At 33.3% G+C, this 72,089-nt stretch overlaps 2 protein-coding genes across 5 annotated transcripts; one reads left to right on the top strand and one right to left on the bottom strand.

The window, feature by feature from the left end:
- Positions 1-47,105: 47,105 nt before the first annotated feature.
- On the top strand, positions 47,106-49,644 carry LOC107888827 (dihydrodipicolinate reductase-like protein CRR1, chloroplastic). Of its 2 annotated transcripts, none has more exons than XM_016813057.2 (10): positions 47,106-47,247; positions 47,335-47,457; positions 47,557-47,631; positions 47,718-47,783; positions 47,945-48,040; positions 48,158-48,274; positions 48,521-48,613; positions 49,023-49,124; positions 49,219-49,305; positions 49,410-49,644. In XM_016813057.2, the coding sequence occupies exons 1-10, from the start codon at positions 47,137-47,139 to the stop codon at positions 49,440-49,442; spliced, it is 903 nt and encodes a 300-aa protein (XP_016668546.1). In that variant the 5' UTR covers positions 47,106-47,136; the 3' UTR covers positions 49,443-49,644. The 2 variants fall into 2 exon arrangements, with proteins under 2 accessions (XP_016668546.1, XP_016668545.1); XM_016813056.2 differs by having other exon boundaries at positions 49,392-49,644.
- LOC107888828 (protein COFACTOR ASSEMBLY OF COMPLEX C SUBUNIT B CCB2, chloroplastic) lies at positions 47,714-52,851 on the bottom strand. 3 transcript variants are annotated; one of them, XM_041077834.1, is made up of 9 exons: positions 52,443-52,799; positions 52,298-52,369; positions 52,074-52,217; positions 51,810-51,963; positions 51,122-51,313; positions 49,384-49,679; positions 48,470-48,579; positions 48,098-48,231; positions 47,714-48,014 (listed from the first exon to the last, which is right to left on the bottom strand). In XM_041077834.1, exons 1-6 carry the CDS (start codon positions 52,710-52,712, stop codon positions 49,675-49,677), a joined length of 837 nt encoding a protein of 278 aa, XP_040933768.1. In that variant the 5' UTR covers positions 52,713-52,799; the 3' UTR covers positions 47,714-48,014; positions 48,098-48,231; positions 48,470-48,579; positions 49,384-49,674. The 3 variants fall into 3 exon arrangements, with proteins under 3 accessions (XP_040933768.1, XP_016668551.2, XP_040933767.1); XM_016813062.2 differs by lacking the exons at positions 47,714-48,014; positions 48,098-48,231; positions 48,470-48,579; positions 49,384-49,679 and having other exon boundaries at positions 50,954-51,284; positions 52,443-52,851; XM_041077833.1 differs by lacking the exons at positions 47,714-48,014; positions 48,098-48,231; positions 48,470-48,579; positions 49,384-49,679 and having other exon boundaries at positions 50,954-51,313.
- Between the last annotated feature and the right edge of the window lie 19,238 nt (positions 52,852-72,089).

Below are 72,089 nucleotides of genomic sequence, written 5' to 3'. Positions count from 1 at the left end.
ATCAGCGACTGACGGCCTTACAGGCTCTTGGGGTGGGTTATTCAAATTTGGGAATTGTTGGACAGCCGGGTTGGCTCGGGCATATTGCGCGACCCACTCATTCATCATGGTAAAGAAGGCTTGTTTAGCCCCCTCACCTTGATTATTCGCAGATGACTGAGGTTCAACAGGCGGCGTCCCTTGTGCAGGAGCAGCCGCTACGCTCTCAACGTCATCCGCTAGGGTTCTTTCTTCACCGGGATCCATTTACTAATCAAGACAAAAACATTTCAACCGTCAGAAGTCATCACCCTTTTAAACATTAACATTATGGCATGTATAGCTAGACTCATACGTGCTATGGAAGTCCTAGAACCGACTAAACCATAGCTCTGATACCAATAAAATGTAACACCCCGAACCCGAAACCGACATCGGGGTCGAACACGAGGTGTTAACTGGCTTTAACCTCTTACAAAATTTATTTTCCAGACACTGCCCAATCTGTGTACTAGTCGTTTTAAAAATCATATCTTGAGTTTCGTAACTCGAAAATCAGTTTCGTGATTTTTCCCAGAAAATAGACTCATGTGTCCATCTATGTATTTTTTTCTAGAATTTTTGGTCGGGCCAATTAGTACAGTTTATTAGTCAAAGTCTCCCATGTTGCAGGGGTCGACTACACTGACCTTTGCCCATTACGACTTGGAAATCTCCCTGGACGGGGCTTAAATACTGATGCTCTTTGTTTCTATGAAAACTAGACTCAGAGAGGAATCTGTACATATATGGTACGACCCCTAATTATCTCTGGTTAATTTATAATGAATTTCCAAAGTCGGAGCAGGGAATCCAGAAACCGTTCTGGCCCTGTCCCACTAAAATCTGATTATCTCTTAATATACTGCCCATATGATCTTTTCGTTACTTCCTCATGAAAGCAGACTCATCGAGCTTTGATTACATAATTTATTCATCAATTAATTCCACTCCTACTATTTTTAGTGATTTTTCAATCTCATGACACTGCTGCTGCCAGCATCTGTTACGAAAGTAACTAGGTCCATTTCATGCCTACCCTTGATCCAATTCAATCGAACATTCGTGCCATTTTCGCATGGCTTAAAGTTTACATGCCATAATTCAAACACAACGTACTAGCTTATACATGCCAAAATGATCTTCTAAACACACTAAGAAGAAAGTACCAAAACTTGCTATCCGGTGTGATGACTTCAACGACGGCCCGACCCCGCAAAAATAGATGAGTCCAAGCAACCTATAGTGGGTGACAAGGAAACATCGAGTGAGTTTATAACTCAGTAAGTCATAAGCAATGCACTACCATCTATCAACAACATTATCACAAGAGGAAACAAAATGGAACGAGACAATTTACTCCATCCATACCGAACCATACCATAGTTCCTCCAACTTATCAATTCAATCTCATATCAATTCATGCATTCACATTCTATATACTCATCAATAGGACATTGAAGCAATTTCATAAATCGATTTATTTTCGTTACAACCAAACGACTATACGGCCTTTCACCCATCCTACGATAAATTTTATGTACGTGACTTCAAGTATATTTGTCACATAGGTTCGAACTTACCGAGCTCAACACCAAGTATAAGCATAGCACATAATAGCCATGTACTCAAAACACTTACCCGATCCGCCGTCCGCGATCGACTCAATAGTGTCGCACACATAGTGTCCATAATGATTCACGAATGTATATTGAGCCCGCACACTCAGTGCTATACAATCAACTCGCACACTTAGTGCCACGTAATCAAATCGCACACTTAGTGCCACATAGTCCATCTCGCACACTTAGTGCCGCATGGTCAATTCGCACACTTAGTGCATCATATTCATTTCGCACACTGAGTGCAACATAGTCAAATCGCACCCTTAGTGCTGTACAATTTAATCCCGCGCACTTAGCGCCCATCTCATGGTCATAAATGGTTATCCCGCACGTTTAGTGCCGAGATCAACAACTCAGTACATCTTACCTCTTTTCATTCATTCAACAATTTCATCATCACATACGTACATGCATATATATATGTATATTTATTCATTCCAATCAGCATCAATACATACACATTATGACCATTTGAAATACTACCCACTACATGCTTAATGACTTACCTCGTGTTGGGTAAGACGGTTCCAACTCGGCTACTCGATAACCTTTTCTTTGCCTTTGCTCGATTCACCTCCTTTAGCTCCTTGAGCTATATCAATAATTTAACTAGTTTAACCACCTTGCTAAATATTTACAATCCAATCTCACATGTATATGTATGTTAGTATATTCGGCTAATAATCTCATGCAACTACCAAAGCCGAATCAACTAAATATACTTATGTATATACACATATATCATCATCGAAATCACCTAAGCTTAGACATCGATTTTTAATTTCAAGTAAGTTGCCGAATGCAACCTTACTAAATTCTCATGGATTCAATATACCATTACCATGAAATCAACAACCAAATTCATAGACAATTTAGGAAAATCACATTACAAATCTCATATTCAAGCAAAGACCATGGCCGAAATGCACATATGACCTCATAACAAAAATATTGAACCTTTGGTTGCCCAATTAGCTTAACATCCATCAAATTTTAAATCAAGAAACTCACCTCATCTATAATCAACCCTCAATGCCCTAAAGCATCAAAAACAACATCAAAGAAATACAACCATCCATGGCCGAATGTCCTAGCCGAATTGTTTTAACCATGAGTAACATAACAAGCATAGATCGTGTTTATGGATATACCGTGGCCGATCCAAGCTAATCACCTCCAAAATCATCAACCATTTTCGTTGCATATAACATATATAAATATGAATAAGTTTCATATAATCTCTTAACACATTAATTTCTTTCATCAACAACCTTTCCTTGAACACTTTCTCATGACCGATTGCTCATGTTATCAACAAGGTTCAAGGTTTGAACATGGGCTATTTAAAACATGCATGCATCTCTAAGACAACATTAAACATACCTTGGTCTAAAGGACCACCTTGGCCGAATCTTGTTTCCCCTTCTTCCTCTAGTTAGAACAATTGCAAAAGAAAGAAAATATGAACACTCCTTCTTCCCTCCTTATTAAGCATTCAACCTCCCTCATTTTTCATGCCACAACATCAAACACTCTCCCTAGGCAAGCAATGGCCGAATCCCTCCCAAGTTCCTTTCTCCCCTTCTTTTTTCTTGGTTTTTCGGCTAGGTGATGGCAAGTATGACACCTTTTTTTTGTTCCCTTTTCTATTATTAATCCCATCATTTGTTCACCAAAGAAACATTTTAAATTAGAATGAGTGGAGCATTATCACTCCTTGGCCGGCCACCATAAATTTTATGGACAAATTGACATGCAAAACCATGCTTCCTCAACCTATTATTAATTGATCCTTATAATTCATCTATCATCTTTCCTAACTTCGTCAACTAGGTCCTTTTTGAATGAATTCACAATCCTAATGCTAATATTAAGCATTTAATTTCTCATGCATTCACTGTCACGCAAGAATTTATGCAATTAAAACACGAAAATAAATTTTTGGCTCGGTAATGTGGTCTCGAAACCACATTCCGACCAGGGTCTAATTTGGGTTGTCACAGCTTGAGGTCAAATTGATTGAATATGCCTTATATAGTTACCTCAAAATAGAATGAATGGTAAGTTAAGTACCATGTTATACGAACTTACTAAGAATTTTACGCTTACTTAGTTTTATTTCCCTGTTTTAGAATAAATCAGAAGATTGTTGGATTGGAAGCTTGGCCGAGATCACTCACACTATCCATTTGCCCATGTTGGTATGATATGGTAAAGAAATGATGGTTACAATGGCATGTATAGGTTATATTGGTCATATTGGCATGTAAATATAAAGATTATTGTAATCTAGCCATTGGAATGGCTAGTGATGATTATGTTTTGGGTATTAAGTTTATTCTATGGAGATAACATAAGTGTTTAATATTGATTGATTGGGAATGGTTAAATGAGTATGCTTATAAAAGATAATATTAAAAGCATGAACACATGTAACAATATATCATGTTAGATGTTATAAATTGCTCGAATTCAATGCTTGGATTGATTGGTTTGGTGCAAGAATTTGGTAAAAATTTTGGGTGAGAAATGAAGCTAGAAGTGGCTTTATTTTGTCCACACGGGCAGACACACAGGCGTGTGTCTAGACCGTGTGTGACACACGGCCTGGTACATGGGCGTGTGGTTAGACCATATGTCCCCTACATCTTAAATTTGAGAAAACAGAATGCTCAAAATTAAACAAACGGGCAGAGACACGGGCGTGTGTCTCAGCCGTGTTTGCTACACGGCCTAGAACACGGGCGTGTGTCTTGGCCATGTGAAACTTGTACCTAATTTCAAATTGAATTAATTAACCACACGACCTAGCACATGGGCGTATGGCATGGCCATGTGCAAAAGTCAAAGAGTTACATGGGGTAGAACACGACCTGTAGCACGGGCATGTCCAAGGGTCACACAGGCGTGTCCCTCGAACCACACGGACGTGTGAGCCCTGTATCTTAGAAATTTTTTTTAATTTCACAAAAAATTCTTAGAGGTCCTGATTAAGTCCTGACTCAATTCTAATGCTCGTATTGGACCTCGAGGGTCTATTTAAGGGATGTTACGAATGATTTCTAAATTTGAATAGTGACTTGCATGATTTATTTGTAAATGTTTTTGAAAGTTCTGGCATTGCTCTGTAACCCTGTTTCTGACGACAGATACGGGTTAGGGGTGTTACACAAACAATGTCAAACCTACACCTATAATTAACAAGATACATGGTCATGTGAGTAGATTGTGTGTGGTACACGGCCGTGTGATAGCTAGTGTTCCAGGCCATGAGCACCCAAAATAACTTTCAAAACAAGCAATTTTGTGCACCATTTCTTAAGAACCAAATTAAACCATCTCCAACTCTTTCCACCTATTGAAAACACATCTATACAAACTAAAAACATACCAAAAACATGCAACCTATGTGCCTAACCAATAGCCCATATTGGCACCACAATTGAAATACTATTCCAAATTCACATTCAGTATTCACATGTTCTTAATTTATGAACCAACAAACATTCTTATATTCATTTACATCTAATTAACCAAACATCAAACCACTTCCACAAGGCATATAAAAAATGGTCAAAAACATTTTTATAGACATACCATTGTCATCATACCCCACCATCAACCAAAATACTAATTAAGATTCACATCAATAAACACATCTCATACTTCAATTGACGCAAAACATATTCATAATACTTATGACATATATATATCAAAATCTTATTTACATGTCACTTATAATCGGAACAAAGTGAATAGATAGTTATCGATGAAGTTGTCGGATAGTGTGATCACCAAAGTCAATCCAATCAATAGCTTATATTAGACAATCTACGAGGAAGAAAAACCAAAACGAGGTAAGCTTGTGTAAAGCTTAGTAAGTTCATAATTAACTTTAACTTTAACTTTAACTTACCATAAATGATGTAATTTAAACATTTTACAAGATAATTCAATATCGTGGTCATAAGTTCCTTAATTACCTATACACAACACACGTCTCATAAAGTTATTGATTTCATATATGAAACTTGTAATTTTATAATATTTCAAAACATATACATGAAAAACACATTTGGTATATAAACTAATCATCACATAGTCATTTAACATTTAACATCTTAATTTCAAGTACACATTTCAAATGTCCATTTTTCCATATTTATATTCTTATAAATATTTTGTATAAACACTTCATATAACTATTTTATATTTACATATATATATTCATATAAGCATTTTTGTATAATTATTTCATTTAAACATTTCATCTTACCATTTCATTTACACATTTAACACATAATTATTCTGTATATCACATTTCGTTTCAACAATTCATATAAACATATCATCCTCGAATCACTTACTTTAGTTAAACAATGTGAAAACTAAATAAATTAGATTAATCGTACCTATCAATCTTTTAAGAGACACGTATTGTAACAACCCATTTTTCAGTGAAATCAAAAACGTGGTTTCGAGACCACAAATTCAACCCAAAAGTATGATTTATTTTTATTTTATTGTATGGCCCGTAATATTGTAGATATGTCGTGCAAAAATTTTGATACAAAAATTTTATCGATTTAGTGCTTAATTACGAGAAGGACTAAATCGCATAAAATGCGAAAGTTGAATTCTAGTAGCTATAAGGATCAAATAGCTATGGAATTCAAATCTAGAGGTCCTTATATGGTAATTAGACCATTAAGAATAGTATGAAGAATTTTATTGGTGACTCATCCATGGAATTATAGAAAAAGGGCAAAGACTAAATTGGAAATAGCAAAATACTTAATTAATTAAAAGTTAATAAAAGAAAATATCATCTTATTATTGTCATCTTCAACCTAAAATTTTATGGAAACCTTAGGAGAGAGAGGGGAAACTTTCAAGGCTTAATTGGGTAAGTTCTCTTGTTCTGTTTTTAGTATTTTTGGTATTTTTGAAATTGGGATAAATTAATCTCTCTATTTGAGGGATTAATTTGAAAAGTTATCAAGGTATGAAAATGGGTCATGGATGTATTATGCTGGAAATTAGAAATTTATGGTGGAAAATGAAAGATTATTGATAGATTAACAACTTTTACAAAATGATTTTTAATGAAAACATGATTTAGGGACTAAAATGAAAAGTTGTAAAATTTGATAAATTCTGAAATTTTATGAATACATGTGCTCAAAAATTTGTAACGGGGCTTTGGTTAGGCTTGGAATAGGGAGTAATTTGCACAAGTTTCATTTTTCGGGCCTAGGGACTATCAGAATTTATGGAAAAGTTAGGGGCAAAATGGTAATTTTACCTAAGACGTAAATTGAGTCCATTTAAATATGAAATGTGTAAAATTGATGGTTAAATTCATTTATATAGATCCGAACAACACTAATTTGAGGTTAGATCAAGGAAAAGAAAAGATTTCAGATTAGTACTCTTTTACGCCAACAAGTGTCGAAGTAAGTTCGTGTAACTTAAACCAACATGTAAATATGTTTAATTGAATATTGTGTTGTATGGAATGTGATTTATATTGATGTACATTACTTGAATGCTATCATGAGAAATTTGATACACGCTTGAAAATGGTGAAAAAGGGGTTAAGTCCCGATTAAATGTTGAATTCCGATGATTGTATGCACTTTCCTAATACAAATAGGGTCCTGCATTTGTTGCGAACGGGATTTAGCTCAGAAGAGTAATCCCAATAACCTTGTTATAGAAAGGATTTAGCTCAGACGGGTAATCCCGATATAATATTTCTCGAGTATACGTTATGATTAGGATTTAGCCTGGACTGGTAATCCTAATCGAGCTCCTCTGAGCTTACGTTATATAAGGGATTTAGCCTATATTGGTAATCTTGTTGTAACGCCCCGTACCCGAGACCGTCGCCGGAGTCGAACACGAGGTGTTAATAGACTTAATTCATTACTTAAACAGCTCAAACAATTTATTTTTAAAATTTTCAGTCAAGCTAACAATCTGTGTCATAGTCACTTAAAAATTCATATCTCGAGTTACGAAACTTGAAATCCAATTCTGTAAATTCTCCCTGAAACTAGACTCATATATATATTTACTAATTTTTTTATAGAAGTTTTGGTCAAGTAAATTAGTACAGTTTATTAGTTAAAGTCTCCCCTGTTTCAGAGTTTGACTGCTCTGACCTCTGTGTATTACGAATCAAATATCTCCCTGTACAGAGTTTCAATGACTATACCATTTGCTTTTAATAAAACTAGACTCAATAAGGAATCTTTACATATAAATTATGACTACTAATTATCTTTTAACAACTTATGGTGAATTTCCAAAGTCAGAACAGGGGATCCATAAATTGCTCTGGCCCTGTTTCACAAAAATTTAAACATCTCATAAAATATAACTCATATACCTGTTTTGTTCCATCCATATGAAAATAGACTCATAATTCTTCAATTCCATATATCATTCATCATCTAATTGTATCTCTACTAATTTTAGTGATTTTTCAAACTCACGTCACTGCTGCTGTCTGAATCTATTTTATGATAAATTTTACCAATTTCATGGTTTCCATGGATTAGCTAGCAATTTAGCATACATAACACCAAATATGATCATGATTAGCCATTCCAATGGTTAATCATTACCAAGCATTTCCATACCACTCAATAACCATATCATAAGACCATATACACAAAATGATTATAATGCTATACATGCCATACTCAAAATATACAAGCCATTATGCCAAGATGGTATACGGATAGTGTGAGCGTGCCTCCGACCGTTTCCGATTTCCGAGCTGGCTTGTCAACACTACAGGGAATGAAAAGGAGGGAGTAAGCATAAATGCTTAGTAAGCTCACATGCAAATAGCAAGTAACACAACTATATACGCAAACATAAAACATCATTTGCATAATCATCACCGAGACATTCATATCACATTTTTATTTATCATCTTACCATATTGTTGTTATATCGAGTTTTCAACCCGAGGGTTAAGTACATACCTGTTCAAAGTATTCATTTCACAACACTTACCAATACGTCCCTTTCAGCTCGAGTATTCCTCCGCTTGAGTAAAATTTTACCCGTTGAACACATCGGAATATAATTCGGATACATGGAAAGTTTGCACATAAGTACCACATATGTAGCCAAGCTACTATGTAACCCTCCCATAAGCGAACTCGGACTCAACTCAACGAGCTCGGGCGTTCACATCCATGAGTGAACTCGGACTCAACTCAACGAGTTCGGATGCCTAGTTACATCTCACGAACTCGGACTCAACTCAACGAGTTCGGACATTCGCATCCATAAGTGAACTCAGACTCAAATCAACGCGTTCGGATGCCCAAATATCCTAGTGACATGTCACTTGTATCCGAATCCATTCCTAAGGTTCAACGGGACCTTTTTCCCAATCATGTGTCTCAACCATCTTCTACGGAATGCCGTTACCGATACTCGGTAGTATTTCACATTTTCCAAGTATATCACATAATTTGACATATTAACAAACAATTATCACAGTATAATATTTCATAATAATTATCATATCATTTAAATAACATTAAAACATTTAAAATAATAACTATGTTACCAACATTTACATATGGACTTACCTCGTATGCGAAAATGGCTACTTTTACCATTTCGTCCACAACTTGGTATTTTTCCCATTTTAGCCCGAATTTTAGTTTTCCTTGCTCTATCATTTAAAATATAGTCTAAGTAGGACTCACATTATACAAATTGACTCAAAATCATATTTTGGCAAAATACAGTTTTGCCCCTAAACTTTCGCATATTTACACTTTTGCCCCAAGTTCATAAATTAAACTTCAGCCTATTTTCTTATGTTTTATGACATGCTGATCATTTTTCCCTTCTATGGTAACATCAAATTCTCACTCTAACATGTACTTATGACTATTAGGTATTTTTACCGATTAAGCCCTTTTCCTAGTTTTCGCTTAAAACCGAGTAGCACAAGTTGTCTAACATAATTTAAAACCTCATATTCTATCATAAAACACCAAAATACACAAATTTCACCTATGGGTATTTTTCCAAATATGAACCCTAGGTTGAATTATTGCTAGCATAAGCTTAATCGAGCTACCGGGACTCCAAAAACGTAAAGAACTTGAAAAACGGGGCTAGAATGGACTTACAATCGAGCTTGGAAGCTTGAAAAACCCTAGCCATGGTTTCTCCTTGCTATATTCGGCCATGGGGTTGAAGATGAGAAAAATTGGCTTTTAATTTTGTATTTTAATTCATTTTACCCCTAAATGACCAAAATACCCTTACTACTAAACTTTCCAAAAATTCCATCCATGTCCAATTTTTGTCCATAGACTTAGAAATTGGTAAAATTCTTATTTAAGACCTCCTAATTAATATTTCAAAACAATTTCATACTAGAAACTTCTAGAATGCAAGTTTTACAAATTATTCGATTTAGTCCCTAATTTCAATTTAAGCACTTTATGCATAAAATTTCTTCACGAAATTTTCACACAGTCATGCAATCATATCATAGACCTCAAAATAATCATAAAATAATTATTTCTATCTTGGATTTTGCGGTCACGAAACCGCTATTCCGACTAGGCCCAAAATCAGGATATTACAACTCTCCCCCCTTTAGGGATTTTCGTCTCCGAAAATCTTACCAGAAAAGTGGTCTTCACTTTTAATCTCATATTCGGTGCCGAAAACTTTCACTTAGGCTGTACCTCCAATACATCTCTTTAATTTCTCATATGATCTAAAAGCTTACAGTCTCAACTCTCAACTGTTCTTAAATTTTCAACCCTTCTCAGTTTCCCATGATATCATGACATAAAACCCAGATCTCAACTTGATTTAATGGAGACCGGAATTCCAAGAAATCCAACAATCAAAGAGACCTGAAATTCCATGAATCTGATGAGTAGGAATTCATTCAATACAGATATGATTTATAGATCTCGCTAAACATTTAACAATAGGATACATCACATTGTCCTCTTTCTGCTATGGAATTAATTCTGATATGGCCTCAAGAATAATCCTTCTCATTTCCATCCCAATATCAACACTGACAAGGATAATTTTGATAGATTCCAATGCTCGGCTTTAACCCCTTTAACAACTCCCATTTTATGTAACATCGAAAGCTCTAAACTATCACATTACCTCACTGTCTTGAAACACATCACAATTCATACAACGGTACATTACTGAAAGTCAGGAAGTCTTTACTCAATGTAGACTAGTCTAGTTCAGACGCTTTGGTTACCAATATTTTAATCTATCCAAACTTTGTCAACATGTAATAAACTTTTCAGCTTTCACAAGATGAAAACCTTATCATTCGTAGTTATTTTAAGTAATATCCAACTCTTTCTAATAAATATACACTTCTCGTTCAGACTATTTACTCTTTTATCTGTACAAAATGAAATTCTATTATCAGACTTGGGAAAAATAATCCTGAAATAATTGTCACATGAAATCTTTCAAATAGATAATTCATCATACCGACTGAAACTCGCGCTTTTATCACTTATGCCTTTACTGATGTCAAATCCTTACACAGAAATTAGAAAAAAACCCCAATACTATAATCACCACATTACCAAGATCAAATTAGAAGTATAGTCATATTTGACATGATTATCACGAGCTGAAGAACGTACTTCGAACATGAGTCATAATTGACAAATTATGGAACAAAGATAACAAGAAAACAGAATAAAAAAATCCAAGATACGATACTATGCCGAAGAATCGAAAACCAAACTCATAGAGAAAATACAGAATACCCTGATAATTCTTCAAAGAAAGAAAGTCCAAAAGAACACATCATTTAATCCCACTGGAATCAAATATAACAAGAACAATATATCTTCCCATACATATATATCAGATGAAGCATCAAGTAGAAGAAATAGAATCATAATATCATATGTATTCTCTCATCAATTCTTATCAGACAAAATGGAATAGAATACCCAATGAAATAGAGCAATATAAATTATAAACCAGTCAGACTACCAATGCTTTCATCCAACACTAGAATTAGAAGACATTCCCATATAACAAGAATTTCTTCAAAAGATACTGCTAAATCTGTCCAGTCATAACTGTCACACTCAGATAGTTCACATTTCAAATATCATTTCCCCAACTAGTTCTACCATCACAAATTTCATATTAAACCATTCACTAAAAAAGGTCAGTTCTGAATAAATTTTGATTTACACTTTTCTCGACCTTGCACCTGAGTAATTCGATTTACCAAAGAGAATTTCCTTCTCTAACTAGGACAGTGCATAATTCCAATAATCTTTATATCAATCAGATACTTTACTGACTCTGACTTTACTTATCAGCTCATGTTCAATCTCTGATCATACTTATAATTATTCTATCACTGAACCCTTTGGGTTCTCAACCGGAAACTTATTCAATACAAATCTCATGACATTTCATTATAAGTACCACTTCGGTAAGGGGGAGGGGTTGTAGGACCTCTGACTCGACTTTCTTATACATACATATATGACATAACTCCCATCATCATAGCAACATCATCAAAATCATGTCATTCATTCAGGCAATGCAACATTCATGTTGGCTTACACAAATTTTCCTATTGTCCATTTAGACAATATACTTATGCATACATTCTATGTTTTCTAGATAGCTTTACTTATCCATTCATTTAATTAAATTAAGTCATGCTCATGACATCATATAAGGCCAAACAAACATAGATATTTGCATCACAATCACAACATTCATTTCATGCATCATCATGTACATATCATTACAATCATATAATTCAGTCCAACAATTTAACATAGATAAGTTCATTTCATTATAATCCTTTATCTTATAAAAATTATATATCATTAGCATTCATCAACATTCGACGTCCAAATCAAGACAAGGACATTTTCATTCGTATCATAATATTATGACTTTTATTCATACCTCTACTACTTTCTATTTATTCCGTTCATCTTATCAAGTAAGCCATATACATTACATCATATGAGCATGAAGCAAATATGGATATTTATCACATATGTATCATAAACTTTTATTCATACTTTTCTGAACCGAGACTTATCATAATCATAATTTTACTCAAATACCTTCACATAACATTGAACATGGTCGGCGCAGCTCGGTTGGAGAGTATCCTGTCTAAATAAGACGGTACTCATACGCGTCGGAAGACATCACACTATCACAGATCAGTGGCATGTATAGCTAAACTTTTACACATGCTAGGTTAGTCCGAGAACCGACTAAACCTGCTCTGATACCACCAAATGTAATGCCCCGTACCCGATACCATTGCCGGAGTCGAACACGAGGTGTTAATAGACTTAATTCATTACTTAAACAGCTCAAACAATTTATTTTTAAAAATTTTAGTCAAGCTAACAATCTGCATCATAGTCTCTTAAAAATTTATATATCGAGTTACAAAACTCAAAATCCAATTCTGTAAATTTTCCCTGAAACTAGACTCATATATCTATTTACTAATTTTCTTATAGAATTTTTTCTTATAGAATTTTTGGTCTAGTAAATTAGTACAATTTATTAGTTAAAATCTCCCCTGTTTTAGAGTTTGACTGCTCTGACCTCTATGTATCACGAATCAAATATCTCCCTGTACAGAGTTTCAATTACTATACCGTTTTCTTATAATAAAACTAGACTTAATAAGGGATCTTTACATTTAAATTATGACTTCTAATTATCTTTGAACAATTTATGGTGAATTTCCAAAGTCAGAATAGGGGATCCAGAGATTGCTCTGGCCCTATGTCACAAAAATTTAAACATCTCATAAAATACAACTCATATACCTGTTTTGTTCCATCCATATGAAAATAGACTCATAATTCTTCAATTCCATATATTATTCATCATCTAATTGTATCTTTACTATTTTTAGTGATTTTTCAAACTCACATCACTGCTGCTGTCTAAATCTATTTTATGATAAATTTTACCTATTTCATGGTTTCCATGGATTAGCTAGCAATTTAGCATACATAACACCAAATATGATCATGATTAGCCATTCCAATGGCTAATCATTACCAAGCATTTCCATACCACTCAATAACCATATCATAAGACCATATACACAAAATGATTATAATGCTATACATGTCATACTCAAAATATACAAGCCATTATGCCAAGATGGTATACGGATAGTGTGAGCGTGCCTTCGACCGTTTCCGATTTTCGAGTTGGCTTGTCAACACTACAAGGAATGAAAAGGAGGGAGTAAGCATAAATGCTTAGTAAGCTCACATGCAAATAGCAAGTAACACAACTATATACGCAAACATAAAACATCATTTGTATAATCATCACCGGGACATTCATCACATTTTCATTTATCATCTTACCATATTGTTGTTATATCGAGTTTTCAACCCGAGGGTTAAGTACATACCTGTTCAAAGTATTCATTTCACAACACTTACCAATACGTCCCTTTCATCTCGAGTATTCCTCTGCTTGAGTAAAATTTTACCCGTTGAACACATCGGAATATAATTCGGATACATGGAAAGTTTGCACATAAGTGCCACATATGTAGCCAAGCTACTATGTAACCCGCCCATAAGCGAACTCGGACTCAACTCAACGAGCTCGGGCGTTCGCATCCATGAGTGAACTCGGACTCAACTCAACGAGTTCGGATGCCTAGTTACATCTCACGAACTCGGACTCAACTCAACAAGTTCGGACATTCGCATCCATAAGTGAACTCGGACTCAACTCAACGAGTTCGGTTGCCCAAATATCCTAGTGACATGTCACTTGTATCCTAATCCATTCCTAAGGTTCAACAGGACCTTTTTCCCAATCACGTGTCTCAACCATCTTCTACGGAATGTCGTTACCGATACTCGGTAGTATTTTACATTTTCCAAGTATATCACATAATTTGACATATTAACAAACAATTATCACAGTATAATATTTCATAATAATTATCATATCATTTAAATAACATTAAAACATTTAAAATAATAACTATGTTACCAACATTTACATATGAACTTATCTCGTATGCAAAAATGGCTACTTTTACCATTTCGTCCACAACTTGGTATTTTTCCCATTTTAGCCCGAATTTTAGTTTTCCTTGCTCTATCATTTAAAATATAGTATAATTAGGACTCACATTATACAAATTGACCCAAAATCATATTTTAACAAATTTACAGTTTTGCCCCTAAACTTTCGCATATTTACACTTTTGCCCCAAAGCTCGTAAATTAAACTTCAGCCTGTTTTCTTATGTTTTATGACATGCTGATCATTTTTCCCTTCTATGGTAACATCAAATTCTCACTCTAACATGTACTTATGACTATTAGGTATTTTTACCGAGTAGCACAAGTTGTCTAACATAATTTAAAACCTAATATTCTATCATAAAACACCAAAATACACAAATTTCACCCATGGGTATTTTTCCAATTATGAACCCTAGGTTGAATTATTGCTAGCATAAGCTTAATCGAGCTACCGGGACTCCAAAAACGTAAAGAACTTGAAAAACGGGGCTAGAATCGACTTACAATCGAACTTGGAAGATTGAAAAACCCTAGCCATGGTTTCTCCTTTCTATATTCGGCCATGGGGTTGAAGATGAGCAAAATTGGCTTTTAATTTTGTATTTTAATTCATTTTACCCCTAGATGACCAAAATGCCCTTACTACTAAACTTTCCAAAAATTCCATCCACGTCCAATTTTTGTCCATAGACTTAGAAATTGGTAAAATTTATATTTAAGACCTCCTAATTAATATTTCAAAACAATTTCATACTAAAAACTTCTAGAATACAAGTTTTACAAATTATTCGATTTAGTCCCTAATTTCAATTTAAGCACTTTATGCATAAAATTTCTTCACAAAATTTTCACACAATCATGTAATCATATCATAGACCTCAAAATAATCATAAAATAATTATTTCTATCTCAGATTTTGTGGTCACGAAACCGCTATTCCGACTAGGCCCAAAATCAGGATATTACACTTGTTTACGATGTGTGGCTCGAGAGAATATTTCTTGGTTAAGTGCCTTAATGGGTACCCTTGAATAAGAAATTGACGGATTATCGAATCGTACACTTTGAGTGTACTACCTGTGCATCTATCGAGATTCAATGATTCAACAGACATAAAACTCTTGATAGGGCATGAAAATCTTGAGATGAAATGATAATGACTTGAAAGAATTTGCTTGATGAGCTCATCTATGTGACTTGATTGATATGAAGATTTTGGTGACTAAAACTTGATTGATATGAAGATTTTGGTGACTAACATGTTTGATTGAATGTATGTGATTAGGAAATTTAGCCAAATGGATGGAACGTAACATTGTATGCCTAGATTTAATAAGCAAGATTGGTAAGTTTAGTTTCCTTTATACGAACTTACTAAGCATGTGATGCTTACTCTATTTCATTTTTCCCTTGTTTTATAGTGATTGGAAGCTCGTGAAGGTTGGAAGATCATTGGAGCATTGTCACACTATCAACTAGTCATTTTGGGTATACTTAGTAAAATTATTTTGGTATAATGGCATGTATCGGACAACTTGGCCAATAGTGGCTTGAAATGTTATTTTGTAACCTAGCCATTGGAATGGCTAGAAATGGTTCATTTTGGTATGACTAAGTAGATTATTATGATATATATATACCTGTGTGATGTTATGACTATGTTATCAAATGTTGCTATTGCCTAAGTTAATTCAAGGTAAATTTATAACCACCTATGTATGTAATGGTATGCCTTGTTAAATGATGAATTTGCCTACTTTAAATACTTGAATTGGTTGGTATTGGATGTGTGTTTCAAGTGCAGGTCTTGGGTGAAACTTTGGGTGAGAAATGAATATAGAAATGGCTTCATTTTGTCCACATGGGCAAACACACGGGCATGTGTCTAGATCGTGTGTGACACACAGCTTGGTAACACAGGTAGAGATACAGGTGTGTGTCTCAGCCGTGTGTGCCACATGGCCTAGAACACGGGCGTGTGTCTTGGTCTTTTGAAACCTGCACCTAATTTTGAATTGAATTAATTCACCACATAGCCTAGCATACGGGCATGTGGGATGGCCGTGTATCCAAGTCAGAGAGTTACATGGGGTCGAACATGGCCTCTAGCACGGGCGTGTCCCAGGGTCACACTGGCGTGTGAGCCCTGCATCTTGGAAAAAATTTTAAAAGTCGTGAAAAATTCTTAAAGGCCTCGATTTAGTCCCGACTCGATTCTAAAGCTCGTATTGGGCCTCGAGGGATCAATCAAGGGACGTTATGAATGATCTCAATAAATGAATAGTAATTTATAAGAATTATTTGTAAAATATTCTGAATGTTTCGATAGTGCTCCATAACCCTATTTTAGTGACGGACACGAGTTAGGGGTGTTACACGTATAGGATTAATTCTAAAAATGGTTCATTATATGATTCCTGTTCTATAATAATTCAATCCAAAATAATTCATATATGTATATAAATATCTACCTTTAATCATATAATCATCAATATGAAACATATTATAAAATCATTCTTGATACAATATTCAAATGGTATACATCAATATTTCAACATTAGACACACATATAACAACCCTTCTCATAGAACTTAATAAATACCATAAACCAAATTTTCTCAATGTAGCTATTCACACATATAAATAAGAAATTCATTGTAACATTTTTCACTTACTAATATCATAAACATGCAATAGCAAAGCACATAGATAAGTTCTAATTCAATTAACACATAGCCTGATGAACTACGTAACTTGACTCGGATTCAAAGGTAACTACACCATACTAGAGGCATCATATGTAACAGTCTGGCTTAGACCCTAGTCAGAATAGTGGTTTTGGGACCACAAATTCTATTTATAAAATATTTTAATATTATTTTATGTGCTTATAATATGTGAATTGACATGTGTGAAAGTTTCATATAAAAATTTAATCGTTTGTATGATCAATTTGATAAAAGGACCTAATCGCGTAAAATGTAAAATTGGCCCTCTATTTGATTAAGTGCCTAATTTATTTGTATTTCTAAATGTGAGGTATTTAAGATGCAATTAGACCATTGAATTAATGTATGGACTTTTATGGACAACCATTATTAAGTTTTTATATGTTTTCATTAAGGGCAAAATTGGAAATTATTTTATTAAGGTTAATTAAATTAAACTAAAGCTAAAATTAGCTTATTTGTCATCATCTTTGCCGAATTCATCAAATAAATAAAAGAAATAGAACCATCTAGGGTTCAGCTAAGCTAAAGCTCAATTGAGGTATGATTTTCAATCGGTTTTTGATAATTTCTATGTTTTTGTGATCGTTGCTTTGTGTTTTACTAAGCCCATGTATCAATTTTTGAAATTGTTAATGATTTTGAAATATTCCATTGATGAAATTATGAGCTTTGTGATGTTAGTTGTTGGAAAATAAAAGAAATGTGTTGGGTTGATATATTTTGTCTTCGAATTTTTGATGAATTTGAGTAAAATGGGTTAAATTGTGAAATTTGTAAATTGAAGGAATAAAATTTGAAATAAATGAAATACGTGGACTTGTATGGGCACTATGAATATTTGGCTAAGTATAAGTATAAAGAAATTTTATTTATTTTGTGATTTTATGAAGTAGGGACTAAATTGTTAAAATTTGAAAATGTGAGGGATAATTTGTCAAATGCCCTAAATATGTGTTTATGCATTGGTTTGAATTATTTGTTGAATAAAAGAGTTAAATTTGAATTGATTTAGATCAAGAACAAAAGAAAACAGAATTAGATCGAGGAAAGTCGAAAGTCATCGAGTAGTCGGTCCTGTTTATTCGAATCCGTACGAGGTAAGTCTATATACAAATAAATGTATTTGAAATGGTTTATTTATGCTTATATGCTATTGAACAATGATGAATGGCTTTATGCCTTGATTATGAGATATCCGAGAAAGAATCGACAAAGTTCCAACGTCTGAAAAGCCCCGTACGAACCCTAGGAATAGTCATGACATAGGATCCGATACGTGTTATCGTGTAAGACCACGTCTGGGACATTGGCATTGACTTGTGATTTACGTGTAAGACCACGCCTGGGACGTTGACATCGTATTTGATTCTGTGTAAGGCTCTGTTTGGGACAGTGGCATCGATATTTGATTACATGTAAGACCACTTCTGAGGCGTTGGCATTGTACAAGATTTCTGAGTTATCCGCGTATCCTTATGATTCTGAACGGTTCAACGGGCATTCTGAGAAAAGAATGAATGTATGAAACGTGTATCCGATTCAGGTACATTTGAAAGGTAGTGCAATGTTTGAGAATAAAAGGTAAGTACATAAGCAAATGATGATATGTGATATAAGTATGAGAAAGTATGCCATATATGCAAAAGAATTAAGTATATGAGAAACGTATAAGAATTATGTCGTTTATGATAGTACTTGACTAAGGATTATATGTAATTATCTGATGCTTATATGTTTATATTGTTAAGTTTATTTGTATATGGCTAACGTATAAGCTTTTGAAAGCTTGCTTTATATGTTTTTGCATTATTTTATAGATATCGAAGCTACCGGAAGCTCGAGGATCATTGAGGATCATCATCAAACTATCGAACTATATTTTGGTATCTTTTGAAAATGTGAATATTGAAGTATGGCAAGTATAGGCTAGAAGTACTTTGGATATGTTTTATAATGTATATATCATGCCATGTGATGTGGCTAGATTATGGTTGAACTTATGGTTTGATTTTGGTATATGATATGTGATGCTATAGTGGCATGTTTGATGTGTTCATGAATGGCCAAATAAATTGGTCAAATTAGTAAGGTTTTTGATTTGTGCTTATTTGGAGAAAAGGTAAGATTATGGTATGAGATTGAATGATGGATATTAAGGTTATAAATCATATGTTTTGGTATGTATTTGGCTTATGGAATTATATGATTTGGTATGTGTTTCAAGCATGAAATATGTTGATAATGAATTGGTATAAAGGGTATACGTTTTGGTCGTGAAATGGCTGAGAATTTGGTATAAAATGATATGGTTTTGATGCTTGTAGGGAGGACCCTTTATGGGTGGCAATTTAGCCTTGCAAATAGCCTATTTTTGCCACACCGGTAGGGACACAGGCGTGTGTCTCAACTGTGTTGCTCGAGGGCCATTTTTAAATGAGCATGAGCAGACCACACGGTCACACACACGGGCGTGTGCTAGGCTGTGTGGCCAAGTCAGTTTCGAGCACGGCCTAAACACACAGGCATGTGACTAGCCGTGTGACTCAAGTTAGTAACATCCCTAATTTTCACACGGCCTGGCACACGGACGTGTTCTGTGGCCGTGTGAGTATGTATGCCCTGTTTTGACACAACCTAGACGCACGGGCGTGTCTAAAGCCATGTGAGGCACACGGCCTGTTCACACGGGCGTGTGACCTGTACAACTTTGAAAAATGTTTAAGTTTTGAAATATTTTGTATGAGCTCGGTTTAGTCCCGACCCCTTCCTAATGCATGTTTAAGGTCTCGATGACCTATATAAGGGACTCTATTGTGATGTATGATTACGATTTGGATGAAGTTTATGAATTGCTCGTAAAATGTTCTGAATTTTCGATAACGCCTTTAACCCTAGTCCGGCGACGGATATGGGTTAGGGGTGTTACATCATAGATGCGTAAAAGAGGCACCGAAGTGCCAACGAGGCACAAATGTGCAACCAAAGGCACCAAAGTGCAAACACATACAAGTGCGCGTTCAAACCCTATTGGCATGCCAATCGTATTCTAAGCATTTACTACGTTCAACCGGGAATTAAATGTAAATTCATTACATTTATACATATCCATCAATCAGAGGCTTTTCATTAATTCTGTACACATTCTATAAAACTATTACGTTCATTTTAGTAAAGTGAAATCACAATAGTTGCCACCACCAATCATTCATTTCATATGTATCCATATGCAACATTTGATAATATAAAGGTAACTAATGAAATTTCACATATATACAATTAACTAGTAAACAATGATACAATCATAGAGAAACATACATCTACATAATATTACACTATGAACTTACCTAATATTTGCAAATTGTTGACTCATAGGGACTAATCCATAATTTTTATTTTTTTTCTCGGTTATCCTCCATACGAATCAAATCTTGATCTATAATGATTAAATTCAATTTATCAAATTAAAATACATATTCCAACTCATTTTTATGCATAAGCCCATAAGTTTTCATTATTTACACATTTTCCTTAAACTATTATACATCTCTTAATTTAGTCCCTAAACCCGAAACTCCAAAGTTGACAAAATTTGTCAAATACTCATGCTAGCCTAATTAATTCCCATACTAGTACAGTCCACAGTTATTCAAAATTCACAAGAATTCCATGTCAATTTTAATATTTTATCAAATTAGTCATTTAACTAAAAACTAACTAAAATCACTCTTCAAAATAGTCCTAGACAACAACCAAGACTTCAAATTCATCATTTAATATCAAGAAAAACTAAGATTCATTAATGGCAAAATCCAAAAGCTTTAACAGTTTCGAAAACAGAGATATGAATTAGCTGGACCTAATTGCAACGATCTCAAATACAAAAAAATTTAGTAGAAACGAGTTAAAAATAGCTTACCATGGAAGAAAATATTCATGGCCGAACCTTGAAAGCCTTTAAAAATGTCTTTTCATGCTATGTTTTCTTATTTCTGTGGAAGATGATGAATAAAAAAATAACATTGGGTTTTTATTTTACTTAATTTAACATATTAAATTAATTAAAAATATTTTAACTAAAGACAATTCATTTAACACAAAGCATTATCATCCACTACATTCCACTAGGGTCTAATTTCCATTTAGACCCCTAAACCAACATTAATTATGCAATTTAGTTAATAAACATCAATAGCGATTAACTTTTACATTTTTTATAATTTAGTTCTTTTTCTTTAATTAATTAACAAATCACTAAAATTTCTAGACCGAACTTCACTTCACCCATATAATAACATATGTACGGGCTTGATTTACAAAAACGAGGTCTCGAAACCTAATTTTTCAAAACTACTTGACTTTAGGAACAAATTACTTGAACTTAATTATTCATTCAAATAACATAAATTATTAAATCAAAATTTATTATAATATTATATTTTACTTGTAAATATTAAATAATAATATCTACAGATTCACCCATTGAATTTGTGACTCCAAAACCACCGTTTCTAATACCACTAAAAAATAGGCTGTTACAATCTCAATCTTAAATAGAGAGAGAACCAAAGGTACCTCCTATCAAGAAATAGGCAATTTCAACCATCCCTGACCAACCCTTCCATACCAACCTCTGTAGCCATTTAGGCCTCAAGAAGTAAAAAAGAAGCCCAACTTTAGCAATTACTTTTTGATGCCCATTAGAGTTTGTAAAATTGAAGAAGGGATGCACTCAATTCAAACAAATATAAGTCAAATGTAAGGTCATTCAGACCAAATCCTCCAAGCCTTGCAAAACAATGTTACCTCTAACATTCTAAAAGAAAAATTAAATGATGACATCGATTAAATTTTTACTATTATTATTTCCGTGTTGATTTGAACAACTTTATTAATTTTTTACTTTAAAAATTATCAGACATTTGCACAAAACTCTCAAATGTAATTCATCTTTATGATTTTTTATTAAATTAACTTTTTTTATAAAAATTCATATTTTAGTCATAGTTTTTTTCAAATAAATTTATAAACTGATATTTTGTTATTTTCATTTATCATTTTTAATATATGTTTAAGCAATGACATTATATGTATTTATAAAAATATAATAATGATTTAATAAAGTATAATTGTCAAATAAAAACTATAATAAGAAATTCTATAAAAAATACATAGTATTTTAAAGGTACAATGACAAGGTATTTACATTCCTAAGGAAAGAACAAGGTTCGAGCTTTGGAGACAATATTGTTTGAGGTAACTTCGAGTCCCGAACATGAATAGCAAAGCGGACGTCAAAAGTACCAAAAATAATTTAAAGTTATGTATAATACTAATTATATAATTTATATAAAATTATATAATAATTTTAATTGAAAAGTAAAACCAAATTTGTGCATTGCATGAGATAAAAAACCTAGTTATATCAATATATACAAACAATATGAGTGAAACAATTTGTATAATAACATTGAAATGTATAAAAATTATTAAAATAAAATTTTTGTTTAAGTGGTAAAAAAAATATAGATGCCGGTGGCATGGGTTCAAGCCTCAATCAATGTTTTCTAAATAGGATCGGTGTAACAGCCCGATTTTGGGCCTAGTCAGAACAGTGGTTTCGAAATCATAAATTCAGGGTCGAAGAATTTATTTTAATATTATTTTATTGGTTATAGCATAATTATATGAGTGTTTGAAATTTTTGGTGAATTAATTTCAGTGATTGCATGCTTAATTTTGAAAAAGGATTAAATCGCATAAAGTGCAAAAAAAAAATTTCTAGCTAAAGGTGTCAAATAGCTATGGAACATTAAATTATAGGTCTTTATTGAGTAAATAGACCACAAATTTGTTAGTGGATGAACATGGAGACAAAGAATTTGTAGGGTCAAAGTGAGGTGAAATTTGGTGATTGATTTGACTAGAAATATAATAAAATAAGGAGAAGCTTTCATCTTTTTCATTCTCTCTTTCTTCTCCACCAATTTTCTCTAAGAAAGAAGGCTATCGGAGGTTGAAATTTTCAGCAACTTTAGACTCTTGCAAGTAAGTGATTTGATGGTCTTTCTTGATGATTTTTGTATTTTTGTGGCCCTTGTAGCTTAAGCTAACTAATGAGGGGACTATTTTGCAAAAATAGTTGAGAGTATAGGGTTTTGCGATGAGAGGATTCATGTTGTTTTCTGAATTTCTATAGAAGAAAATGAATCGTGGTTGTTAAATAAACAACTTTTGTGAAGTGGTTTTCACGAAAACACCTAAAAGGATCGTTTTGTAAAGTTTATAAAATAGGTTGCAAATGTGTGAAATAATTGAAATTGTGAGATGCTATAGGTTTAAAGTAGTTTCGGCTAGGCTTGGTTAATGTGGAAATTCGATGAAAATCGTTTTACGAGCCTAAGGGCAAAATCTTAATTTTGTGAAATTCTAAGGGCAAAATAGTCATTTTGCCAAAATAAGAATTTTGAAATGTCTTGATTAATGTGATGATTAAATTAGTGAATTTTATCATTATAGATCAAGAAATACGAAATCTGTACCTAGACCGGGGGAAGACCAAGCTAGTAGACTAATTCAACTAGCCGCCCTTATTTTGTATACCGAGGTAAGTTGCACGTAAATATCACAATTCTATTGTTATTATGCATTAAATACTTGATATGGCATGAAATGTTTGATTTTGTTATGAATATGCATGATGAGATTTGATGTGGTAAAACTCCCGATTAAACCGTAGAAATAGATCGGATATTCATGCCGTGATACTAAGGTAGTGAGAGCTAGTGTAAGACCATGTCTGGGACATGGCATCAGCCTCGATATGTGAGCCAGTATAAGACCATGTTTGGAACATGGCATCAACATTTATATGAGAGCTAGTGTAAGACCATGTCTGGGACATAGCATCAACCTCGATATGTGAGCCAGTGTAAGACCATGTTTGGAACATGGCATCGGCATTTACATGAGAGCTAGTGTAAGACCATGTCTGGGACATGCCATCAGCCTCGATATGTGAGCCAGTGTAAGACCATGTTTGGAACATGGCATCGGTATTTATATGAGAGCTAGTGTAAGACCATGTTTGGGACATGGCATCGGCCTCGAAATGTGATCCAATGTAAGACCATGTTTGGAACATAGCATTGGCATTTATATGAGAGCTAGTGTAAGACCATGTCTGGGACATGGCATCAGCCTCGACATGTGAGCCAGTGTAAGACCATGTTTGGAACATAGCATCAGCACCGATATATGAGAGCCAGTGTAAGACCATGTCTGGGACATGGCATCAGCATCTTACCCTTTTGTATGAGGCATATCGGTTATCCATTTATTTCTCCAACTGGTTCAACGGGTAATTTAAAGATTATATCATGATTGAGATAAGTTAAGATTATATTGCAAGTGGTACAAGTACCTACACAAAACTCATAAGAATAAGCTCGGGTTATGTATATAAATAGTAAGGATGAAAATGAGTAAGCTATGTCTATAGTCATTCGAGAATCTTGTGCAAGTGCATGATAAGTTATGAGTATGATGTTACTTGGTAAAGCTATGTTAATTATTTACTTGTAACTTACTAAGCTTTATGCTTGATGCAAACCCAGTCGCATCACGTTACGAACCAACTCGTCAACACCGAGATTGGGCTAAACTCAAGGGCCCAAGTGCAAAATGAAGTTTTTAATTTCATTTTGTTAATTTGGCTGTTGGAAAATAAGGACTTTGATTCATTTATTTTTAGTTATTTTAGTTATTTTAGTTTATGTCTTTAATTATGTGTTCTTCATTTAATAAAGTTATGCATTATGTAACTCTCATGTAAGTTAAGTTTGCATCATAAATTATGACATGCATTATGTAACTCCTATGTAAGTTAAAGTTTGCATCATTAAATTAAGTACTGCATTAAGTAACTTATTTGTTCATTTAGTTTACATCTTAAACCATGCATTTAAGCATCTTAGTTGTTAAATATGTTTGAGTTTGTTTATATAAGTATGTTATTTAATTTGGCTGTTACTTTATACTACATAAATTAAAGTGTGTTTATTTTCATTTTAAATAAGGTGATTTGAGCTGCATGTTCATTAATAAATTTGTGTATGAGTGTTTATAGTGTGCTGATTCTTATGAATGTCTTTAATGCTTAACTATCTACCTTGTAGGTGACTATTCATATGGCTAATTGGCTCTTCAAGTTTTGGACATTTTTTTCAAGCCTTCAAAGCTCATTATGGTGGCTGTTCAAATGGACCAAGAGTGAGTCTTCAAGTCTGATCAGTTTCATGCACTCAAAGCTAATTATGGTGCCAATTAATGAGATGAATGCACAAGTCTTTTGACATTCGGTTTAAGGGAGATGAAGGGACACCAAACAACACATTAAGGGTTTATTAAGTCAATTATAAAGTGAAGAGACATGCCTTTTCATCTACACCAGAATCAAGTGAAGAGACATGACTATTGGTTTCCCTACATAACTTAAAAACGAAATTAAAGCTTGTAAAAACCTTAGTTAATTACTGAAGGTGAAAGGTCACAAATAAGCATTTGAATAGTTAATAGTTCTTATAAATAGATTGTAAGCAGACATTATTTTGGTTAGAAAACTTTTAATCCTTTGATTAATGTTTATAACATTTTGTGAGTTTTTCAACTCTCCTATTTCGTTTTAGACACAGTATCACTTATCTAGTTTGCTAGTGGCGTCATCCTATTCTTTCCGAACTTATCACTCTTAAACTGAGTGTGGCGTTCACCCTTATACCGATTGGTTCCTATCTCCATATAGATAGTGGGTCACGATTTATCTATCTTTCTATCCACCTTTAAGTGTCCTATAAGATTTGGGTTAATACTCTAATTTTAGTCCTAGTTCTTTCTTGACCTTAAAGTCATTCGAACCATCCACATTACCATTTTTCAAACCACCCGAGTTCCTTTGTTAAACCAAACCATATCCCTTAATTATCTTAAACTATCACATACCTCTTTTGTTTAAAGCCTTAATTAGCCGAATTCAACCAATACTCTGTTCAAGAATGATACTTCTCCATTTGAATGATCGGGCAACAAACGACTCAAATCAACTCACGATACGAGTTTGTATCATTTTGTATTAGAGCTAGCTAAAATCAAGGAGTACGGACGTTGATGAAGTTTTGGAGTAAGTATCTGAAAAAATTTCAAAAAAATTCAAAAAAAATTCGTGAATGTGATTATACAAGTGTTGAATGTATTTGTATTGGAAAAAAAGAGTTATGAAATTGAAAAAATAATTCGGAGATAAAAAAAAAGTGCTTGAAAAGTGTTCATAAGTTACCCGATCTTCAAAGTTGTTTCTCCATCAATTTCAAATCCAAACGCCATACTTAACACCCCTTTTTATTTTCTTTCAGCCTACCAAAACCAATATCATCAACCATCGTAACCTTTTTTAAGCCGATCCCTAGGCTTGCTTATAAGTCTAATCGAGTCTTCTACAAACTTCGAGAGGTGAAACGAGTGGTAAGAGGCACGAGAGTTAGTTAGAGCATTCGAGTGTAGAAAAAAAGCCGTAAAAGAGTGCAAACATGAGTGGAGTGCCATATTATTTTTCTTTGTGAGTGAATAGTGAGGTTTGAAGTGAGGTTCAATAAAAATGTCTCAAAGTTTCGAAAGAAGAGTTACTGCTGTTGGTGGTTGGTTCAATCCATCATACCAAGCATCCAATCAAAGCGAAAGGTGATGTGATCATAGAAATCAAGGCTTTAGTGAGCATGAACGTGTTAATGGTGATTTGAAGAGTAACAAGCTAACCATTCCACCGTTTTAAGGTCGATCCGACCTGAAGGTATACCTTGAATGGGAAAAGGAGGTAGAATTGGTTTTTGAGTACCACGACTACTCGGAAAGCAAGAAAGTGAGGCTTGCAGCGAACGGTTTCTCTGATTATGCCATGACTTGGTGAGATCAATTCACCACGAGTCGAAGATGAAATGAAGAGTGCCCAATATCAACCTAGTCTGAAATGAGAGATGTGATGCGCAAGTGTTTTCTTCTATCTTCCTACCATCGGGAACGAAATTCTTCAAGCCAAAGGACGAAAATGAGATCGTCAAAGAGTTCCACGTCCAACGACTATGTGAGAAAAGACTCCTATCGAGATTCCTATTCAACAAGGAATTCAACCTGAAATAACTCAACCTTCGAGTTTAAAGCCTATTATGGTGGCAAACGAGAAGGTTCAAGCAATTTTCTGTATACTCCAAGATATTCACCCATGAAGAATCAATCTCGAAAAGATGATCGTCTTTTGTATGAAGATCCCTCCTCTTATGCTCAACGACAAGTTTCTCATTTTGATTCTTTCTTGTTTTCTTCTTTTTGTAATGAAATTGAAAAAGCATGTGAAAAAGAAAAAGAAATAGAAAAAGAAAAAAGGAATGAAAGAAAACAAAAAGAAAAAGAGAATGAAAGAGAACAAAAAGAGATTGAGAGCGAAAAAAATGTGAGAAAGAAAAGAAAGTTGAAAAAGATATTGAGATTGAAAAGAAAAAAGAGTATACAAAAAATGAGTGTTGATGAAAAAGAAATGAAAGAAAAAGAAGAAAGTGAACAAGAAAAAGCGAGGAGTGTTTCTACTAACCATCCTGTGAGTTCTCCTTGTAATGTTTCTTCTTTTTAGGTTTCTCAAAATTCCATTGATAAATTCCAGCTTCATTACCTATTTGATGAGAGGCGATTTCGATTGCTCGAGAAAGGTAAGAACGAAAATGACATCCACCCACTATTGCTTAAAGGTAAGCAAGGTAAGGGTTTCATGTTAGGGTTTCATGTTATCTGAGTCTCAACAATTTCATTTGAAATGTATTGATAAGAAAGCCGCAGACTTAGTTTGTGAAAGAGCTATTCAACTTGATTTGGCTGATATCCATAATCCAATTGAACATGACATTGGTGAAATTGTTAATGAAGTAAGACTAGATTAGCCTGCACAAAAATTGGTTTATTGTGATAAAAAGTTGATATGTGAAAACGCCTAATCTGCTTGTGTATAACGATGATTTGAACTTTCTGATTTGCTGTGTAAATCCCACATGTTTGAGTAAGTCTGTTCGAATGAGACTTAATATATATGATTTTTGAATGTTTGCAAGTGCACACCATCTTTTCTTAACATGTGTGGATCATTGGAGACAAAGAAATTCTTGTTGCAAGTTGGAATGAGAGACCAAAATCATGTGTTCAAACCTGGAGTTTGCTATATTAAAATGTCTTTGAGAGAAAGCAAGCATCCACAATTTTGTGTAACTAAATATGTGAACAATTTTTTCTTACTTGATGATTTGTCTCTAAGTTTGAAAAGAAAACAAGTGAATTTTTTTGGCTTGCCTAGTCAAAATCAAATTTTTTATTCCGGAGGTTGTTCTATATTGTTGTTTAACAGATTTGAACATGTGTTGCATGATTTTAACTTAAATGTGCTTCATGTTCTTTATAAGTTAGTAGCCACGAATTTTTCAAGTCAAATTGAAATGGTAAACAAAAACTTTGTCTTTGATCCCGGTGAATGTTGTACCATATCATTGTTCAAGGGATTTAGACCAAGGAATTTTGATTTTCGAGACTATAACCTTCGAATACTTTGTGAATCTGGTTTGTTTCCATTTAAGAAAAAGGTAGGACCGATTTCTATTTTTGATCCCGGCATCGATTCATATGTTCAATTTGTGAATAACATTTCAGCATGTTCCTTCGAGTTCATCATCCATAGTGTCACTAACCTCTTTCATTTTCATGAGGGAAGGCAAGCAACTAATCTGCTTCCTTTTCGAGTCTTGTTTATTTTTCAGGTTTGTGATGATGAAAATTTTTTTCGAGAAAATGGCCCGATTTGAGAACAAATCGTCTTCAAGAGGGAGGGTATGATGCGAACCCGATCGCATCACGTTACGACCCAACTTGTCAACATCGAGATTGAGCTAAACTTGAGGGGCCCAAGTGCAAAATGAAGTTTTTAATTTCAGTTTGTTAATTTGGCTACTGGAAAATAAAGACTTTGATTCATTTATTTTTAGTTATTTTAGTTTATGTCTTTAATTATGTCGTAGTTTGAACATCATTACTATGTGTTCTGCATTTAATAAAGTCATGCATTATGTAACTCTCATATAAGTTAAGTTTGCATCATAAATTATGACATGCATTATGTAACTCCCATGTTAGTTAAAGTTTGCATCATTAAATTAAGTCATGCATTAAGTAACTCATTTGTTCATTTAGTTTACATCTTAAACCATGCATTTAAGCATCTTAGTTGTTAACTATGTCTGAGCTTGTTTATATAAGTATGTTATTTAATTTGGCTGTTACTTTTTACTACATAAATTAAAGTGTGTTTATTTTCATTTTAAATAAGGTGATTTGAGCTGCATGTTCATTAATAAATTTGTGTATAAGTGTTTATAGTGTGCTGATTCTTATGAGTGTCTTTAATGCTTAATTATCTACCTTGTAGGTGACTATTCATATGGCTAATTGGCTCTTCAAGTTTTGGACTTTTTTTCAAGCCTTCAAAGCTAATTATGGTGGCTATTCAAATGGACCAAGAGTGAGTCTTCAAGTCTGATTAGTTTCATACACTCAAAGCTAGTTATGGTGCCAATTAATGAGATGAATGCACAAGTCTTTTGAAATTTGGTTTAAGGGAGATGAAGGGACACCAAACAGCACATTAAGGGTTCATTAAGTCAATTATAAAGTGAAGAGACATGCCTTTTCATCTACACCAAAATCAAGTGAAGAGGCATGACTATTGGTTTCCCTACATAACTTAAAAACGAAATTAAACCTTGTAAAAACCTTAGTTAATTACTGAAGGTAAAAGGTCACAAATAGGCATTTGAATAGGCATTTGAATAGTCATAATAGTGCCTATAAATAGATTGTAAAAAGACATTATTTTGGTTAGAAGACTTTTGATCCTTTGGTTAATATTTATAACATGTTGTGAGTTTTTCAACTCTCCTATTTCTTTTTAGACTCAGCATGACTTATCTAGTTTGCTAGTGGCATCATCCTATTCTTTCCAAACTTATCACTTTTAAACCGAGTGTGAAGTTCACCCTTATACCGATTGGTTCCTATCTCCATATAGATAGTAAGTCACGGTTTATCTATCTTTCTACCACCTTTAAGTGTCCTATAAGATTTGGGTTAGCACTCTATTTTTAGTGCTATTTCTTTCTTGACCTTAAAGCCGTTCAAACCATCCACATTACCATTTTTCAAACCACCTTAATTCCTTTGTTAAACCGAACCATATCCCTTAATTATCTTAAACTATCACATACCCTTTTTGTTTAAAGCCTTAATTAGCCGAATTTGGCCAATACTTTGTTCAAGAATGATACTTATCCATTTTAACGATCGGGCAACAAACGACTCGAATCAACTCATGAGACAAGTTCATATCAATGCGTACTTCCTCTCTTTTCCATTTTTCTTATAGTGCCATCAAGCTAGCTCGGGAATCAAGGGACGTCGGAGGCATTGATCACACTATCACCTAAAGTTTTTGGTATAGTTAGATTAAATGTTTTGAGCGTGGCATGTATGGGGACCTAGTCTTTTTGTTTAGTGTCATGTTGGTGTAGCCACAAGTGTTGGCTCATATGGATGTGATATTCATTTTTATAGGCTATTGATGTTGGTTAATATGATTATTATTAAATGCATTTGATGAAAATTCTCATGGATGTGTTTCTTGCATGGTTTGGGTTGATAAGTAGGAAATGTTGTATGTGATAAGAAATAGCTTGGAAAAGATGTATGGATGCCTAGGTATTGGCTGATGTGGTCATGTGTTTATGTGGTATTGGTATTGTTTGATGTTTTTGTAGGTAGGTATAAGTAAGGGTGACAAAAAGGCTTGGTAAATAGCCTTGTTTTTGTCCACACGGGTAGACACACGGCCATGTGTCTAGACCATGTGTGACACACGATTTGCCCTATAGGCGTGTAGTCAGGCCGTGTGTCCCCTGCACCTAAATTTGGAAAAACAGAAAGCCCAGTAGTAATCACACAGGTGGAGACATGACCGTGTGTCTCAACCGTGTGGAGGACACGGCCTAGTACACGGGCGTGTGCCTTAGCTGTGTGCCCCTAAATGCTTGATGACGTCAGAAACAGAATGTCAAGGTTTTTGTACACAGACTTAGACACAGGCATGTCATGGCCATGTGAGGGACACGGGCCATGGACACGGGTGTGTGTCAAGCCGTGTGAAAACCGCTGTAGGTTCGAATTGAGAAATAAATTCGCACGGGCTAGGGACACGGGCGTGTCCTGATATGTTTAGGCCGTGTGAGCTACACGGGCCTTCAACATGGCCATGTTAAGAGGACACACGAGCATGTCGCCCTTCCACATGAGCGTGTGCCCTCGGTTGCATTAAAATTATTCAAAGTTTTCAAAGTGTAACACCCTTTACCCGTATCTGAAGCTGAGACAGGGTTCAACGCGTTACCAGACTTAAACATTCACAAATATGCAAAACCAGGCCATAAATTTTTCGTCCAAATTAAAACTTTTCAAACACATGTATATCGTCCCTTATACGGGCCTTCAAGGCCTGAAACATACATCGGGGTGGTTCGAGACTAAACCAAGAACTTTCGATAATCATTGGACAACTTAGCAAATTTCTTGCTTTGGAGAGCCACATGCCCGTGTGTGTTGAACCGTGTGGTCACACACGCCCGTATGGCTTGGGACACGCCCATGTCCTCAACCCATGTAACTCTCTATTTGTGACTTCAACAAAACAATTTGAACCACACGGATAGGCCACACGCCCGTGTGCTAGGCCGTGTCTTCCACACGGCTGAGACACATGACCGTGTCTCTGCCCGTGTGGCTAACACTTAGGCTATTTTCCAAGCTTTCATGTTTCCAATAAACTCTTACAACCTTATACACATCAAACTCACAGCTCATGGCATCATTTTAGTGATTAAACACCCTTTATAAGACATATTCAACATTAGCTCGTCATTATACATATGTTCCACCTACTCAAGATAAACTAGTCTAGTCACATTATTGCACATTCATTTGACCTTGTCATCTCATTAATCACTTATACCATTAAACTATGGTTACTAACTTATACATCAAACATCCATGTTCAAGACACTATTACCTTATCACCATATTACACGTTTAATTCATGATCATGACCACCTCGATTGGTCATAAAACATGCATTCAACACATATGACATATTACCAACCATGCATGGCAAACAAACATATTCATAACATCACATCATATGCATTAAAACGTAACATGATTAGCTAGACTTACAAACCATAATCAATATGAGCCACCTCTCAAGGCCATATACAATAGCTCGTTATAGGCCAATACCAAATCATAATAACATATGTCATAGAACTAAGTCCCTATACATTCCACTCACTTGATATTTCTAACATATGTATCAGTACTCCAAAAGTATTGGCTTGATAGTGTGATGCTGCCTCTGACGATCTCCAACACCGAGCTGACCTGACAACACTAAAAGAAATAGAAAGGAGGGAGTAAGCTTTACGCTTAGTAAGCTCACATGAAAAATAATAAGCAATGTATTAACATGCTATTTTTCAATTCCTCTCTATTTATTCGAAGTCTAGTTAAGCTATTTTCTCGAGTCACGGTCACTAAATTATTTATATTCAAAGCTACGGGACTATAAATTGAGAACCGCTAATTTTAATAGAAACTATACTCACATATCTTTTTACCATAAAATTTTTAGAATTTTTGGTCTAGTCAATAAGTAAAGTTTATTGTTTAAATTTACCCCTATTTTGCTATCTGATAGTTCTGATCTCTCTTCACTACAAATTAATTATCTCATAGTACGAGACTCGTATGATACTCCCGTTTATTTCTCTTGAAAATAGACTCATTAACAATTTTGAGAATATAATTTATAACCCATGATTATTTTTTTACAATTTCTAGTGATTTTTCCAATTCAGAACAGGGGATTCCGAACTCATTCTGACTCTATCTCACAAGAATTTAAATATCTAATAATATGAAATTCTTTTACTTACACCGTTTCCTTTATATAAAAATAGACTCAATAAGATTTTATTTCATATCTTACTCAACTTCTAATTTGATTTCCACCATTTTTTGTGATTTTTCACATTCAAACAATTGTTGTTGTCCAAAACTGTTTTATTACTAAATTTCACTCTTTCATATTTTCTTTGTAGTAACTTTCATTGTAATACTTACTCCATATCAATCTTACCAAAGTTCGACCACATACCGAGCACATTGCTCATAAGTTTACACACACGAACCTTCACTTATTTATCACATAGTCATGTTCATATGTATTTTCACTTAGTAAATTTCTCGTTGAACTGATAGGAATAATAACAGATACCCGGTGGCCTGTACATATTACCACCCTTGTAACCGAAGCTCTCTGGTACGCATAGTAGCCTGCACTTAGTTCTACACATGCGACCCAACAATCTGGTACACGTAGTAGCCTGCACTTAGTACTACACACGTGACCTAACCATTGGATACACGTAGTAGCCTACACTTACTACTACACACGTGATCAAAGCTATCGGGTACGCATAGTAGCCTACACTTAGTATAACACATGCGACCTAACAATCTGGTACACGTAGTAGCCTACACTTAGTACTACACATGTGACCTGAAATCGTCTTAAACACATAGTAGCCTGCACATAGTACTACACATGTGTTCTCACAACGGATCATTTGTATCTTTTTCTATTCCAAAGGCCTAATCGGGAAATTCTTTACTTTTTAACATTTTACTAATTCATTCCTAGTCAATTTTGATTCGTAATTTACATCAAATGATCATTCTATAGGCAGCTACATCTCATATAATAACAAAAGATAATAACATAAAAAATTTTTGATATATTATTTACATACAAACTTACTTGCCTTTTCACTCTTTCACAAGTTATCCAACTTAATAAAACATCATGTTATATCAAATTCTCAATATATTCAGCTGTTTTATAGCAAGCTATCAGTAATTGAACCATCCAACATTTCATGTGCTACTAGTAATATATCATTATTCTTACAATCTTTATATATCATTCTTTCATCACTTTTCAATATATTAAATCATGCCATTCATGTAATAATAACATAGCATTGCAATATTATTGACACACGAACTTACCTCAAATGTGAGCATGGCTATATATTCCGATTTAGTCCATAATCTCATTCATTTCCAATCTATGCCCGAATCTCATTTTCTTTAATCTATAATATCACATTTAGCTTAATAATTAGTCACATTATTCATATGGGTCCAAAAATCATATTTTTATGAATTTGCATTTTGACCCCTAAACTTTCACATATTTGTACTTTTTCCCCAAGGCTCATAAGATGATTTTTATCCAATTTCCTTGCATTTTAAACCTAACCGAATCATTTTCATAACTATAGAAGCCCCTAATTTCCACTAAATCACACTTTTATAACAAATTTTGTAACTTTTGCAAAACAGTCCATTTTAACAATTTCACTGAAAATCACTTCGTAGAAGTCCTTTATTACACGCCAAGCATTCATTTTCTACCATTAGACATCAAAACACATGCATTTCATCCATGGGTAAAATTTTAAACACAAACCCTAGCTCAAAATATGGGTAGAAATGAGTAGATCTTGTTACGAGAATTTCAAAAACGTAAAAATCATTAAAATCGAAGCTAGAACGGACTTACAATCGAGTTTGGAAGCTTGAAAAACCCTAGCTATGTCTTCTCCATGCAAGTTTCAGACATGGGGTAGAAGATGGACAAAAATTGGCTTTTAATTTTGTTTTTAATTCATTTTAATTACTAGATTACCAAAATGCCCGTAACTGAAATATATTCTATTTCACCCATTTAATGTCCATTTTTGTCCAAAAAATTATCCAATGGTCTAATTACCATTTAAGGGCCTCCAATTTAAAATTTCATGACAATTAGACACCTCTAACATGTATAACTCAACTTTTGCACTTTTTATAATTTAGTCCTTTTAACCAAATTCAGTGCTCATACATCAAAATTTTCGAACGAAATTTTCACGAAATCATCCCGTGAAATTGTAGACCATAAAAATATATAAAAAAATTTTATTGTGTCAGATTCATGGTCCCTAAACCACTGTTCTGACTAGGCCCTAATTTAGGATGTTACAACTCTCCCCTTTTTAGGGATTTTCGTCCCCAAAAATCTTACCAAAAGAGTGGTTCGGTTTTCACATAAACTCCACTATTTCATAATCATTGCTGAAGAACTTTTACTCAGGCTATGTTTAATACTTAACTATTTAATTTTTCATACTAAAGTCATGAACAATTCCGTGTTATACGACGCATCAATCGAATCTTAACTTCTATCAGAGAACTCATGTATTCAAGGGCCAAACCCATACCGTTATAGAATATGTATATACACATCATACTTGAATCCTCTCGGATTCAAATGGCACAGCCAGGCTGATCATCATGTCCTTAAGTTCTCTATCATTTTATTCAGCCCGACAGTTTACTAGTTCGACCTCTAGACATCATTAAAATTCAGAGTCTCAATTAGCTTTTTCAATAATTCACGATATAAATCTCAGATATCAATTCGATTAACAAAAACTAGCATTTTAAGAAACTCAACAATCTCAAAGATTCTTAATCTCATAAGTCTGATGAGCAAAAATTCAGTACTTACCAGCATGATTTGCAGATTCATCAATTACTTAACAACAAGTCATATGACATCTTTCTCTTTCAAAGATAGGAATAATTCTGATATGAAATCTATAGTAATCTCATTATCAGAGATCATACCATAACTATCTTATCATCTTTTAACAATTCAAGTTAGCTACACTATCTCAACTTAAGTCTTTCTATGATAGCAGATACTTTAAGCTATAACACTGCCCTTCTTGTCTTAAAACACATCACTGAAAATCGAGAAGTCTTTGCTCAATGCAGACTAAACCAGTTTCAAGGCTTTGATTAACAATATTCTCGTATATTCAAATCGTTACCAACATGTAATAGACCATTCAACTTTCACAAGATGAAAACTTTATCATTCAAAGAAACTTTAAATCGTATCAAAGTCTTCTAAGATATATACACTTTCATTCAGACTATCTGTCTTTTACCCAGAGAGATAAAATCTTATTCTCAGACTTGGAAAAAATTTCGAACATAAATATCCCATTAAATCTTTCAAACAATAACCTAAACAAACTGAACAACCAAGTCAGTCTTAATTATTACTTGATAAAGTTTCAGGAAATCCTTCCTTTCAGTTGCCAAAACAATTTAACTTGTAATCATGCAAAATTCACTCATCATACTAATCAAAGTTCATTTCAATTGCATTAGCTCAAGGTAGTATAAATGTTCCCAGTCGAAGGCATTAACTTGATTAACTTTCTTGAGAAAAAAAATCCATCAAACAAGCTGATATTAGCAATTTCGCCACTTATGCCTTTGCCGATGTCAAATCGTTCACGAAGATTTAGAGAAATCCAGATACTAGAATTCCCACATTACTATGATCAAACCAGAAGCATAGTCACACTTGACATGATTATCACAACTGAAGAACACACTGTAGATATGAGTTGTGATTGATAAATTTTGGAATATAAATAACAAGAAAACGAGGATTAAGAAGTCCAAGATAGAGAAATCCAAGATACAATATCATAATGAAAGACCCAGAACAAAGCTCATAAGAAAATGTGGAAGATTTCGATAATTTCCCAGAGGAAAGAAGTCCAGAAGAATACATCATTCAAGCCCACTAGAATTAAATGCAACAAGGATAATGTACCTTCCCATATATATATATATCGAACAGAGCATCCATTAGAAGGAACAGAATCATAACATCAGGTACATTATCTCATAAAATCCCAACAGAAGGAACGTAATAGAATGCCAGAGGGAAAATAGAGTAATACAGATTATATACCAGCCAAACTATCAATACTTTCGTCTTATTCCAAGATTAGAAAATATTTTCACACGATAACAATTTATCTGAAAATAGATAACCCTAGTAATACTTACAAGAGTAAATGAACTCATAAAGTACCTCAAGAGAGACAGTCATAATCTGCTTACTATAATTACCACATTCAGATATCTTACATTTCAAGATTTACTCCTCCAACTAATTCTGTTATTACAAATCCCACATTATGATTTTCATTGAAGAAGATCGGTACTGAAGAAATTCCAGTTAATACGTTTCTTAACATCGCACTTTACTAGCTATGTCTTTACTTATCAATCCAATTAATCTCTGATCATAGTTACAATCATTCTATAGCTGAACTCTTTGGTCTCATACCCGTAAGCTTATTCAACACTGATCTTATAAAATCCTTTACAAAACACCACTCTGGTAAGAGGGGTGGGGTTGTAAGGTCCCTAACTCGTCTCTCATACACATATACAGATAACACTATTTCATCATCACAGTAACATTTTCACAAACATATTATCCACTACTGGAAAATTTTTATTCACACCTGTATGGCACGAACCTTCCAATTATCTTATTTAAACCAATGCATTTATGCATGCATTCTATGGATTCTGAATAACTTTACTTATCCTATCCATTCAATCAAACAAGTCATGCACATAACATCTTATGAGAGCCAAACAAACATGGATAAGTATGTCACAATTAAAAATTTTATCTTGCACATCATCCTACACATATCATCACCATCATATAACTTAATTTAAACAAAATTAGCACATTTACTTAAACTGTACAAGTTTGCCCATTATAATTATCCAAACAAGTATACATGAACATTTATTCCATCAATAAGGTTGGTGGGTTACCCAAATACATACATTCACTAGAGGAAATCAATCACATATATCATAGAACTATCAACTAAACATAGATAAGCTTATCATAGTGTATTCCTTTATCTCATTTAAAAATATCATTGCAATCCATCAACATTCAATGTTCAATAGGGACAATGACATTTTATCCGTATCATGTTGTTATAAACCTTTTATTCATACCTTCATGAATTTCTTTTTGTCACATTCACTTAATCAAGTAAATCAAGTGCACAACATCATATGAATATTAAATAAGCATAAGCACTCATCACAACATGAACTTTCATCTCACATGTTATCACGTACATATCATGAACTTTTTTTCATACTTTTCTGAGTTTAGACTTATCATCACTGTACTTTACCCGAATGCCTTAGCTTCACATCGAAAATGGTTGGTATAGCTCGGTTGGAGAGCACCTTTATCCAAAAAGGATGGTTCCCATTCTCGTCGGGAGATATCACACTATCACGGATTTGTGGCATGTATAGCTAGACTCTCATACATGCTAGGTTAGTCCGAGAACCGACTAAACCATAGCTCTGATAGCAATAAATGTAACATCTCTTACCCGTATCCGAAGCTGGGACAGGGTTCGAGGCGTTACTGGACTTAAACATTCACAAACATGCAAAACCGGGCCATAAAATTTTCATCCAAATTAAAACTTTTCAAATACATGTATATAGTCCCTTATATGGGCCTTCAAGGCCTAAAACATACAACGGGATGGTTCGGGACTAAAGCAAGAACTTTCGATAAGCTTTGGATAACTTAACAAATTTATTGCTTTGGAGAGTCACATGCCCTTGTGTGTTGAACCATGTGGTCACACACGCCCGTGTGGCTTGGGACACGCCCGTGTCCTCAGCCCGTGTAACTCTCTATTTGTGACATCAACAAAACAATTTGAACCACACGGTCAGGCCACACACTCATGTGCTAGGTCGTGTACTCAACACAGCTGAGACACATGGTCGTGTCTCTACCCGTGTGGCTAACACTTAGGCTATTTTCCAAGCCTTCATGTTTCCCATAAACCCTTACAAACTTATACACATCAAACTCACAGCTCATGGCATCATTTTAGTGATTAAACACCCTTTCTAAGACACATTCAACATTAGCTCGTCGTTATACATATGTTCCACCTACTCATGATAAACTAGTTAGCCACATTATTACACATTCGTTTGACCTTGTCATCTTATTAATCACTTATACCAATAAACTATACTTACTAACTTATCCATCAAACATCCATGTTCAAGGCACTATCATCTTATTACCATATTACATGTTTAATTCATGATCATGACCACCTCGATTGGTCATAAAACATGCATTCAACACATATGACATATTACCAACCATGCATGGCAAACAAACATATTCATATCATCATTTCATATGCATTAAAACGTAACATGATTAGCTAGACTTACAAACCATAATCAATATGAGCCACCTATCATGGCCATATATAATAGCTTGATATAGGCCAATACATTTAGCTAAATCATAATAACACATGTCATAGAACTAAGTCCCTATACATGCCACTCACATGATATTTCTAACATATGTATCAATACTCCAAAGGTATTGGCTTGATAGTGTGATGCTGCCTCCGACGATCTCCAACACTGAGTAAACCTGACAACACTAAAAGAAATGAAAAGGAGGGAGTAAGCTTTACGCTTAGTAAGCTCACATGAAAAATAATAAGCAATGTATTAACATGCTATTTTTCAATTCCTCTCTATTTATTCAAAGTCCAGTTAAGTTGTTTTCTCAAGTTATGGTCACTAAATCATTTATATCCGGAGCTATGGGACTACAAATTGAGAACTGCTAATTTTCCCAGAAACTAGACTCACATATCTTCTTACCATAAAATTTTTAGAATTTTTGGCCTAGCCAATAAGTACAGTTCATTCTTTAAAGTTACACCTATTTTGTTGTCTAATAGTTCTGACCTCTCTTCACTACATATTAATTATCTCATAGTACGAGACTCAAATGAGCTCCCATCTATTTCCCTTGAAAATAGAGTCATTAAGGATTTTAAGCATATAATTTATAACTCATGATTATTTTTTTACAATTTCTAGTGATTTTCCCAATTCAGAACAGGGGATTTCGAACTCATTCTAACTCTGTCTCACAAGAGTTCAAATATCTGATAATATGAAATTCTTTTGCTTACACCGTTTCCTTTATATGAAAATAGACTCAATAAGATTTTATTTCATATCTTATTCAACTTCGAATTCGATTTCCACCATTTTTTGTAATTTTTCAAATTCAAACAACTGCTGCTGTCCAAAACTGTTTTATTACTAAATTTCACTCTTTCATGTTTTCTTTGTAGTAACTTTCATTGTAACACTTACTCCATATCAATCTTACAAAGTTCAATCACATACTGAGCACATTGCTCATAGGTTTACACACGCGAACCTTCACTTATTCATCATATAGTCATGTTTATATGTATTTTCACTTAATAAATTTCCCTTTAAACTCATCGGAATAATAACAGATACCTGGTGGTCTGTACATATTACCACCCTTGTAACCAAAGCTCTCTGGTACACATATAGCCTGCACTTAGTATTAAACAAGCAACCTAACAATCTTGTACACGTAGTAGCCTGCACTTAGTACTACACATGTGACCTAACCATCAGATACATGTAGTAGCCTACGCTTACTACTACACACGTGATCGAAGCTATCGGATATGCATAGTAGCCTGCACTTAGTACTACACATGCGACCTAACAATCTGGTACACGAATTAGCCTGCACTTAGTACTACACACGTGACCTAAAATCGTCTTAAACACATAGTAGCCTACACATAGTACTACACGTGTTCTCACAACGAATCATTCGTGTCTTTTTCTATTCTGAAGGCCCAATCGGAAAATTCTTCACTTTTCAACATTTTACTAATTCATTCTTAGTCAATTTCGATTCGTAATTTACATCAAATGATTATTCTCTAGGCAGCTACATCTCATATAATTACATAAAAAAAAGAATTGATATATTATTTACATACAGACTTACCTTCCTTTTCACTCTTTCACAAGTTATCCAACTTAATAAAACATCATGTTATATCAAATTCTCAATATATTCAGCTATTTTATAGCAAGCCATCAATAATTGAACCATTCAACATTTCATGTGCTACTAGTCATATATCATTGTTCTTACAATTTTTAAATACCATTTCAATATATTAAATCATGCCATTCGTGCAATAATAATATAGAATTTTCAATTCAAACATAGCATTGCAATATTATTGACACTCGAACTTACCTCGAATGCGAGCACGGCTATATATTCCGATTTAGTACATAATTTCATTCATTTTCAATCTATGCCCGAATCTCATTTTCTTTAATCTATAATATCACATTTAGCTTAATAATTAGTCACATTATTCATATGGGTCCAAAAATCATATTTTTACAAATTTGCATTTTGACCCCTAAACTTTCACATATTTGTATTTTTCCCCAAGACTCGTAAGATGATTTTTATCCAATTTCCTCACATTTTAAGTCTAACCGAATCATTTTCATAACTATAGAAGCCCCTAATTTCCACTAAATCACACTTTTATAATAAATTTTGTAACTTTTGCAAAACAGTCCTTTTTAACAATTTCACAGAAAATCACTTCGTAAAAGTCGTTTATTACACGCCAAGCATTCATTTTCTACCATTATACATCAAAACACATGCATTTCATCACTGGGTAAATTTTTAAACACAAACCCTAGCTCAAAATATGGGTAGAAATGAGTAGATCTTGTTACAAGAATTTCAAAAACGTAAAAATCATTAAAATCGGAGCTAGAACGGACTTACAATCGAGTTTGGAAGCTTGAAAAACCCTAGCTATGTCTTCTCCATGCAATTTTTGGCCATGGGGTAGAAGATGGACAAAAATTGGCTTTTAATTTTGTTTTTAATTCATTTTAATTACTAGATTACCAAAATGCCCCTAACTTAAAAATATTTTATTTTCCCTATTTCATGTCTAGTTTTGTCCAAAAAAATTATCCAATGGTCTAATTACCATTTAAGGGCTTCGAATTTAAAATTTTGTAACAATTAGACACCTCTAACATGTAGAACTCAACTTTTACATTTTTACAATTTAGTCCTTTTGACCAAATTGAGCCCCCAAACGTTAAAATTTTCGAACAAAATTTTCACGAAATCATCCCATGAAATTGCAGACCATAAAAATAGAATAAAAACAAATTTTACTGTATCAAATTTGTGGTCCCGATACCACTGTTCCGACTAGGCCCTAATTTGGAATGTTAAACAAAGTGTTCGGTTATTTCCCGAATCATTTCCAAAGTGTGTTTTTGGGCCTCGTAGGTTTATATTAGGGGCGTTAAGAGGAAGTTTGCAAGATTTAATTTTGAGCGAAATTCGATGACCCGGATTTGTTTGTATGCATGTGTTTAAGTCTAGTAACGCCTCGTACCATGTCCCAACGTGAGATACGGGTAAGAAGTGTTACAATCAGCGATCGAACTAATAAAACCATTAGATCCCCCGCAACACCCTCAACTCGATCCGATCAACCGGATCCAGATCTTGGGTATTACCACACAAATATAGACACAAACTTAATTTACTTATACAATTTATCGATAAAGATAACTTACTTAACTACAAAATCTCAAACTAAAATACATAGGTAAATACAATTGAGTATATACAAATACAACGCGAGGTAATTAAATGACAACGATATTTAATTTGGAATCCTAATTTATTACAGATATCTCAAGGTATGAGATTCTCAATGACAACTCAGATTTTAAACACGCCACCAACACACTATGTATACATAATGACTCGATACGCCACTTCTTAGCGTAGTCCTGGTATCGTCTCTCTTGACGCATACTCGCATCAATTTACCTATAACATATCACACACAGGTAAGTTCATAAGAACTTAGTGAGGGAAACATCATTTACCTGCACAATGCTTGCACATTGTTACTGAAGAATTATTCTAGTTTTTCAACTTGTTTTTGGCGAATGCTTTTCTTAGAATTTCATTCTCTATCGATATCATACCCTACTTTGAACTCATTACTTCCCCATCAACATCTTCAATGCGTCACTTACCTCTTTCAATCTGATCTTCCATAAGTCTTTACTCATTTCCTTTGTCGAGGTTCATACAGCCGAAACATTGTTACTCTTGTATGTGTAACTTTAAGTTATCATTTTACCATAATTCATGTTTGATCACATATACAGATAACATATACCTTCTTTCAGATAAAAATTAGAAAAATTCTATTCAAAATATGTTTCTTTTATGTTTACCTATCATCTCTTCAGCATCACATCACTTCATTATTCGCAGTCAAATCATAGCCTTGCATAACACTTTTCTATAACCCATGAAGGCACCATGTCTTTCTAACTTTCTAATCACATTGACAATTCATACTGATTGCGCAAAAATAGTTTAACGTAGAATTCGCCACATGAATCATTCCTTTAGGTATGTCACTAACAGCTGTACTAGGATATGCCACAAGGGCACTATTTCATAATTTTCTATGTAAATTATTCCATCAGAGTGCACCATAAGGGCTTATCTCTTAAATTATTGCCACAAAAGCTATCATTGTAGGGTTCACAACAGAGGTTATCCATTCATGATCCGCCACAAAGGTGTTCCTTTCATAAATGTGCCACAAAGGCTTTCATTTTATATTTCCACAGAGGCTTTCTTTTCATGGTTTGGCACAAAGGCTTTTTTTCATTTTAAACCACAAATGCTTTCTTTATCTGTTGTGTTTTTACGGTATGAATTTTCCTAAACTCACTTATGTGAGGTTTGCCCATCTTTGTATTGGACACACAGAAAATCGCTCATAGGTAATAACCTTCCTTTAAGTTCCTTTAGCAAGTGTCATGGCCATAGACTTTTCCTTTCAGATTCATGTTTAAAGTCCCGATAGACCAATTTAAACAATACCGTGGAGACAGACACAGGCTCACTTCACAGACCATTCATTCACTAACACAAACCACGCTCATCTTTTAATAGATCATACCCTATAACATACATCCGACACACACATATGTGACCAAACCTAAACTTCTTACATTCTATACCATAACACGCGTTCTATTTTCAACAATTACTCATACAGTTACATAACCATCATACTACACTTTTATATCTTTGGTGTCCTTATTCAATCAATTTCTACAGAAATGTTTCATATGAGTATTCATACAAGAGTTAGCTTAGAGACTCACCTAGTTCTCACTTACTACAGTCTAAAACTCCATATCCAGACTTCCATCACACAAATCAGTATCAACTACTTCTACAGAACATGAAAACCCATCAAGATCTATTCATATATCCCTTTTTTCCATCATTCTGAACACTGGTTTACCAAATCTAATAGTTTTAATCTTTCACAACATAACATGCACAGTCATAAATCTTACCTTGACTTGGAGTAATCACTGGTAAAGATTTAGATCTACAACTCCAGCTTCAAGGAGAAAGAAATATTAGAAGTTTTTTAAGTTTCAGTTAACAATACTTCTTGAAGAAGGAAGAAGTAAAACTTCCTCTTTTTCTAACCCGAATATCAAATATCTAACCTGAACCCTTATTGGAACCTGACACGTGTCACAAATTGTCACCACTGCCTATGAAAACCCAATATTTTTATTTTTTTCTCTAGTTCTTCTATTCAACTAGTTCCTAACCAATTCATTTGGATCATGACTAAATGAATTGGGCGTACATTACATTCGGTGATTACCCACGTTACCCAAAATCCTCAATACTTTTACCAATCTCCTCTTAATGGCTCAACACATGCTGCAAACAAAATTTTCAATAATTTAACGTGTACTATGCGCCTGATCTATACGCCAAAAGCATCAATTAGCCGAATAACACTATGCCACTCAGATTACTTTTGATTTGCTCACCAAATTCAGGACTCACCAAAATAGGATGTTACATCACTGGTCCAATTAAAAATCCAAAAAGAAAATAAATTTTAAAAAATCTCAATTCAAACGTCTGTTCAACCGGTATTTTAGTTGATTCAACTTTCTGCTCAACTAGTTTTTTAATCGGTTTGTCGGTTCTCAATCTAATAGGTTCAAAGTCACTTTTCAAATCAATACCTCAGCTAATTCATGATCTGACTGGCCTGTTCGATTCAAATAACATTGGCTTTATATTTGTAACATTTTTATTGACTTTATAAAAAAAAAAGAAGAGAAAGACAAAAGTGACATCATAATAATATAACTTAATTAAAATATATAAGGTTAATTTGATAATTTTTTTTGACTGAGTTGGAGTCAAGTTGACTCGTGACACTGACTTCATCATATGAAAATATCATATAACAAAATTTTTAAGGTTACTGCAAGCTATATAACTAAGGATTGTCAAAATTTAAGGTAAACTACAAAGTTGGTCATAACTTTGATAAGTTTTCATTTTAGGCAACAGAAATAAAAAAATTGCAATTAGGCACTGCCATTAACAATTGTTTTCATTTTAATCACCCAACTTTAATAAGATTTAATTTTTGGTCAACCATTCATTCAATTTATTGTACCCTCTTTTTAGTCATCAGATTTTAGTAAGTTTCCATTTTGGCCACTCACTTCTTAAAAATTAATTTTAATATTTTCAAAATAAACCTAGGTTTTGTACGACATTGAGTTATTCAATTCTGGAGATGAAACCCATGTCTAACTCAATTCTCTGTAAAAACCCAAGTATTTTCCTAAAGAAACCTAGGTTGGAAATTTTTTTTAAAAAAAAATTGGTTTTCCCTGTGAAAACCCAATGTAAAACCTTAGGTTTTTTTTCTCTTTGGGAAAAAAGATTAAAATTATTTTTAAAAAATTAATTAATTTTTTCAATTGAAAAAGATAAAATTAATTCTAAAAAGTTAATAATTAAAGGAAATTAAAATGATTTTTTCCTATAAAACCCTAAGGGTTTCCCTTTTACAGAGAAGAAACAAAAAATAATTCTAAAAGGTTAAATTAAATTAAATTAAATTTTAAAAGTAAAATAAGTTAGTCGAATGAAAAGTTATTAAAGTTGGATGACTAAAATGAGTGTAAAATAATATTAAATTAATGGCGAGTGATCAAAATAAAAATCTATTAAATATGGGAGACAAATGAAAAACGGTTGTTAACAATAGTACTTAATTTGTAATTTTTTTTATTCTCAGTACCCTATATAAACACTTATGAAAGTTAGATGTTAGATAATCAACTCTGTAGTTTATAACACCTCGGATTTCTTTTGCTTTGGGTTTCAATTAATCAAATATTTATTTGTTGATAAAATCAAAAAGTAAACGGTTAATTTTTATTTCACCGAATCTTATAATTAAAAGAGTAAAAGAAAAAAAAAATACTTAGCAGCCTATTTCATGAATTATACGAGCTCACTGCTAAGACATGCATATCGCTATCATACAATACTCTCCAAACGAGGCTTGTCAAAACCCACACAAACCTTATCCGGGGAACAAAGCATGCGTGACAATAAAAGGTTTTAGGCAAAGAAGATTTTACCCTTATCCGCTGAGAAGGCTCAGTAGCTAAATATATTTAAGAACATCCATGGCGACCTTGAGCTGCCAGTTTCATCTTGCTATCCATCGACTTCCTTGCAAAGCCAGAGTTAGGCCTTGCTTCTCTTGCTCAGTGCAACCCTCTCAAAGCAATATTAAGGTAGTGGTTCAATACCTGCTCAAAAAATTTTCTGCGTTACTATTCATGGTTATTAAGAAGTTGTTTGTTCCCAATTTGGGGAAACAGGTTGTTATAAATGGAGCAGCAAAGGAAATAGCAAGGGCTGCAGTAATTGCAGTGACTAAAGCTAGAGGAATGGAGGTGGCCGGTGCAGTGGATTCCTATTGTGTGGGAGAAGATATAGGAAAGGTTTAAAGTCCATTCATGTCTTGTTCCATGCACTTTTACCCCCTCAATAATTACTTGGCTATAAAATCCAACTTTTAACAGTTCCTTTTTCTACATTAGGTGTGTGACATGGAAGAGCCTCTAGAAATTCCTATCATGAATGATCTCACTATGGTTTTAGGTTCGATATCTCAGGTAGCATTCCAATTCCAATATTTTTTTAAGTTGACATTAACAAACATTCACTGGTCATACCATTTTGATCACAATAATTCTATCAGTCAAAAGAGACAGGAGTCGTTGTTGATTTCACTCAGCCTTCAGCAGTTTATGACAACGTAAAACAGGTTCGGTATCTAAACACTACTATATTCTTATATCAACTTATTTTGCAGCCTCAGTGAATAAGCAAGGATAAACCATATTTTTCATATGACCACTGAAAAATTACTTTTCTAAAAGTTATACTAGAATAGCTGATAATAGTTTTCTTTTCAACTTCTCATAGGCAACAGCATTCGGTCTGAGAAGTGTGGTTCATGTGCCTCGGATTACGGTTGACACAATATCAGCATTATCTGCATTTTGCGAGAAAGCCAGCATGGTGAGGACAGGGTGAGATATATTTCAATATCTACTTGTTTTAGAAAATATTTTATACCGCTTTAATTTGCAGAGCCAAGCAACTTGTTGCAATTCTAACGAATACGAAGTATTTTAGGGTTGCCTAGTTGCACCAACTCTGTCCATAGGATCTATTCTCCTCCAGCAAGCTGCCATTTCAGCTTCCTTCCACTACAACAATGTAGAAATTGTTGAATCAAGGGCGCATGCAACAGTAAGCTACAAGTTATATTTGGGTTTTCATATTTTTTATGGCTTTCAGTAAAAATGTTGGAGATGCAGTTGTCACGGCAGTCATCCAAAGTTAAATGAAATAAACACACATCTATAGAATGTGTGGTGCAATGAAGTATATGAATGTAGTTTTGCATTATACTTCGACAATTAAGTCTACATAACTCCAACATACATGTCCCTTGTAGATGACCTGATGAGATGCTGAACTTGTCATTGATTACAGGATCTTCCCTCACCAGATGCCATCCAGATTGCCAACAACCTCTCCAACCTTGGCCAGATCTACAACAGAGAAGACCTTTCAACAGATGTTTCGGTAAAGCATTGATATAAAGAAAATGATGGTAGAACCAAAATGTCAAAAATTGAATTGGACTTCTATTATCATCTATTTCTATCTAGTTGTGGCAATTAGAGAATAGGGAAAGATGTTAAATTAAATGAAAATATACAAATGAGAAAAATCCTTAAACTTTTGTTTCCGGTGCCTATCTTGTCAGATATGATATTGCAGTAATTGTCATATAGAGCTACTAATAAAGCATAGGAAAATCCATCACATTGATCATCTGAATTCTACTAATTGGTTTCATACAAGAAAGGACTAGAGATATAGATTTACATTTATGAGAATTTATGTTACCAAAAGAAACAACAGAAGCACATATAATCCAAAACGCTAATTAAGAAGGTGACTCATTTTTCATTTTTTTCCCCTTTGTAAGGCAAGGGGTCAAGTCCTAGGTGAAGATGGTGTGCGTGTTCATAGCATGGTCCTTCCTGGGCTTCCATCTAGTACAACAGTTTACTTCTCTGGACCAGGAGAGGTAAACCCCCCCGCCCCTTCCTCTCTCCTAGCACTAGCTGTGACAATTAATTTGATACCACTCTAATCCACAAGTGCTTAACCGCTGGCCACAGGTCTACACCATCAAACATGATATCACAGATGTGCAGTGCCTCATGCCAGGCTTACTCTTGGCTATTAGAAAGGTTGCCCGACTCAAGGTAATTGATCGCATTGCAGAATATACATCATGTCTTTCTCCAAGCATTTTGTTCAGAACATTGCAAAAGTAAACTTACTTGTGTAGCGCATACAATTTCAACAGCATCTAGTGTATGGCCTGGAGAAATTTCTGTAGAACCCCATTATTCTTCAAGCTTCTTGGTGTATAACAAGATACTTCACAGATCCAGTGAAGAATCAGTTTCATCGAAATATTTTATGAAAGGAAAGGTGTATGGCCAGGAGAAAGTTCTGTAGGATCCCATTATTCTTCAAGTTCCTTCTTGTATGACTTTAGATTTTTGGCAAGTCCAGTGAGAATCATTTTCATTACTTTAGATTTTTGGCAAGTCCAGTGAGAATCATTTTCATTCTGCAAACAAATAATTCGTGAAAGGAATGGATTTCTCTTTCTGAAAGATACATCTATAATAAGTTAAGGAGAGCAAACAAAAATGTCATGCATTTACATTTCTTTGATATAAAATCACTGTAATTTGATCAATGCATAAAAATTTTGGGATGTTCACTTCAAAATTGGGGCATCAAAAGTAATTTTGTCAAGGTATATATTGATGACACGCTGATTTTCTCATATGCTCAATCTTACCATTAGAAGTTTAAGGAAAAGAATAACAGCTCAACTTGTGTTGTACCAAGCCATTCTAGCAATTAAACCGCAAATTTAATATCTTATTTTTTTGCTTCATCTGAAAAGAACAAAACTTTGCGAAAGGAATTTTCTACAATAGAATGATTCAAGATAAAATACTTCAACATATTTGTTTGATAATGTCTTGTATTATCTTCTCCAGCTACATTTATTGGGACATGACTCAAATCTTGTCATAAAACCTCAGAAGAGATATAAAGCTGATTTCCTATTCTTAAATTATTTTTTTCATTCTCTTAAATTCATAAATAGTCTGTTTTCCTCCGCTCAGGAATAGATGAGTGTTTTTGCCATCATAAACCTTAACCATTCTTAAATTTGAGATTGCACAAAGAAAGTCAATAACTTCAATTGATGGAATGGAGAAAAAAGGATATAAAATAATTAATTCTGGACCAAAAACAAAAAAGATTTAAGGTTCCAAGAAAAAGAGATAACAATTTATTTACAATCTAAATTCTTTGTTGGACTAAACAATGTTCACACAAATCCTTATAGAATAATGATAGCACCAACATTTCATTTTCCTGCAAATAAACTTATATTATACATCTTAAGAGTTCATTAGGCATAGATGGCATTTCTTCTAAATATATGGAAAAGGTCAAAGGACAGGTGGCTTTATATGGTCGTACAATTTGACAAGCTATATTCAATTTTCTCCAGCATCTAGATTCAACATGCAATGGCTTCCAAGTATTTAAGATTGTAATAGAATGTCATAGAAGTGCCAAGTTCTTTGTTCATCTGGTATTTAGTTTATAATTAGGATCCATGTAATCAGAATACGTAAACAAAATGAGACCTCTTTGTATTATAAAAAAACTCTAATCCTGCAACTACTAAAGACTTCTAATACATTAAGCGCTGGCAATCTACTGGTGACCAGAAGCAACATTAATTTTTATCTAATGCTGGTAAAGAAAAAAAAAAAAGATTGGCAATCTTTATAAGGCATCAAACTTATCATCAAGTCAAAAGCGAACTAGAAATACTGGCATTGCTTTCAAACTGAAAAAATGGGGTCGCCAAGAACAGACAGTGGCAAAGAAACCAGGAGAAGTATAAAACAGACTTCACAAAGATGTAAAAAGCGAACTAACAGAATGAAGGTAAGGAACACACACAATATTAGTTCTTACTTCTAAGTTTGTTCGAAACAGCTCTTATCCAGGCTCTGTCCTTCTCGTTATATGCATATCTCATGCTTGAAGCCAACAGGAAAAAACCTTCAATATTCCCCATGTCATTCGTGCTTGGATTAGGACCGAGTAGCACTGGTTGTACCAAGACAGACTGAGTCCCCTGAGGAAGTATATTCCAAAATTCAGCATCTGTAATAATGATTAAATATTGGCATTAGACACAAGGGACAGTTTAAAGAACATAGCTAAAAAGGAAAATATTGCACTGATATCACTAATTCATATTTTAACATCCAAGAAGATACCATTAATTATTATAAGCATTTAGATTATCTCCTACTTCACAAACCATATATTCACTGTAAATGATAATCATTGTACACTAATTTTCCCTTTTGCATAGCCAAGCACCCTAAGATTAATTGGGAGAAGAAGCCAACAAGTGCACGAGAGTTACAGGGTCAAGGTTAATTGTCGGCAAGGATAAATGGCATCATAACGCTTCCTAGTCTTGGTGGTTCAAATGAAACAAGAAAGTAAGAAACCAGGGAAAGCCACAGACATTAGCAATATAGTTCCTACTCTTAAGATGTTCTTAGAAGCTAAATTATTCATCAATTGAAATATCAGACACATTGAAGATGATCATATCCCTTCAATACAAAAGCTAACAAAAATTATTTACCTGCAGTTTGAGGGAAATAAAGGGTGTCTGTCAAATCAGAGAGACCGGTTTCTTCTATATTACTTTTAAACCAATCAAGTACATTATCTTTTGATACACCATCAGGAAAATTCCAATATCCACGTATACATAATTCACCTTGCGTTAATATCAACTACAAAATATGAGATATCAACAACAAACAAAATTAGTAGTAACTCAAAAGAATAGCATCTATAAATTCCCTATTTAAGCTCTGTTTTTTTTTTTACTCGGGGTTTTTACCACAGAGGTGGTGTTGGTATTTCGCAATAAAACATATGTTGCCCAAGCTAAAGCCTCTTTTTGTGCAATCGACACATTTTCTGACATAACAAAGATTTGCTCAGCACCTTCAGGCAGAGTCGTTTGATCCATTGGAGCTGCACCCTATGCATCATGTTACTACAAACATTATATCTAAACTTAACTTCAAATTGAACAACAAATTTGAAAAATCAAATTATTACCTTGAGAAATTTACCAAGGTAAGGAAGTGTAATTGAAAAGGCAGCCAAAGATAGACCTAAAGCCTCCGTTCTCTACACCAAAAACATCGATTTAAAAAATTATAATGAGAAGTTAAAACTGTAATGAAATAGAGAAGGCAAATACCAGCTGCGCAGCGGAAATGGAGTCGGATCCAAGCAAATGGTTCAATATGAGAAGGGAACCGAACCCGTATCCGATCCATCTAGGTAAATAGGATTCGTCCAATCCAGGAATACCCAAAGTGAATCTAAGAACAGAGAGATTCATTTGTTGCAGGGAATTGTCCAGACGAGCGGAGATTGATGCGATTTTGGGGCGAAATTTGAGAGGGAGGGAGGTTTTCAACTGAATTAACGGATTTAAAAGCAGGGTTTTAGTCGTTAGACTTGTCATAGTTTCTCCCTTTAGTGAAATGAAATTGATTTGCGTGAGAGCTTAATTTAATATTATTTTGTTCTTGTGCGAATACACACAAATTTAAATGTAGAGTGTGTCCTAAACAATTGGTTTGACAAATAGGTATCCATCAATTGTTTTACTTTTAATTACTTTTTTTTATTTTTTAGATTAAACTATACATATATCCATTTAATTATAATTTTTTTTTATTTTAGACCCTTAAAATAAAAGCCTTACAATTTAAGTATTTACATTTTATAATTTGATTATTTTGATTACTTCTTGCCGATTAATTAAAAAGATCGATATTATAATAAATATAGTAATCAATTGTTACATATTATATCGATATAGTCATAATTTTAAAAAATTAACCCTCAAAATTTACAAATATTCTCAATTTGATCTTAATTCTAAAAATTTTAAAAATATATAAAAGTACATAAATATTTTTAAAATATAATAATAAATTTAAATTTTATATTAATATTATTATTACATAAAAAGACCTTAAACTATTCATATTTATAGATAAGAAACATTTTTTGTTTTGAATTATTATTTTTACTTAAACATACATATTGTCATTATACTAATAGTTTAAATATTGAATTATATTTTATATTAAATATTAAATTAAAATTTAATTGTAATTTAAAATATTCAAATTTATTCATAAATAGTATCATATTGTTTTAAATTTTTCCTTACATAAACATAAAAATATTTATTATTAAATATGAATAAAAAATTGAATAGATAAAGTCTCATAAAATATCAATTACAGTATATATTATCTTGAATCACACTTCAATTGTAATTTAAATTGTTAGAATTTTCAAATAAGTATTATTTTATTATTTTAAATTGATTCCAACTTTAAAAAGATATGCTATCATTATTTTAAATCTAAAAATTTGAATAGATAAAGTCTAATAAATATCAAATGTTCAGTATATTTGTTTTGAATTACACTTCTATTCTAATTTATACAATTATTTATTATTATATTAAAGCTAAAAAGTTCTAAATAAAAAAGTTGATATTAAATATTAAATTATAATTTATATTCATTTTTAATTACACTTTATTTATAATTTAAATTATTAAAATTTATAGATAAGAAATATCTTATTGCAGAGGAAAGGGAGGAGATGTGGAAGAATTAAGGAAAAAGGTTTTGTTGAGGAGGTGAAATGGAAAAAAAATGAAGAGGAAATGGAGGAAAAAGGAGGAGCAAAAGAGGGGGTGGCAAAAATGGAGAGGAAGGAAAAAAATATTAACATCAAAAGGTATAATTCACCTTGTTCATGTTCAATATATGTTACACAAGGTAAGGATGAAGAAAATAAGCATGTTGAGGGGATAATACAGCAAAAAGAGGATAATAGGACTAAAAAGAGGGGTTTAAGAGAGAAATTTGACTAATTAAAAGAGAAAAAAAAATCTTCCTTTGCATGGTAACTAGGAGTGGACAGTAATGGAAGCTTTTTCCCATGCAAAAATTACCAAAAAGAATTAAATAAAATATAGAGTGTGTGGAGACTTGACCTAAGACCCTTAAGAAATTATTTAAGCTCCTAACCACTAAGCTAACTTACTTTTTCGTTCACAAACTACAACATTTATTTTAAAAACATGGTGTGATCTTTGCTAAGTTTTTAAGCAAAATTGCACCATCTAAAAAATAATGTGAGGGAAGGGAATCAAATGAGCAAAAGATCATCTAAAAAATTTCGGGTGTGACCACTCTTAGTTCATTAACCTAATTTCTACTAATAGTTTTTAGGATGTGATAACTTGTATCTGGATAATGGAAATGTGTTAATGTGTCTAAAAGGTCTAGATGTGTCTGTTACGAATAACTCAAGATATGATGAGTTCATGAAAGATGGGTTTACAATACCCCTTACCAGTATTCAATGCCGAAACAAGGTCCGAGGCGTTACTGGACTTACCACACAAACAATCATACAATTCCGAGCCATAAATTTGTGTCCAAATTAAAACCATTTGCAATTAATCATAAAGTCCCTAATATGAGCCTGAGGCCCTAAACATGCTTTGGGAGTGGTCCGGGACTAAACCGAGAACTTTAGAAATTTTTACAAAACTTAGAAAATTTTTCCACTAAATAGGGATCACACGCCCGTGTGGATATAAGACACGCCCGTGTGATCACACACGCCCGTGTCCCGGCCCCGTGTAACTCTCTAACTTATATCTCATGACCAAATTGGGATCACACGGCCAAGTTACACACTCGTGTGCTAGACCGTATGGAAAATTAATTTTCATAAAATAGGTGCACACTTCACACAGCCAGGGCACACGCCCGTGTTTGAGGCCGTGCCGTCAACACAGCTGAGACACACGCCCATGTCTTTTCCCGTGTGCTCAATTTTGAGCATTTTATTTCTTAAAATTAAGGTGTAGGAGACACACGGCCAAAACACATGCCTATGGGACAATGCCCATGTGTCTACCTGTGTGAACAAAATAAAGTCTATTTACTAAGCCATTTGCCACCCTTATTCACACATACACATACACCAATTCAATGGTACAAAACATAATATACTTAGGCAACCAAAACACCCACAATTATGACTAACACATGCCGATACAGTTGTAACAGCTCGATTTAGACCCTATTCGGAACAGTGGTTTTGGAACCACGAATCCGAGTCAAAAAAATATTTTAGAATTATTTTCTATGTTTATTATATGTGAATTTATAACTGTGAAATTTCTATGATTTAATTTCGTCATTTGAGTGCCCGATTTAATAAAAGGGCTTAATTGCGTAAAATGAAAATTTGATGGTTAATTGTAAAAGGGCTGAATGATTGTATTTATAAGTGGAGGTATTTAAAATGCAATTTGACCATAAGATTATGTAGTGGACAATTATAACCATGAATTATAAAGGTTTAAAATTTTATTATAAGGTTAAATAAGTAAAATGATTAAAATGTAATAATAATATAAAATATAAAATAAAACATAAGTGCTCATACTCTTTGCATGACCGAAACTAAATAAAAGAAAAATAAAATAAAGAGTTTGAGGTTCGGCCATTTGTTAAGCTCAATCAAGGTATGTAACTAGCTCGGTTTTTGATAATTTTTACGTTTTTGAGATCGTTGCAGCGTAATGTACAAAGCCCATGTTGAATTTCTGATTTTGATGAATATTTTGAGTTATTCTATTGATGAATATTTGAGTTTTGTGATGTTATTTGATAAATTATGAAAGATATGTTTTGGATTGATAAGTGTTGTATTAGAATTTTTGATGATTTTGAGTAATTAGGGTTAAATTGCAAAAATAATAAATTGAGGGACTAAAATTTGAAATAAATGAAATGTATGGACTTGTATGAGCATGGGTAGTATTCGGCCTAAGCATGGTATGTGCAAATTTTGCATGTTTTGTGCAATTTGGACTAAATTGTAAAAAGTGTAAAATGTCAAAGGTAAAATAGTAATTTGCCCATTTTTGTGTTTTTGGACTAAATTGATTGAAAATATATTTGAATGAGTTTAATTTGAATATGTTTAGATCAAGAACCAAAGAAATCAGATTTAGATCGGGGGAAAACTAAAGTTGTCGATCAGCAGTTCCGTTTCAATTTTCATCATCCAAGGTAAGTTTATAAGCAAATAAATGCTGTTAATTTTGAATATATATATAAGTTTTAAATGCTAAATCGAATTATATGATTATATATAAATAATGACCGAATGTGTATATGCTTGGGAATTAAGTTTACAAGTTCGATTCGACCGAGTTACAACGAACGAAAGCCCTGTACGAACCTTAGGAATAGCTAGGATACGTATGTCATGACATAGGGTTTTCGATATGTGTTCTCATGTAAGACCACGTTTGGGACGTTGGCATTGATATATGTGGTTACGAGTAAGACCATGTCTGGGACATCGGCATCGTATTTGATTCGTGTAAGACCCTATCTGGGACAGTGGCATCGATATGAGATAGCATATAAGACCACATCTGGGACGTTGGCATTGTACGTTAAATGTGATTATCTGAGTATCCTATTCAATTTTGAATGGTTCAACAGGCAATGATAGTTGTGATTGAAAGTGTAAAATGAGCTAAAGTGATCAGGTATGTGATAGTTTATTTACCTATTTGAAATAAGGTAAGTAGGTTACTTGATATGTATTGTAAATCATGTATAATTTAAATGAAAAATGTATGTGCATATGGAAAGTGTATTCTGCCTTTTGATTAAATCATGTGAATATTTATGAAATGATTCATGGATATATGTATGTGGGTTTATGTATGTTCGGTTATATAATGGTACTATGGTTTTGAAATTGAATATTACATTGATAATAGATACATGTATAATCGGTTATGAATAAGTTTATATATGAAAGAATATGTTATACATGAAACTATAAGCTTGTGATTTTATGTGATTATAATAGTATAATTTGGTTTGGTTTAAATGAGTTGATTATGTCAATTAATTGTTTATTTGCTTATGACTTGCTAAGCTATGATAGCTTAGTATGTGTGTGTTTATGTTTGTCTCTATTTTATAGATTTTGGAGATTAGTTACGAGCTGGGGATCGTCAGCAAAGTCCATCACACTATCGGTTATTTTTGGTATTTGATAAGTTTAAACTTGAACCTATGGCATGTATCAGCTAGGTTATATTTTCTTAAGATTGAAGTTGTATATATTAAGCCATGTGAAAATGGCTGATATGTTATGTGAGTATATGAAACTTTAGTCAAGATTATACATGTGTTATGTGCATTGAAATTGGTTGGTAATTGTAGATATGAGTGTTTGGTTGATTCGGCTAAGGTTCATATATAGATAAAAATATATGTGAGCTTGGTTGTTGTTGTAACACCCCAAGCCCGGCCTAGACGTTATGGCTGAATCTGGCGTGTCACATCGAAGTGTTTTTCGAAAATTGATCTTTTAGATAAAAATCCATTAGTGAATTTAGACCCTTTTATTATTATTTAACAAAAGTTCCTGTCAAAACGTTTACCTTATTAACCATCAGTGTTATATAAAATTGATTTAAAAATGCAGAAGCTTTTCAAGTCGATGAAATTTAAAACGCGTGTTTTAGAAAACAATAATTGTTTTAAAAACTCGTCTTTACCTAGACTAGCAGTTTAATAATATATATATACCAAATCCCATTAAAAATTAAAACCCACAAAATGCCTTATTACAAAATTAAAAACCCAAAAGTGAAATTTAAATTAAATAAATTCAAATGCAAGACACAGCAGTCGTATGGCCACCTCCAAGTCCCTCGCAGCACCAAATCGTCTAAGGCTGGGGATTACCTGTATAGCTAAAAAGGAAGGGTGAGTTTACGAAAACTCAGTGTGTAGCCCCCTATCAGTCAAATAGTAAACAGTGCATGTTGTAACAGTCTGGGCTTGAGCCCTATTCAGAATCAGTACAGTCTGGGCCTGAGCCCTATACAGTAATCGTGTGGCCTAAGCCCAATACAGTATCAGTACAGTGTAATGCAATTATGCATCCTACCCAAATCTAGCCAGCACACCACCCTTACCAACCAACACACAATGTGGGGATATAAATCGACCCACCCAGCCAGCACACCAATAACGCAACAAAGCTGCCAGTAATAATAATGTAACATAGCTGCTAGAAATTGTAAATGTGGCAAAGCCACCAGTATCAGTAATTGTGGCATAGCCACCAGTAACAGTGAATGTGACATAGTCACCAGTACTTCCTCCATATCAAAATCCCAACCCCATGCAGTATGTCATGTTATAAATATTATGTGTATACAAAGTCATACTCCGTACAATCATATATGTAAATCATAAGCACATCAATCATACAGAACATAAGGGCATAATCATCATTTTACCATACAAGGGTATTACGGTCATTTTACCTTACAGGGGTATTATGAATTTTACCCTTTTAGGGTATTACAGTCATTTTACCCTACAGGGGCATTACGGTCATTTAACCCTATAGGGGCATTACGCTCATTTTACCCTAAAGGGGCATTACGGTCAAATAACGACCTCTCCGAGGGTCTACAGTTGCCTCAAATGACACAGATAACCTAAATGATCATAACGGTGTAAATGGGCGCAAGGCCCATTACTTGGCACAAGTGGGCCCACACACTCGTGTGGCCCATCTAGCCTAAATTTAGATACGACTATGTGTACACCATAGCTCGATTCATTAATAGTCACTTACCGTAGATTTTATTCGTGTAGGGCCTACGAGCCCATTGGGCCCACACGGCCTATCGAGGCCCAAAACAACCCAAGGCATGTGCGCGACATGACAAGTCCATCTACTTCTCTCTTAACAACGAAATTTACCAACGCTGGCCCACGGGCCCATTGGTCCTATACGGCCCAGTTCGGCCTACCGAGGCCCATAACGGCCACAATCCTACACCAAAGATTTGTAGGCTCAAAACACCACACGTGCAATCGCAGGCTCGTGTGGCATCAAACACCGTATTTCGGCTTTTCGGCTTTTCGGCTTTTGTTGATTCACAATTCAACAGGGGTGTGATTACACACCTTTTTTGACTTTTCATAGTAATGGTTTACAGTGTACAGTTACACACCTTTTCAGCTTTTCACCGACTACCGATCACAGGGTACTATTACACACCTATTTACGAAGTTGAGTAAATAATCCATCGTGCCCAAGCCTTGAACGAACGTGTATGGCTTATTGCCTTTAGATCTCTTGGCTAAAACCGTCCATACCTTTCTTACCAAAAATTTGCATTACGAACATAGATCTTAATAATCGGGTTTGATCATAAATATGGCCTAAATCCAAAAATATTAGTTTTACAGAATCAAAGGCATATTCGGCCTAACCCAAAAGTAAGGTAGCATTCTTACCTTATTCGATTAATGAGAAAAAGGGTTTGATTACTCGAGCAGCCCTTGTACTTCTTCACACCTCGAGAAGCCTAGAGACCCAACGAACCTTATCTTGAGGAAGGGATCAACCAAACAGCAACCGAAGAATAAGAAGGAGGGCATTCAGCTTTAAAAAACAGAGTAAGAAAGAACAGTTTTGAATGAAAGGCAAAGAAATATGAACACCTACCCTTTTTGTCAGGATCACTTGCAGATATCAGATTAATATACCAACAGCAGAGTAAGGAAGCAATCGGCTGAGTACCAAATAGCAGAATGAGTGAAAAACAGCCAGAAGAAGGAAGCCCAACCAAAATCAAAGTGAAGAGTGCAGAAGAGAATAGAAAGAATTTATCAAGCTGAATATCAAAGGGAATGCTATATTCGGCCAAGGTGCTAAGTGCCAAAGAAAGAAATGAAACTATAACAGTTTGGGGAGAGAAAGGTATATTTGGTCAAGTTGAGAAAGAATGGGAAGAGAGAAAAGAGAATGGAGAGGAAATAGTATTCGGCTATGTTGAGAGAAGAAGAGAAGGGAAAGAATCGGCCAACTGTGAAGAGAGTCAAGAAGAGAGAGTATTCAGTCACAAAAAATAGGAAAATGAGGAAGAATAGACTTCAAATGGCCACAAAAAGGAAAACCGAGAGAAACCCCCAATAACTCCTAATGAAAATCGGCTCTAAGAATTGCTAATACTCAACACCCGAAACTGAAAATGAGGATAAAAATGAGGATCATAACCCTAGCCGAATTCTCAAAGCTAGAGTTCCCATACAACTCTCCTATTTTCAAACTTTCCTTGATTTCCTCCTAACAAACCAGATAATCTCCACAAATCCCTCCTCAAACTTCTCCATGACAAATTCAAATTCCACCTTGCAGAGTTTGTGTCAAACTTTACTACTCATGCAACAAGGATGCAAAATAAATACCCCTTTGCGCATCATGAGACTCGAACTCAAGCTCCCTTACAGTCTTAATCACGCCACTGCAACTAAGCCACCCAGCACTCTTGTGTCAAATTTTAACCACAATTATTTAAAAGGTCTACAAGCCAAAATCCAGGTTCCTTTAAAAGAAAAACCAAAATAAATTGCAAGAGCCAAGACTTGACCTAGACTCCCTTACAACCTTAAAGACGCCACAACCATTAGACCACATGCTTCCTTGTGTCATTTACTTAACACAATAATTTAAAAGGCCTACTTCCAAGCATCTAGGGTTTTATTCACTTAAAACCAAAATTTTTGCTAAAGCCTAGGTTTGAACCCAAGATTACTCTAACACTTCTTAGGGCCATTAACCACCAAAGCATACATTTAATTGTGTCATTCACTTGCACAACTGAATTCCAATTCCTTCGATACGCAAAGCCCATTTCTTCTAGGCCCAAATTCGGGGTGTTACAGTTTGGCTTTGTTAAGTATCACAAATTGTCTAAAAATTGGCTCACTTATGGAAAGTTTGAAATATGATATGTTTTATCGTGTGAATGGTTTAGTAATTTAGCTTTATTAATGGAATAAAGTGATGATGATTTATATATAAATATATATGTATATTCGAATGTTTATTAGTCTTTTTGATTCGGTTTGTAATGGAAATGAATGTGCATGTATTATGCTTAAATTATTATTATATTATGTACGGTTGATGAAGATAAATATTGAGTATGTTATATGATTGTTTTGGTTAACAGGTTTAGCTTAAATTATGGTAATGAAAGATCAAATATTAGATTATATATATTGAGTTGAAAATGTGCCATATTTGTGGTTCAAAGAAAATAATTTAATTTATAATTCGTCTTATAAGATTTGTTTGGAATTGGTAATGATATACATGTATATTCGGCTAATGTATTGAAAAATGGCCAAATGAATAGTGAATTTTGTATCGGTAAAACAAAAAGATAATATGAGTTTTATGTGATGCATATATGTTTAATTTGGTTAAAATTGATGTTTGAGTAGTGTATAGATTAGTCATTAAATGATGAGCATAAGTTGACTGATTTAGTAGTAGATTTGTTCATGTTTTAATTCATTCAAATTATATGTAGTAATGTACATGTGCCGAATATGATCTGGTCAAAATGATATTATTGAGTACTTGGTTTTGTGAGTTCTATTTATGTATGATTTTTTTTTAGTATGCGATTGAAGTGTATTATGATTGGTATATTTTGCGCATTATAAGTTGCATTAACATTATATCCGCCTATATGGTAATGATATTAAAGTTGATTATGTGTTTAGACAATCATAAATGTAATAGCTTGTTTGATTTATATTATGCACAAATGATTTGTCAAGTTAATTAGTTATATTAGCATATATTCGATATTTGTTTTTAAATGTCTTAATGTTTATACATGAAATTGGTCATGTAAATATCTATGTTATAATTTGATTAATTGAATACTATAAAAAAGATGTAAATATAGTTTGTATAATTGAGTTGTAATACCTTAAATATGATTAGCAATGATTAATATCTGTTAAGCTGTGTATGGTTCGGTTATGCCTTATAACCCTAATCTGGCAACGGATACAGGTTAGGGGTGTTACAATAATAGCAACATCTATCATACTCATAACATTTATTATGCCCTAAATCAATCATGAAAATTTCACATTCATTAAGCCTCAATTTACTACTTTCAAGACACCTAATTGTGCACAAATTTATCATCTCATCAATATATCACATTTCCAAACATTTCACGTTCATACTATGAATCACATTCCATCATTCACCAAGCAATACCATGACCATATCACCCAAGACAGTGGTACATATATGAATATACTTATGCTTACAACCATGTTAGCCAAAATAAGCCAATTTACATGGCCAAATATCAAATCAAGCCTTTGACAATTGCAAGCCAATACATTGGCTAAAATCATAACGAAACATATAATAAAATGATCAAGTCCCTATACATGCCATACTTTCAAAATACTAAGATCATCAATACCCAAAAATGAGAGTTTAATAGTGTGATTTGAATCTCCGACAATCTCTAATCCGAGTTAGCTTGACGACACTATAAAACATGAAAAATAAACGGAGTAAGCTATATAGCTTAGTAAGCTCGTATGCAAGAAATAAGAAACCTTGCCATGCATATAACATTTAAATATAACATAATTAAATGTAAATTTACCATAGTCTCATGATCATAACTCATTCCACCACAAAACTTACCTCATATTCATCATTTCAAGCATTTAATAAACATGGGCTTTTTGTACATACCTGAACCATCTCGAAATGAATTTACACATATCCTCATCTTTGACATACCCGTGAACCACTCAGAATAATAATGTCAGATACTCAGGATTTTTTCACACTAAGTGCCACATACATAGCCTCAATCTCATATTACATAATCGCTTGCTCTCGATCGTTCGACAAGCCTGCTCACACAAGCTATCAGTCAAGACGTAGCTATGCGGTGCTGTTCACACAAGCTGTCAAGTATCCGCAACATATACCGGTATATTCCGCCACCGGTAGGATGTACAAGACAACCACCTGGATCACATAATCCCATAACACATAATGACCCTAGTGACATGTCACTTGTATCCTAATCTATTCCTAAGGTTGAACGGGACTTCTCACTTGCTGAATCATCGTCGAACTAGTTCATAGAATTATACTTATTCATATAATCAAACATACAATTAATGCAATATTAAAGCATTTAAGCACAATTATTTTAAAGCTTATTTTTAACATACGAACTTACATCGGTACAAAATGGCTAATAGTTCGATTTAGTCCACAACCTTGTTCTTTCCCCGGTTTAAGTCAGAACCTCTTCTTTCTTGATCTATAATATCAAATTTAACTCATTCAATCATCACATTATTCAATTTATCCCAAAAACACCTTATGACAAAATTTACATTTTTACCCCTAACTTTTTAACTTTTTATATTTTAGTCCCTAGGCTTGTAAAATGATTTTCATTCAATTTCATCACACCCAAGCCTAGCTGAACCTATTCCTTGCTCATAACAGCCTATATTTTTCATTTATTCACATTTTTACACACATTTTATAAATTTTAGAAATAGGTCCCTATTTGATATTTTCATAAAAAATCACTTGGTAAATATTGTTTATCTAACACCCAACATGCATTTTCTACCATTAAACATAAAAATACACAAATATTCAACATGGGTACAATTTTATAATTTGATTTTCTTTCAAATTAGTCCTTAGAATAGCTAAATCAAGTTACAACATTCACAAAAACGTAAAAATATTAAAAATGGAGCAAAGCGGACTTACAATCGAGCTTGGAAGCTTGGCCAAAACCCTAGCAATGGTGACCCTTGAAATTTAGGCATAAGGAGGATGAAATTGAGAAGATGACATCTTTTATTTGTTTTATTTTATCTTCATTAACCAAATGACCAAAATGACCTTAATGCCAAACTTTGAAATTTCACCTAACCATGTCCATTTTTGTCCATACTAAAATATAATGGTCTAATTACCATTTAAAGATATCTTATTTAAGAATTCATAGCAATTAGGCACTTTTAACATAGAGAACTGAATTTTTGCACCTATTGCAATTTAGTCCTTCTAGCCAAATTGGACACTCAAACGATAAAATTCTTTAACAAAATTTTCACACAATCATTAAATCATACTGTAGACCTTAAAGCTATAATAAAATGAATATTTATACTTCCAATTTGTGGTCCCAAAATCACTGTTTTGATTCCACCTAAAAAGGGGCTATTACAGGGTCTAAGTATGAAGAGTTTATGACTATCTCCGGAGTTATTAAAGGGGTTCATTAGGACTAAAATAGAATCTCTAAAAGGAAAACTCCATAGTGTAACAGCTCGATTTTAGCTAAATCAAAATAGTGGTTTTGGAACCACAAATTCGAGGTCAGAAAACTATTTTAATATTATTTTATGTGTTTACAACGTGATTGTATGTAACAGCCCGATTTAGATCCTAATCGGAATGGTGGTTTCGAGACCACGAATTCGAGTCAAAAAAATATTTAAAAATTATTTTCTTTGTTTATTTTGTGTGAATTTATATTTGTGAAATTTTCGTGATTTAATTTTGTCGTTTGAGTGTCCGATTAAAAAAAGGACTTAATCGCGTAAAATAAAAATTAGGTAGTAACTTGAATAAGGGCCGAATTACTAATGGTTTTCTAATTTGGGGTATTTATGTTGAAATTATTCCATTAACATGATGTTTGGATGGTAATGGACATATGTTATATAATTTTATTATTATTTCATTAAGGTTAATTAGGTAAATTAGTAATAAGTTAATATATATGTTAATATATCATAAAATAAGCCATAATCATATTATTTTCTTTGTTCTTACATCGAATATAAACAAAAGAAAAAGAAAGAACTAGAGCTAGGGTTCGGCACTTTATAAAGCTCAATCAAGGTTCGTTTTTGTTTGGTTTTTTATAATTGCTACGTTTTTGAGATCGTTGCTTAGTAATCTTCAAGACCCAAGCTTTAATTTTTGATTTTGAGGAATATTTTGAGTTATGACATTGTTGATAGTTTGTGATTTTTTTTTTTGATGATGAAATATGAAAGATATGTTTTAGATTAACATATTTAGTATTGGAGTTTTTGATGATTTTGTGTAATTAGAACTAAATTGCAAAAATATTAATTTGAGGGACTAAAATGTGATATAATTGAAATATATGGGCTTGTATGAACACTAGGAATATTCGACCAAACATGGGTATCTTGAAATTTTGAATATTTTGTATTCTGTGTAATAAGGACTAAATTGTAAAAATTGTAAGTGTTAGGGGTAAAATGGTAATTTTCCCATTTATGTGTTTTTGGACTAAATTGAATTAAAATATGTTTGAATGAGCTTAATTTGAATATGTTTAGATCAAGAACCAAAGAAATCAGATTTGGACTTGGGGAAAATGAAAGTTGTCGACTAGTAGATCTGTACCGATTTTTCGTTGTCCAAGGTAAGTTTATAAGCAAATATATGTACTTAATTTTAATTAAATGTAAAGTGTATATGATGATATGAAATATATGAATTAATATGTGCTAATGACGAATGTGTAAGCATGTTAACTATGTTCATGCAATCGTTTCGACCAAGTTACAACATTTAAAAGTCCCATATGAACCTCAGGAATAGTTAGGAAACATATGTCATGACATAAGATTCTGATATATGTGTGCGAGTAAGACCATGACATCGATATGTGATTCCAATATGTGTTTACGAGTAAGACCCTATCTAGGACAGTGCCATCGATATGTGGCTATGTGTAAGACCACGTCTAGGACGTTGGCATTGTATGATTTGTGTGATTATCCGAGTGTCCTATACGATCCCAAATGGTTCTTCGGGCAAAGATAAACTATGTTTGAATGTGTAAAACGAGCTATATGCCAGGTATGGATTAACTTGTTACCTATTCAAGGTAAGGTAAGTAAGTATTTAACGTTTGATACAAATGACTTATGAGGTAAATATGGAATGTGTAATTTTAAAATTGTAATCGGACTTGATAAAGTATATATATTGTGATTGTCTTCGAAATGATATGTGATATGTTTATTGATGTAACCATGTGTATTCGGCCATTTAGGTAATGTGTACATGATGATATATTATGATGCTTGAGTGGTGTTTATAAGTATAAGTATATTTGATTGTTTAATGATATCTTGGCTTTGTAAGTGAAATGTGAATTACTTATATTGGTTATACAGGCATTTGGCCAAGGTGTGAATTTTGTATAAAAATGAAATATCATGTATGAAATTGGTAGGTTGAGACTAAGCATACTTATGCTAGTATAATTTGGTTAAATTTAAAATGAATTGGCTATATTACTAGATTGTTTATTTACTTATGGCTTACTAAGCTATGATAGCTTACTCTGTGTGTTATATTACTCTGTTTTATAGATTTTGGAGTCAAGCAACAAGCTCAGGGACTGTCAGCCAAGTTCATCACACTATCTACTATTTTGGTACCTTATAAGCTAAACTTAAATTATGGCATGTATAGACTGGCTTTGCGATTAACTATTTTGAATATGTTTGTATATTAGCCATGCGAAAATGGCTTGCTTTTTATGTTTAGGTTTGATTTTATGTGGGCTTAGTTATAATGTTTTGTGATCTTGGTTTTGATAATTTTGGTTGTGTTTTTGGATTGTGGTTTGAGTTCACTTTTGGTTATAATGCTATATGCTATGCAAGAATGATTCATATGATAGACGCTATATGTGTTAGTAATGGTTTAATAATGGTTGGTAAATTTAGAAATGGATGGTGTAATGATCATTGTGTGTATACATTTTCATAGCATGTTAAACTGATTCGGTCAAGGTTTTGAATAGGTAAACATACATGAATTAGTTTGAAACTATTTCAATAATATATTGGTATGTTCTATTATAAGATGGAATTGAATAAGAAGGTTATGATTTTTTTGTGACTTAGCATTGCTTATATAAATAATTTTGTATATGATAATTTGACTTAATATATTTGATACATAGTATGTAATATTTATGTTCTGTATATGTCTATATGTTGTTAATGTTTCAAAATTATAGAAATAATCTCCTTTAGTTAATAAGTATTTTCGGTCAACTAGTTGAATTATGCATGCATGTTTTTGGATGGGTTTAAGCTGTTTAAATTTGGTTGTGGTAGCTAATTAATGTTTTAATCCAATAGTGACAAGTTGGATATGTTATATGGAATCATTAATTTATATTATATTGTAGTTCGGTAAATGTGATTAACATAGGTGGTTATAGTATGTTTTTATCCAACTGTAGCATATTAAATGTTGGTATATTATATTATATAATATATATAATGATTTAAACATTTGAAGTATATAGAATTGTAAGTTAATTGATTTGAACTGTGAGTGAGTAATAGTTAAGAACGAACTTGTTTTGGCTAAATGCATGGAAGAATGACTAGGTGAATAATGGCATGTACAATAATAAATTATAATAATTATATGTGTTTTATGTGGTGATTAAATGTTTAACTTAATATTAAATGAATACCGAATTTGATATGATTTTTATCAAATGATAATAAGTAGTACATTTTGTATAATCCAGTTGTGTATGATTATAGTATGCGACTAAAGAATAATGAAGTCTATATATCTTCATGTATTATGAGTTTGAATTAAAAGTATATTCAGCTCTGTGGTATTAGTAATTAAATCGACTATTGAATTTAATTAACGATTTTTTATTTTTAAAAGTTAATATAAGGGTGTGTATGTGATCGTTTGAAATTATGTTTTTGACTGGTAATACCTTGTAACTCTAATCCGGCGACGGATATGAGTTAGGGGTGTTAAATTGTATGCATGTGCGAAAATTTCGTGAGCTAAATTTATCATTTAATAGTCAATTTGAGAAAAAGGACTTAATTGTGTAAAATGCAAAAGTTGCATTTTATTTGTTAAAGGTGTTTAATTACTATGATTTATTAAACCAGAGGTCCTTATGATGTTATTAAACCATTTGATAGTTAATGGATGATAATGGCATGGCAATTGGTGTTATTATTAATGTTTATTAAGGTTAAAATTGGTATTTAGTATTTAAATTATATATTAATAAAATGAAGTAAAATTCATACTTCATTATCATCTTTTTAACTGAATTTAGAAGACGAACAAGAAGAACTAGGGTTCTTTATTCGGCTAGGCATCTTCAAGCAATTAAGGTACGGTTTTTGATCCGTTTTTGATAATTTCTATGTTTTTGAGTTGTTGCTTTGTATTTTGGATAGCCCATGCCTTAATTTTTGAAGTTGTTAATCATTTTTTGAAGTGCCATTGATGAATGCTTGAGCTTTGATTGTTTTATGATGAAAAATGAATATTTGTTGATAGTTATACAAGTTTTGTTGAGTGATTTTGAGTAAAAAGGCATATTAGGGGTTTAATTGTGAAAAGTGAAAATTGAGGGGTTGAAATGTGAAATAAATGAAAGTATTAGGCTGCTAGAGACCTATATGAAATTGGGCTAGGCTTGGGTTTAATGAAATTTCATGAATTTTGTGTATTTGTGAAATAGGGACTAAATTGTAAAAATGTGGAACTTTAGGGGCTAAAGTGTAAAATGCCAAAATATGTGTTTGTGGACTGAATTGAATGATTTGATGAATAAATGAGTGAATTTTGAATGTATACAGATCAAGAAAGAAAGAAATCAGCTTTAGATCGAGGAAAATTAAAGGTTATCGAATAGTCGATCTGGTCTGTTTATCCCAGATACAAGGTAAGTTCATATGCAAATAAATGTCTTTAACTTGAATTATATATGTTTAATTGTCATTAAACTGCTATGAATGTTGAATGATCAAATACGAGCAAGAATCGACATGGTTACAATATCCAAAAGTCCCGTACGAACCTTAAGAATAGTATAGGATACGAATGTCATGACATTAGGATTAACGAGATGTGATTATGTGTAAGACTATGTCTGGGACATTGACATCATTATGTGATTATGTGTAAGACCATGTCTAGGACATTGGCATCGTTAATTAATTTCGTGTAAGACCATAACTGGGCTATCGGCATTGATATGTGATGACATGTAAGACCATGTCTTGGATATGGCTTTGTACGAGCTATATGTGATTTCCGAGTATCCTTAACAATTCCAAAAGGTTCAACAGGAAAAACCCAAGTCGAGGAAGAATGTGGGAATGAGTTAAGTGACTCAGGTACGTACGAGATTCATACGAGTATTGAAAAGGGAAGTATTTGATGAATTCACTTATGATATCGAATATGTGTACAATGGGAAAGGTTTGTGAACTTATATGCGCATACTCATATTTTGCCTATTGATGGAAATAATGTTGATACATGTGGTAATTTTATTTGTATGTGGCTTACTAATCTTTTAAAGCTTACTTTGTGTAATCTTTCTTTGTTTTATAGATTATTGAAGCTAGCTCGGATTTGGGGATCATCAGGAACATCGTCACACTATCGATCAACCTGTTGGTATTTTTGGCGCTTTGTAAATATGGTATATGGCATGTATAGGCTAGTGATATGATGATGTGTTCAGAGATACGATATTATCCATGAGATTTGACTCATAAATGATGTAAATGTTGGTGTGTATTTGGCCATTTGGGTTGGCTTATTTTATGAGTTTGGTAAGTGAAATATGATGTATATAATGACCTTTTGTTTTGGCATGTTTGTCATGGATGTTGTGATGATTAATTGGTATGATTTAAGGTTTAAAATAGATGATAAGATGATGAGAAAAATGCATAGAGAAGATAAGTGAAATTGTTGGTAATGGCATATTGTTTTAGTATGTTTTAGATTATGATTTGAGTAGTGAAATGGATGGATTTTAAATGGCATGAATTGTATGTGAAATAACATGTTTTGATTGCCTATAAATGTATTGAAATGATATGAAATGATGTGGTTTTGGTTGCTTGAGAAGGGTGAGAAATGTGGCTTAAACCAAGCCTAATTTCGCCCTACACGGTTGAGCACACGGGCGTGTAACTCGACCGTGCGTCCGCTGTAACTTAGTTAAACAAGTGAGTGAGTTACATGGCTTAGACACATGGGTGTGTCTACTGGCCGTGTGTGACACACGTGTTGGCATATGGGCGTGTGGTCGGCCGTGTGACCGAAGTCAATATACCCTTTAGATTTTTCATGGCCATGGCACACGGGTGTGTGATCCCTGTATGCATGAAAGTTTTATAAGTTTCCCGAAGTTTTCAAATGTTATCGGTTTAGTCTCGAACCTTTTCTAATATTTATTAAGGTCTCGTAGAGCCTTATAAGGGACAATGTGACTATGTTGGATTGACGTTTATGTATTAATGAATTCTTGGATGAGAAATTTATGTTGTATGTTTTAATTTGATAAGTAATGCCTCGTAACCTTATTCCCTGAAAGATATAGGTTAGGGGTGTTACATTTTATTGTTGTAACAACTCGATTTTAGCTAAAGCAGAATAGTGGTTTCAAAACCAAAAATCTGAGGTCAGAAAATTATTTTAATATTATTTTATGTGTTTACAGCATGATTGTATGCATGTGTGAAAATTTCGTGAGCTAATTTTATCGTTTAATAGTCAATTTGAGAAAAAAAACTTAATAGCGTAAAATGCAAAAGTTGCATTTTATTTGTTAAAGGTGTTTTGGTGCTATGATTTATTAAACCAAAAGTCCTTATGATGATATTAAACCATTTGATAGTTAATGGATGATAATGGCATGGCAATTGGTGTTATTATTAATGTATATTAAGGTTAAAATTGGTATTTAGTATTTAAATGATATATTGATAAAACAAAGTAAAATTCAGGCTTCATTATCATCTTTTTAATCGAATTTAGAAGAAGAACAAGAAGAACTAGGGTTCTTTATTCGGCTAGGCATCTTCAAGCAATTAAGGTACGGTTTTTGATCCATTTTTGATAAGTTCTATGTTTTTGAGATCGTTGCTTTGTATTTTAGATAGCCCATGCCTTAATTTTTGAAGTTGTTAATGATTTTGTGAAGTGCCATTGATGAATGCTTGAGCTTTGATTGTTTTATGATGAAAAATGAATATTTGTTGATAGTTATACAAGTTTTGTTAAGAGATTTTGAGTAAAAAGGCATATTAGGGGCTTAATTGTGAAAAGTGAAAATTGAGGGGTTGAAATGTGAAATAAATGAAAGTATTAGGCTGCTAGGGGCCTATATGAAATTGGGCTAGGCTTGGGTTTAATGAAATTTCATGAATTTTGTGTATTTGTGAAATAGGGACTAAATTGTAAAAATGTGGAACTTTAGGGGCTAAAGTATAAAAATATCCAAATATGTGTTTGTGGAATGAATTGAATGATTTGTTGAATAAATGAGTTAATTTTGAATGTATATGTAACACCCCGAACCCGAAACCGACACCGGAGTCGAACACGAGGTGTTAACTGACTTTAACCCCTTATAAAATTTATTTTCCAGACACTGCCCAATCTGTGTACTAGTCGTTTTAAAAATCATATCTTGAGTTTCGTAACTCGAAAATCAGTTTCGTAATTTTTCCCAAAAACTAGACTCATGTGCCCACCTATGTATTTTTTTCTAGAATTTTTGGTCGGGCCAATTAGTACAGTTTATTAGTCAAAGTCTCCCATGTTGCAGGGGTCGACTACACTGACCTTTGCCCATTACGACTTGGATATCTCCCTGCACGGGGCGTCAATACTGATGCCGTTTGTTTCTATGAAAACTAGACTCAGAGCGGAATCTATACATATATGGTACGACCCCTAATTATCTCTGGTTAATTTATAATGAATTTCCAAATTCGGAGCAGGGAATCCAGAAACCGTT

Source organism: Gossypium hirsutum, chromosome A09 (genome assembly GCF_007990345.1).
Source record: "Gossypium hirsutum isolate 1008001.06 chromosome A09, Gossypium_hirsutum_v2.1, whole genome shotgun sequence".
NCBI classification, from domain to species: domain Eukaryota; kingdom Viridiplantae; phylum Streptophyta; class Magnoliopsida; order Malvales; family Malvaceae; genus Gossypium; species Gossypium hirsutum.
This window is presented reverse-complemented; position numbering and strand designations above follow the sequence as displayed.

What these genes read in the sequence shown, in the direction of transcription:
- LOC107888827 (XM_016813056.2), top strand. Translation starts at nt 47,137, where the DNA reads ATGGCGACCTTGAGCTGCCAGTTTCATCTTGCTATCCATCGACTTCCT. An exon ending in TGGGAGAAGATATAGGAAAG is followed by an intron (nt 47,458 to 47,556) that starts GTTTAAAGTCCA and finishes TTTCTACATTAG; the next exon opens with GTGTGTGACATGGAAGAGCC. An exon ending in TTTGCGAGAAAGCCAGCATG is followed by an intron (nt 48,041 to 48,157) that starts GTGAGGACAGGG and finishes GAAGTATTTTAG; the next exon opens with GGTTGCCTAGTTGCACCAAC.
- LOC107888828 (XM_041077833.1), bottom strand. Translation starts at nt 52,712, where the DNA reads ATGACAAGTCTAACGACTAAAACCCTGCTTTTAAATCCGTTAATTCAG. An exon ending in CCATTTCCGCTGCGCAGCTG is followed by an intron (nt 52,370 to 52,442) that starts GTATTTGCCTTC and finishes TTTTTGGTGTAG; the next exon opens with AGAACGGAGGCTTTAGGTCT. An exon ending in TTATTTCCCTCAAACTGCAG is followed by an intron (nt 51,314 to 51,809) that starts GTAAATAATTTT and finishes TCATTATTACAG; the next exon opens with ATGCTGAATTTTGGAATATA.